The following is a 72,089-nucleotide window of genomic DNA, read 5'->3' on the forward strand; positions in this document are numbered from 1 at the left end:
ATTTTGGTTGTTCACAATGTGTGCTTCATGTTTTGGCTACTCGCAATGTTTTGTGGCTATCTCGTTGTTATGATCAGTGACCTATGCACTTTGTAAAGCTCTCTCTTGGAAGTCGCTTTTGATAAAAGCGTCTGCTAAATGAATAAATGTAAATGTAAAACTGTGACATGGACGGTGTGGAAGAGATGGCGACAAATTCTGACTCACCTGACTTGGAGCACAACAATCGGTCTGAGCAGGATGGGTGTGCACAAACTGATACATTACAGACAGCCACTGTCGCAACTCCTGAAAGACTGCAGCTGAAAGCTGGAAAAGTAGTGACGTATACAGACAGGGTAAGTGGACAAACAGTAACGGGAAGGGTTCTTGGCCGTGCAGGAAAGGCCACTGGAAAAAATAGAGACTGGTTTAATATGCAATACAGTGGACCAGAGCAAAGTTCTCCACAACAGTCATTCCACGTTTGAAAGTAGCTTTCCAAGTAGGACGAGAAGAGCATGACACCTTCAACTACATTGGAATAAAGTTTAATTCTATAAATGACGAGATACAGGTACAACAGAGTACTTACATACAGAATCTGCAACCTATTCCAGTGCATCCAGCTAGAGCTACTCAGCGAGAGGCTCCTTTAACAGACAAGGAAGTTGACATGCTGAGGTCAAAGATCGGACAGATTCTATGGGTCGCAAGACAAACAAGGCCTGATGTAATGTGTGATGTATCCATCCTGGCTTCCAGTACAAAACATGCAACTGTTCAGACTGCACTGTATAAACAAACTGGTCAGGTAGCTAAAATCTGATGAAGTGACCTTGAAGTTCCAGTACCTAGGAAAAGGTGGTTCCCTGAAGCTAGTTGTGTTCAGTGATTCTTCAATGGGCAACCTTCCAGGTGGAGGGACTCAGGGTGGGAATCTTATCCTGCTTATGGGAGAAAATGGAAGATTCTCACCTATATGCTGGCAATCAAAAAGAATCAGAAGAGTTGTCAGAAGCACTTTGGCAGGAGAGACTTTGGCTCTTGCAGATGGCATTGACAATGCAATATTCTTAGCCACACTGTTTTCAGAACTTACTGTAGGCGACTGCAAGCACAGAGGTCTACCTATCTTATGTGTAACTGACAATCACTCACTGCTTGATGCTGTTAAGTCCACCAAATCAGTTACTGAGAAGAGACTGCGTCTTGAGATCAGCAATGTCAAAGAACTCATTCAATCTGGAACCATTCAAAACATCATGTGGTCAGCTTCCAAAGAACAGCTTGCTGACTGCTTGACAAAGAAAGGAACATCAGCACTTGTCTTGTTGAGGGCTCTCAAAGAAGGTGTATGGCAACTTAAAGAATGAAAGGACAAGATAACAAATCAAAGAGACTGATGTGATATAAGAATAATGTTGTTTGTTTGGGGAACTAAGTTGCAAACTGAGTTGTTTAATGTTTAATGTTTTCCTTAAGAAAAAGGGGGAGTTTGTTAAGTATGACTGCGCATGTGCAGTTCGGGGCAGTTAGTTTTGTATAATTGAACAATGGCAGTGATGCATGGGGTGAAGTAAAGTGATACATTTGATACTCAACGTTGTCGTCTGTTTGAGTTAACAGTAAAAATATATTTTTGTATTCAAAATAAATCTTCAAACTTCAATAGCTTTTTAGTCATGTGACCTATAATCCTCAAATCCATTTCAGAGTGTTCACTGACTATGCATACATGTTGCACAGCCTTTAGTATTTTCATTTTCACCTCACACAATTTTCAGTGAATTTTTGAATATTTCAAACTTCAATAGCTTTTTGGTCATGTGACGTATAATCCTAAAATCCATTTCAAAGTGTTCACTGATTATGCATACATGTTGCACAGCCTTTAGTTTTTTCATTTTTACCTCACACTATTTTCAGTGAATTTTTCAATATTTCAAACTTCAATAGCTTTTTGGTGATGTGACCTTTAATCCTAAAATCTATTTCAGTGTTCACTGACTATGTATCCATGTTGCGCAGCCTTTATTTAGTTCATTTTCACATCATACTATTTTCAGTGAATTTGTCAATATTTCAACTTCAATAGCTTTTTGGTCATGTCACATATAATCCTCAAACCCATTTCAGAGTGTTCACCGACTATGCATACATGTTGCACAGCCTTTAGTTTTTTCATTGTCACCTCACACTATTTTCAGTGAATTTTTGAATATTTCAAACTTCAATAGCTTTTTGGTCATGTGACGTATAATCCTAAAATCCATTTCAAAGTGTTCACTGATTATGCATACATGTTGCACAGCCTTTAGTTTTTTTCATTTTCACCTCACACTATTTTCAGTGAATTATTTAGTATTTCAAACTACAATAGCTTTTTGGTCAGGTGATCTATATTCCTCAAATCTATTTCAGAGTGTTCACTGACTATGCATACATGTTGCACAGCCTTTAGTATTTTCATTTTCTCCTCACACAATTTTCAGTGAATTTTTGAATATTTCAAACTTCAATAGCCTTTTGTTCATGTGACCTTTAATCCTCAAATCTATTTCAGTGTTCACCGACTATGCATACAATGTTGCACAACCTTTAGTTTTTTCATTGTCACCTCACACTATTTTCCGTGAATTTTTGAATATTTCAAACTTCAATAACTTTTTGGTCATGTGACGTATAATCCTAAAATCCATTTCAAAGTGTTTACTGACTATGCATACATGTTGCACAGCCTTTAGTTTTTTCATTTTTACCTCACACTATTTTCAGTGAATATTTCAAACTTTAATAGCTTTTTGGTCATGTGACTTTAATCCTAAAATCTATTTCAGAGTGTTCACTGACTAGTATTTTTTAGTATTTCAAACTACAATAGCTTTTTGGTCATGTGACCTATAATACTCAAATCCATGTCAGAGTGTTCACTGACTATGTATACATGTTGCATCTTCATTTAGTGTAGTCAAGTATGTGTAGAATGTGATTATTAATAGGACTAAGAAATCCACCCTTTTATTACCAATATATAACATGTTGAAAAACTAAAGTAAATGATAATATTATCAATATTATTTACTATTTTAAAAGGCAGAAAATTCTTGTAATTATTACAGAATACTGTACTTTTCGTATAAGGCTGCACAACAACTAATACTATGGATTTTGTTTTACTGAACTACAAGAATATACATCAAATTAAATTACAAAAAGTAATAATATTCTATAGAAAAGGCTTGATTATAGGACAAGTAATCAGAGATATGAGAAAAACAAGAACAATGCAATGCAAATGTCAATGACAGTGAAGTTTAGTACAAATAGTTACGCCATTAGTGAGGGCTTGTTCCACCTGGGCAACACTGACTGATCAAGCAAGGTGAAGCCAGGAGTCCAGTCTTGTGCAGTGTTGATGTCCTTGGTGTCCAGTTGACCCACTGGATAGCGGTTCATAGTTTGGTCCAGCAGACTCCAAAGAGCTGGATCTAGTGATCTGCTTTAACAGCAGGATCTGTACCTAGTTAGTGCTGTGTACAATTGTGCTGGTGCAAGTGGACCAGTGTATTCACTCACTCTTGACTGACTCCCTGGTGATGAGAGGTGGCAGTGGAGTAGGCCCACACAATCTCCATACTCAAGTAGTACTACAAGTAATTGTCAAAGAAAATGCTTTACTGAAAGTCCAAGTATAATTTGAAATTCTGTAATAAAATGACAATAGGCTTAAGTAAACGTTATATATACGTTATATACTGTAAAGTATGGGGAATGTGTCACATTATCTATAGTGTACAGAGATACAATATTTAGAATAATGTTAATAATTGTGTCTTAATACCAACAATTTCATCTCCCCTTACAATAACTGCAGTTTCTTTAGTAGCTTATGCTTCTCTGCAACTCTGTTGATTACAGTGACTGTGTCCCAAGCCACAAGTACTTCCTTTTTCAAGGTTAATTTGTTTGGTTTATTATCATCGTCGTTGTCGTCATAGCATGTGCACTAGGTCCACAGATGTATGTCTCTGGGCCATGGCATCTGACTCACAAGAAACATATTAATAAGGGGGAAGGGTGGGGACTTGTAAGAGAAGTGATTGGGCTATCCCAGTGTCAGCATATAGAAAGAACCAATGCCGTCCCTGGTTCATGGGCCAGTCAATGGGCAAATTATTTTTCTTATTCTTAAGTTTTTATTTTACACCGGTCCAAAAGGTGCCTCAGCAAGCCAGGCATTTGCCCGGTATGACAAATGACCAGTCCTGGCCTATTTGACTTTACAGTTGGCCTTTGGGTTTTACTCCTTACTCCACTTCCTAGGAGTCAAAGAGTTTGGATATGTCTCTGTCATTAACACAAATTGTGATTAGATGAGAGAAAGTCTCAGCCTCTAAATGGACATGTGAAAATGTACTTTGTTAGCAGATAAACAGTCCTTTGAGATGTACAGGTCACATGACCGAAAAGCTTTTGACGTTTCAAACATTCAGAAATTCATCTACAATAGTTTGAGATGAAAATCAGAATTTAGTTTTATTCGCCATGTAGGTTTACACAATAAGTATAAAAGTACAGTAAAACAATTTAAAATGTAAACAATAAAATATAAATAAAATATATATAAAAATAAGCATATGAATATGAATGGGCAATAGTGCAAATAAGGTGGCTTGTGCGTAGTGCAACAGGTTTCAGATGGACTAAAAATAGATAATAGTTAAATGTCAGTGGGAGTCCTTGGCCTTGTTGAAGAGGCCAGTAGCGGATGGAAAGAAACTGTTGAGTTTGGAAAGAAACTGTTGGCGTGAGGTTTTGGTCCTGATGGACCGCAGCCTATTGCCGGAGGGGAATAGCTGGAACAGAGAGTGTCCAGGGTGGGAGGGGTCGGCCACAATCTTCCTCGCTCGCCTCAGGGTCCTCGAGGTGTGCAGGTCCTCGAGGTTAGGCAGATTGCAGCCAATCACCTTCTCGGCAGTGCGGATGATACGCTGCAGCCTACTCTTGTCCTTGGCAGTGGCAGCAGCGTGCCAGATGGTGATGGAGGAGGTGAGGATGGACTCAATGATGGCTGTGTAGAAGTGCACCATCATTGTCTTTGGCAGGTTGAATTTCTTCAGCTGCCGTAGGAAGTACATCTTCTGTTGTGCTTTCTTGGTGAGGGAGCTGATGTTCAGTTCCTACTTGAGGTCCTGGGAGAGGATAGTGTCAGGAAGCGGAAGGACTCCACAGTGTTGACTGGGGAGTCGCACAGGGTGATGGGGGTGAGTGGGGCTGTATTCTTCCTGAAGTCCAAAACCATCTCCACTGTCTTAAGAGCATTGAGCTCTAAGTTGTTCTGGCTGCACCAGGTCACCAGGTTGTCAGCTTCCCACCTGTAATCAGACAGGGTGTAGGGTGAAGTGGAGGGCCATGTTAACTGCGTCGTCCACACCAGTGAACACCGGAGACAGCTGGTCAGGCAGTGCTTGAGGGTGACTGGAGACACACAGTCCGGCCCAGCTGCTTTGTAGGGGTTCTGCCTCTTGAAAAGTCTGTTAACTTCTCTCTCCTGAATGGAGAGTCATCACTGTTGTGGGGGGGAGGCCTCATGGGTGGGGAGATGCAGTTCAGGACAGTCCAATTGTCTTTCAAATCTGCAGTGGAACTCGTTTAGGTCATTGGCCAGGCGAGAGTCGTTAACGGTGTGTGGGACTCTGTCATTAAGTCATTAAACACTCTGAAATAGATTTGAGGATTATAGGTCACATGACCAAAAGCTATTGAAGTTTGAAATTTTCAAAAATCCATCTACAATAGTGTGAGGAGAAAATGAAAAAACTAAAGGCTGTGCAACATGTATACATAGTCAGTGGACACTCTGAAATTGATTTGAGGATTATAGGTCACATGACCAAAATGCTATTGAAGTTTGAAATATTCAAAAATTCACTGAAAATTGTGTGAGGTGACAATGAAAAAACTAAAGGCTGTGCAACATGTATACATAGTCAGTGAACACTCTGAAGTAGATTTGAGGATTAACCCTTTGACGCGTACGAACACACCGGTGTGTTGAGAACTGGCTGGTCCCTGAAGCGTACCAACACACCGGTGTGTTGGAACGCGTCCTTTAGAACGTCCAATTTTGTTCAAAAACGTCACAATAGAGAGTTCAACATTAGCCTACATGTATATTATGAACATGTGTTTACCTTACCTTTACAAGTTAACCTTATCCATATGAAAACGTTCAGACAATTTAGTTTAGCTATTGTGAGCTAACAGCTAACCAAAAAATAACTCACGCTTCACTCACTGCACCTAGTAAACCATGATATTATCCGTTTTCCTTGACTTGGATATCACTTTCAACACATTTTACTATAACCAACCAGAGATCGAAATAATATACATACACTGTATATTTGGAGAAAGTTTACCTTTATTATCTATATGAAAACGTTCAGACAATTTAGTTTAGCTAATGTTAGCTAACAGCTAACCAAAAATAACTCACGCTTTACTCACATCACCTAGTAAATGTGTTGAAAGTTTCAACACATTTTACTATTGTATAACCAACCAGAGATCGAAATAATAGATATACATTCACAAATATGCATCCAAAACATCCGACAAGTGTCTGTCTTTCGTCTCGTTTTGAGCTACTAGAGGCCATCTTTGATTTTTTTGTGTTCCGGCAACAGATATGACCCTTGATGATGTACCACTTGACCCCGTACACCTCAGTATTTTCTCATGAGAAGAGTAGGTTATCTCGTTGACCCTTTGACACCCACAATGCATTGAGTACTGATCAAAACAAAAAAACATGGCAGCCTACATTATCGGTATTAGCCAAGTTAGCTTGTCGACAGCTACACTACGATAATATATCATATCCATTCACTGTGGATTCACTTGTGTGAATATTTGAAAATCGGAACAGTAATGACAGTACTAAGTTATTTTAATAAATATTTTAGTAAGTTAAAAAACCCACACGAACACGTTTCTTAATTTTTACCACAGTATCCCTTTACTCATTTCAGGTACATGTCCAGGAAAGGGTACAATCTCGTCATTGTCACGTTACATATCAAGGAATATCATTACCACAAACATTCAGCACACAGCTATAAAAAATATATAAAAATTATTTAAAACCTTGATGCTGTGTAGGGGTAGGCAAGGCTTCCGTCAACATATCGGCAAAAAGGTACAGCATGTTTGAGTTGTGTGATGTACTGGCTATATTTAGGACATGATCCATTACACAGGATCCACTATGGACATCCAGGCTCATGAAGGGCTTTGGATTTCTGGGTCTGTTGTCATGACAAGTCAACTGGCATTTATTGTCATCATATACTTACAGTACACAATGAAATGAAACAACATTCTTCCAGGACCTAGACAACTACAACAACTACATAGAATTAGGTAAAAAAAGATTGGTCCAACAAGACAAGATCCAATTTGTGACAAATGCCTCAAGACACCAATAAGTGGGGATACTCTGAATGTAAACAAGTAGGCTAGTGCAAGGGAAACTGTGAATGTAAACATAACCTACTAAAATCATATGTGGACATCAGTTATTGAGGTAGCAGCCATATGCCAAAAAAAAGAGTGGAGTGATGATGTACAGGAGCCTGGGGGTGCATGGGTTTGTCCACAATGCGTGTGGCTTTGGGGATGCAGCGTTTGTGAGGGAAGAGAGATCCTGACTATCTTCTCAGCTGTCCTCACTGTCCTCTGCAGGCTGTGATGCAGCTCCTCGGGATGCTGTCTATAGTCCCTCTATGCAATGTGGTGAGGATGTGGGATGGGAGATGGGCTGTCAGCCTTTGCAAAAAATAAACATGCTGCTGGTACATCAAGGAATTAGGTGTTCGACGGTCTCGTTGATGTTCAGCAAGGAATGGTCACTTTGTGCTGACCGTACTTGCCCGACACCTGAGAGAAGGCCATGTACTATACATGGACAGTTTGTACAGCAGCGCTGTCATTTTCTGTCTCTTGGAACGGGGCCTGTGCGGGCCAACATTCACCTGTAAAATTAGAAAGGGAGATGTTCAATATATAGAAAACGGTCAACAGCAGGCAATCAAGTGGTATGACAAGTGGTGCGTTTCATTACCCTATGAAACATTACAGTCATACATTGCCGTCTTGTCATTTCAATAGGTTGTTAGATTGAATAAGCATAAAGTCTGGTTTATTCTACATGTCGTCCATCAACTAGCCCTAGCCCAGATTTTCCAAACAAATTACACTTGCCTCTCATTTTTGCTTGAACTGTGGCTTGACAATAAATGAGGAATACATGTTCTATCAACACGGAAATTAATGACAGTAGATGGTAGCAAGAGATCACAAAACATAGCCATCAATATAGAATGGATGTCTGCATTATTGTGTTTGCTTTAATTTGACTAAACATTGCAAGTTAGTAATCGCTAGTTACCTGAATAATACCCTTTACTACGAGCTAGCTAGCAAAAACATCAGATAGTGGAAAACAACCACAGGTCATGCTTTCGTCTCAATATCATGCCACAGGTATGTGTATATTTTGTGGGTATAAATAATCTATGAAAATTAACTAAATAAAGGCTGTGCAATGTGTATGCATACATCTTAAACAGTTAAACATTATTTTTATGTTCCTAGTTCATGTTGTTGAAAAGCTATTGACTGTTGAAATTTTAAATGTATAATTTGTTGATGGTCCCTAAACATACGCGTTGTTTAGGCAGCAAGAAGCATAGGCTAAGCGGCCGGTCGTAGCGGCGCTAAACCCCGGCTAAATTAACACAATATCGAACTTCAAACCAACTTTACCACGGTGCATAATGTCCCATTCTAGCACACACATAGCATCCTTCTGTTCTATTTTCCATCTTTCGTCTCCCCCTGGCTCTTCTTCTGCCTTTTCCTCGACCTCCGCCTGTGCTACTGTCGAATACAAACATGCCCGCCCCTTCGTCATCTAACGAAAACACTGCCGTTCTGGTTTTTGCCTTTTTTTGTCGGAAATGTTTTTCAGCATTTAAACGGGAAGTACAGTGACATACCATATATTTAGGTAAAACCCCGCTAGAATGAGGTAGGCAACTCTCCAAAAACTCATTCCTAAGTGATTGTTCATAAGGGCTTGGTTCACAAAGCGGCTCCCATTATCATAGATTGGAAATTGATATGGGGTAGAGCCCGACCGATAAAGGATTTTTAAATGCATTCACTTTATAATCCTTCTTCTCACTCAAAAAGCCCTTCACAACCAGGCCCCCCGCTACCTCACCGACCTGCTCCACCACCACACTCCCTCTCGCTTCCTCCGTTTCTCTGATGCCACCCTCCTGTCCATCCCACCCAGGACCAAGCACCAAACCTGGGGTGACAGAGCTTTCTCCATCGCCACTCCCTCCCTCTGGAACTCACTCCCCAAACCCATCAGAGACTGCACCAACCTGTCAACTTTTAAATCATTAGTCAAAACGCACCTTTTTAGATCTGCTTTTAATGTGTAATTAATGCTGTGATTTTATATGATGTCCTTGTTTTATGTTTATTTTAACCATGTACATGATATGAAACTTAAAGTCCTTTGAAAAAAAAAAATTGATATTCATTTATCGGCCATTATAAATGCCGATACCGATAGTTTAGAAAATGCCCAATATCGGCCAATAATATCGGCCCGCCGATATATCGGTCGGGCTCTAATATGGGGGAACCTCAGGTCTAGGTTCTAGATCTCGTCTTGGTTCGTGCCTCGTAAAATAATTACCCATGGTTAAATTTATAATAGGACCGCGGTTTATACAATTAGTATTCAGACTATTTAGTATTATTTTCCCTTTTAGGTACGCACAGAGTCATTTATTACCTGTAGCCTACTCACAAGCTGGTATGCGGGTATGACTCGGTGATTAGTCTTTACTATCTCACAACTTGGATCTGAATTAAGCAAATGCAAGTGATACAATTGCACGTCTAATGTATCTTTAACTTGAAAATCGAGAGTCCAAATTCACGCATATATCTGAGTCCTGGTCAGCCTTTGTCAACCTGTTCGTTTGGCTAGGATTTAATAACACATGTTTGTAAGGCATGTGTCCACCACCATACCCAGATCTATCAAAACAAACACATCTCAGCAACAATAAATGCACTAATGTAGAACTCTACCCTCTAATGGCATTAAAACCCTTTAAACATGTGTAAGTTACAATTCCCAATTCATCAGCAATAACAATCAGTTATTATGTCAATTTCAACTGTCGGAGAAATTTAGAATGTAAGGTTATATTCTGAAAATACTGGTCCTAGCATTCCTTTGTCAGTAGAGAGCCCTCTCCCCACATGATCTATAGATGACACTAGGCTTACGTAAACAAACTGACCTAGGTTGACCATTATCATACTAGAGGTGCAATAAACCTTATCTGTGTTGAGTGGATCATATAGTCAAGCCTAGGGTCGGAGAACTGTAAGTTTCTACGTGCACGCGCACTCTGTCTCTGGTATCGATCATATTGACAGCTGATATGCAGGGGAGGAGGCTTCTCACCAATAAATGGTCTTACCTGAAGACTTGTGAACCAGACAAACTTTGTAGCACAATGGCGTGTGATGTTTTTGTCTCCTTGTGGGCTGGCCGCAAGCAATAAAGCTTTCTTAAACTTGTTCACCGACTGACTGTGCAATGCTTGATAGATTATTATTCCTGACACAACCAATATACATTTACAGGCAGGAGTGTGAGTTGTGAGTTTAGTGCACAACTTCACAGCAGAGTTTTTCATCGACTATATATTAACCAGTTTAACGACCTCACTGCGTGAGTTTTTCTCGATTTAGAAGATATTAGTAAAAATAAAAAACAAAACTTGTTCTTACCTTGAAATCCAACGAGACTGTGCCCCAGGCTATTCTTTAATCTCGTCACCTTTACCAACCTCCAGTACACTGTGGAGTTTCCAGCCATTCTGGCACCCTAGATGAGAGCTTCAAACCCCTCCAACTGCCTGCTGTTTCTTTAAGGAATCAAAACATACTTAAATACCACATCCCCTAAATATGTTCCCAAAAGTTCACTTAATCCTGATTCTTCAACCCCATTAATAGTGAAATATATTGACAGTTACTCTTTCAATTTTTTTGGGCACTGAAATAGAACATGCTCTACTGTCACCATTTCCTCCTGACAATCCTCACACCTCCCAGTCGGATGTACTCAAGCTGCCCCTGCCCTCCCTGAATTATGGTCTTTAGATCCATCTGTTATATGTTCAAGAAAGAATAGCAGTGTCTTCTTAAATGTTCACTTACCACTGTCTCTACATTTCTTACCCTCTTGAGCCACCCAACGCAATGGGAAGATATAACACATAATAAACACGTATTTCTGCAGGTAGGCCTAATTGAGAGTAGCTGGGGCTGTGCTTGATTATTTTTATAACTTTTGAGTTTATAACAAACGACTAATGTTCTGTCTTTTGTTGAGAAAAGACACATATTGTACACCTCTAGCCAATACAGTTAGCCAGGTTATATATAGCACCGTACCAATTAATTAAGTATTAAGTGTAACATTGACATGGTGTAATAGCTATTGGCCCATTACAAGGCTTGACATTGTTGATGGAAAAGCGGGATAATCTCCCATAGTATGACTATGCTTAATGCATTATTTCTTTCAATTCCGTTTTCCCAGATGGAATGACAGTTATTTACATCATAGCAAGTTTAAAGGGGGAACTATTTTTATTACTATTTTCTAAAAATATTTCACATCCAATCTGTTCAGACCATATCAAATTACAATTATGTGCAAATGTTATATTTATGCAGCATATGCCTAACATTTATGTGCATGTTTTCCACATCAGCAGTGTAACATATACTTAAAAGCATAACCGAGCTTACCCACTGACATGACTTATTATCCACATCAGCAGTGTAACATATACTTTAAAGCATGACTCAGCTGAGATATGACTTTTACTCCAATAGAGCTGTGGAAGAAAGTAAAGGAATTGCCATTTGTACCTGTTATTCAAAATTAGATCAGGTATTATATAATCTTATTCATTGTAATATCGTATTAATCCATTCTTGTCTTTATATTGTTATTTTGTTGTCTTCATATTACTATATGGATTCACATTCATTGTTAGAAAGGGACCAGGTCAATCAAAAACGCTAGAACACATACACAGCATGGCCGTGACTCAACAGCCCTTACACAATAAAACAACTAAAAGTTGTAGGCTAATTACATTTGTATGTGCTACAACTGTTGTATTCTTGGTGAGTTTTTGAGGGTGCATATCAAAAAGTTTGGGGAGGAGCCCAACATTTCAGTGGCCTGGGATTGAGTAAAGTTCCCAGCCTAAATTATTGTCAAAAGTCCACCCCTGGCAAATAGCTATTCTTCTAATCCACAATACTCTGAGCTGAAGAAGGTATACATCCTGAACTACATAACCTGCATTACAATGTAACAACAGGAGAGCACTCGGTTGCCTAGGATTGCCACCCGTCCCGAAAAATAAAATGCACCGTCCCTTACTGAGTCAATACGGGATGCAATGTGTCAGAAACAGAAAATGTATTAAAAGTGAAGATAGTGAATTCAACATCACAAGCTTCACCCAAAACAAGGCTCCAGTCACAGAGACACTACTGGAACCCCTCATTGACTTCAGACAAAACCAGATGTGGACCCACGTCAAGAAGCCCTACCCACAACCTCACCATGAAGTCCAGAAGACAGTCTTCACAGTGGAAGGGGGGGGGACATCCCATGTCTGACCCACATCTATCAGAAGAGGACCCGATCCATGGGTTAGATGGCCGGTCCAGACCGCCACAGAGCTACGCCACTCACCCATCGAGACACAAGGTTCGAACAGAATCAGCACAACGTCATGGCCGTCAGGTGCCATCGGAAACCCACCTGCAACGAGAAGCATCACAGGTCCAAAAGAAGTCACATGATGCCAACTGGATAAGAGTGCAGAAAGTAGGAAGACCTACTATGGCCGCCAAGCATCCCCTGCAATGGTTCTGCGCCCCCCTAGGGGGCACGCCCCCCACTTTGGGAACCACTGCTCTAGGCTAAAGGTCTATGCATGGGCGTAGATTTAGGGGGGGACGCTAGGTACTAGTCCCCACCAATCTTTTAAGATGACAAAATTGTCCCCACCAATATTTTTGCGAACTCCTTTGTGCTGTAATTTGGATCGATTCCGAAAAAATATTTTGCACAATATATTTGCAAAACTCATTTGTATTATTGTTCGTCGCCCAGAAAATTGAAAAATTAATTTTCAAGTTATCCAATGCACCGTAATGTACGATGCGATGTAATTTAATTGGCTGAAGTGGCAGTCAGAAACACTTCGTGAATCTTGACTTGCAGAAAGAGAGCTGTCAGTAGTCTTGACACGGTAAACTACTAAATATGCCAGAAAATAATAAAGCCTCATATTAGTATTTCGTTTGGTCTCAGCATTGATATTTTTGACCCTTTTGTGCTTTGTAGATAGGAAAATGTCACCCAAAAAGAAAAGATGTAGCAGAAGTCTTTTCACCACCCAGAGAGTAAGTAGCTAGCAAGGTCGTTGTTAGTTAGCTAGTAGGAAAACTACCCACACAGTGCAAACCTGCTAGCCTTACATCGCCACCCATTCTACAATGGAAACATGTTTTGAAAGTTGTTTTTGTAGTAGAGCATGTAACTTTTGCTTGTATTAAATCTATCCCTAGCGTCTGCAATCTTTTGACCAGTGTGTTAGCAGCAGCTTGTCTTGTTGAAGCCAGAAGGATAAAGCTAACCTACCCACATAATGGGACCGTGCTAGTTTAGCCTAGTACCAGCAGGCTAGCAACTTAAAAGTGATATTAAATGGTAATAAGTAGGCCTATATAATCCCTTGGATAGTAATATGGCTATCCCTGTAATCTCGACCAATGTCAGCAGTCAACTAAGCTATTAATTACTGTGCAGGAAAAACAGCACTCTGAAGCTACAGATGTAGAGCAGGTTGGTGATGAATCAGCATCAGGGGTTCAGGTGAGAAGTTAAATTTGTCCATTTTGGTAAAGATTGCATTAAATTGCTGTTTTTAAGGGATGTTTAGACAATGTTACCCATGAATGTTATCATTCACACTTATACTTGTAGGTAGTAAAAAGGTGCTATAAATTGGGATGCCCAAATATAAATCATTATTTCATTTCTCAGAAGTCCAGTAAAAAATTTAAAAAAAATCTGAAAAAAAAAAAATCTGCGGAATTCCGCTAGCCTTCCTGTTCTTATGTCGGAGCGACTGAAGATGTTCCACAACAGTTTGACGCCGAATATGGTCGATTGAATGTTGACAGACTGCAAAAAAGTATTGATCCATCCTCATAAAGATCACCTGAAAAAATCTCTGGGCCTGTCTCTTGCTGTAATTTTGGTCGATAAGTGTTTCCCGTTTTAATAATAGAGATGTAATATGAGTTGAGAAGTTTATTTATATTTTGCCTCACACCAATGCGTTCTATTTGAAAATCAGCGGGTTTTCGTCGGAATTCTGCGCCCGCATAATATGTTTGGGCCTGGTAATGAGGAGAGGCCGCAGTGTGTTGTCTGTCTTAAAGTGCTAGCTTGTGACAGCTTGAAGCAGAACAAGCTAAGTCAGTTTTTTTTTTTCTATATTCAGTTTTTCAAATGTATTGCTTATACTTCAAAATATAACAATACAGCATTCATAAATGGTTTTGTTAGTATGGTACAATTATTTGGATCTAAAATTGACTAACATAACTCTACCTGAAGGGAAGTTGTAATCAAACATCAATTAAAACAACATTCTAAACAAATCATAACACATCAACTACTGTCATTGAAATAGTGTCCATGAGCCATGTAGTCCTTGGGGAATGTTACATTTATTAATTTAGCTTATTATTCATTTCTTATAAATCCAGGAAAAGTTTGTTTTGTCAGACTCCATTGTCTGAATTCTGTAAGATAATGTGGCCTACCTTCTGACCCCATGCTGGGCCAGAAACTTTGAAGCTTCTCCTGAAGATAATAAAAGGGGGAAACCCCTTTCTCTCATTAGGATTTGTTACTGCTAAGATTGTTCACTATTGTTCCAATGAGGCCTATCTCTCTCTCTCCCTTCCCCATCCCCACGCGCTCTCCACATAGCCATTGTGTATTAGGGCTGGGCAATATATATAAAAAAAAAAGATATCTCGATATTGTCAAAATGTTTACAATATTTGATCTATATCATGATATGTTGGCATTTGCATTTAAATAATAAAAAACATAATTTTCTTTTGCCTCCATTAGAAAACAACAAAAAACAATTTAGATAGAACAGCTATTGAAACAAAGTACAAAATGTGTAGCGCAAATGTAAGCAGTTGCCATAACATGGTACTTGCAACTTGACAAAATGGACCTCACATGGAACAATTCATGCAGAGGTCCTTATGTGACAGGACAAAAAGAGAGCAAAAGAGAGTGCCTGTGCGAGTGCAATTTTCAGTTTGTGCACATGCTGTTATGTTCTGTCTTGTCCAGTCCTGGTTTTGTGTGTGTCTGTCCAGTCTATGTTCCAGGTCACATACGGTCCACATCTTCCAGTTCACCTCCCAACCATACACACCTGTTACCCATCTATAGTTACCTGCACAGTTCATCTACCCTGGCTTCCCACAGACTCGTTGCCAGTTTAACGTTGCTACTTTGACGGTAGTTGGTCGTGCCTTGCCTTGCCGATTACTAACCTACCTCCGTCCCTGTGTGCTACAGACACCACCATCCACAACCCACGGCTCCATCCTCGCTCCCTCCTGTCTGGAATCCACGGACCTCACCATTATTACCCTCTGTGTGGCTAAAATAAACCTGGTTCATATCACATCAGCATCTGAGTGTTGCATTTGGGTTCACTTGTCACTCCCCTGGCAGCTGGGATCACAACACAGGCTCTTTGTGAGCATGTGCACAAACGGTGTCTGTGTGTGTGAACACAGAGGAGCCAGACAGTGATATTAAAACACAAGGACCAGCATTTTTTTATATTCAATATTCATGATATTTTCAAATTTTACACAGTCGTCAAAATTATTGCGATATTATTGTTAATATTCGATATATCGCACAGCCCTATTGTGTATCCCACTCTCATTATAGTATAGGCTACTGTACTGTTCAACTCAAGACTAAGCCTTAACTTCTGAACTAAAGTTCAGTAAAGATGTGTGGTGAGTTTCTTGTCATCTGCACTGTTAACACTGGGTAAAATAATTACGCCAGGGTCACTGTAGAACTCTACTCTGTTAACAGGTTATGGGCCCAGTTTTTACCAGAGGCAGTTATTCAGTGATTTACCACTGTGAGACATGTCCCAACGTACCGTGGATATCTTGGTGAGGTTTAGCTGGCTATGCTAACACCATGAGTTGACGGACCGAGTCGAATAGCCGTTGGTTACTTTTGACGGAGATGAAAAGAACTATGAGCTGTTCTTGGGCCATTTTTGGGCCATCTTCGGTTGCAAGGGCTAAAGGACATCACTTTGAGTGAGCCTAATGCCGATGAAGGAGACGGCGAGAAAAATGCCAAGGCAAATGCAGAGCTAATCCAGTTTGTGGACGAGAAAAATGTGTCGCTGGTAATGAGAGAAGCAGCAGACATTCAGACAATGGCCGGAAAACGTTACACATTTTGAGAGACTATTATGCAGGTAAAGGTAAGCCACGTATAATTAGTCTGTACAGTAATCCCTCGTTTATCGCGGGGGTTACGTTCCGAAAATGACCCGCGATAAGTGAAATCCGCGAAATAGAAAACTTTTTTTTTTACAATTAGCAACTATTACATGTATACAAATACAATGACTCACGTGTAGGCCGTTTCACTGCTCTTCAGACTGGGCCGCTGCATCCTGACTGCGCTCTGCAGTGTTCTCTTCTTCTGAAGCCCGCGGTGCAGGTGTGTTTGTTCGGGAGAAGAACATAGTGATAGGCAGCTGTTGTCGCTCTTTTTTCTTCTTTGCAAAAAGATCCTTGTACACCGACATGCCACCATCGATTACGTTGGAGAACTGTAATGAACGGCTCATCAAAGGGTCCCATTCCTCAGCTACTCGCTTAAGTTCAGTGGCCATTCGCACCATGGTTGCTAAGCGACCAAGCGTTAGTCCTTCCTCCTCATCTCTCGTGTCCTCTTCTCCCTCTTCTCTTTCATCGTCGCTTTGTGGCTTTGTCATTTCTGCCAGCTCTGCATCGGTCAGCGGCTGTGCGTCTCCATCAATCAGGGCGTTTATGTCATCCGGACTCATGTCATTAAAGCCGTCTCCTCCAATCTGTTTAGCCAGATTCACAGCTGTTTCTACGGCAGAGTGGTGGACCTCGTCAAGCGAGCCTCTGGTTGCGTTTTGCACTGCCTCTGGCCATAGTTTTTTCCAGCAGGCCTTCAGAGTTTCCGTTTTCATTTCCTGAATGGCCCTCTGAATGTTTTGGAGACACGATGCGATTGTGTATCCACGCCAGTAGTCCTTCAGTGAGAAATCTTGATCCGAGTCCATAGCGTCAACAAGATGTTGCAGGGTGTTGCGCGTATAGAGAGCCTTGAAAGCACGGATGACTCCTTGGTCCATGGGCTGAATCAGGGATGTAGTGTTTGGCGGCAGAAATTCGATTTGCACACCATCATATGCCAAATCATTACCGTGACCTCCGGCGTTGTCAAGGAGCAGAAGCACTTTAAAGTCCAGTCCCTTTCCTCTCAAATAACACTTGACCTCCGGGATGAAACAGTTTTTGAACCAATCCAGATTGAGCGCTTTTGTCATCCAAGCCTTTGCATTGTACATCCAGTAAACAGGCAAATCATCCTTATTTTTGTTTTTCAGCGCCCTGGGATTTTTAGACCTGTAAATCAGCCCCGGTTTAATCATGAAACCTGCGGCATTTCCGCACATAGCCAGGGTCAAACGGTCTTTGTGAACTTTAAATCCTGGGGCTTTGGCTTCTTCCTGCATGATGAAGGTGCGGGAGGGCATTCGTTTCCAAAATAAGGCAGTCTCATCCATGTTAAAAACTTGTTCGGGCTTATATCCCCCCTCCTCAATGATCGCCTTGAATTTATTGTTCACGAAGGCTTCTGCCTCAGCGGTATCCGCAGACGCCATCTCACCGTGCAGACAAACATTTTTAAGTCCAAAGCATTTCTTAAACTTTTCAAACCAGCCCTTGCTTGCATTAAATGCGCTTGGCACTTTGTCAGCAGCACTTGCTGGGGGCCTGGCATCCTCTCCCACTGTGTCAGCAGCACTTGCTGAGGGCCCGGCATCCTCTCCCTCTTCCCCGTCACTGACAGCAAAGTTTTCATACAGCATTCTCGCTTTTGTGCAGATAACGTTTGTATCCAGGGTTATGTTTTTTTTCCTGCAGTCATTAATCCACAGAGCTAATGCCGTCTCCATCCGTACCATGGTCTTGTTGCGGACAGTTACAACCCTTTTTGCATTCGTATTAAAATTGACTGCTGCTGTCGTCCTTATGTTTTTTTCCTCCTTCTTTATGTAACGAACGGAAGATTCATTGATTCCGTAATGGCGAGCAACGGCTGCATAGCTTTTACCTTCCCTTAGCATGTCCAGAAGTTTAACTTTATCTGAGATAGGTAGCATCTTCCGCCGTTTGGGCCCATCCGCAGGTGCTTTTGTCGGTCCAGGCCGTTTCGTCGACATTATGGGTTTAGGAGATGTTCGAAATTACAAGATAATTTGGCCAACTTAATGTAAATTTGCCAAGCTGTTTTATGTACGTACACATAACTGCACGAGACGACAAAATGATAGCACAATTCGTAGCATGTTTTGATACAAGAAGCGGGAGTGAGTTTTTAGCGAATCAGAATGCAGAGCACAATGCACCAAAAAAAAAAAATGCATTATGAAAATCCGCGAAATAGCGAATCCGCGATAAGTGAACCGCGAAGTGGCGAGGGATCACTGTATACCGAATTGACTTCACTTCAAAAGTCAAGCAGCGAGTGTGACCTAATATGTCATACGTGCAGAGATAGCCATAACAGCATTGAGAAACGCTGAGGAGACATTGAGCTCTTGGTAGCAATGGTTTTGAAGGGACTTCCAGAAATATTCAAACCATTCGCTATCCATGTCATGCAAAGTGAGGCGTCGATACCTTTCGCTTAATTTAAAACTAAACTACGGAGCTATGAAGACACGGAGAACATGTGTGCAATTATATACAACAACAACGTCATGAAGGCACAAGAGCACCGGAGTGAGAGACCCGCCACGGCAAGTGCAAGTTACCGGGGAGCCGAAAGCGCGAGCATAATGTGCTTCAGATGTGGACTAAAAGGACATAAAGCCAGAGAATGCCAATGCAAGCAATGGTGTAGTCACTGTAGAATTGGAACACATCAGGATGCAACCTGCAGACAAAGACAGCGGCAGGACGACACGTGCAAAGTCTCAGAGGAAACAGGCAGCATTCCGGTATGCATTCCGGGTAAGCAACAAAGACACGGAGATCCAGCCAGGGCGTCATGTCAAAAAGAAAGTCTTATGGTGGACACGGGGGCAACTTCGCATATCCTCACGGATATATCAAAGTTCAAGACGTTTGACGACAAGTTTCAGGCCGAGACACAGAGTTTTGTTTGGTCGACAGCAGAGGGCGACATTGCAAGGCGAAGCTGAGACAGGCGTTGTACATTCCATCATACCCGCAGGACATATTTTCGGAGCGACTATAATCTTCAAGGACGGGGCGACGTCCTACAATGCAGAGACGGTACAAAATTCCACATTCATGAGTATAACAGACTATACTACTTGCATACAGTAAATGATGAATGTGATGACCAGTGTAAGGGGTGTTATGATATGCAAACATGGCATGAGATTCTAGGACACTGCAATTACGATGATATTCAAAAATTAGAGAGCGTCGTTGAAGGTATGACAATTAAGGGTAAAATAGACAAACCTACCCCAAATTGCGATGTGTGTACCCAGGGAAATGTTATCCAAACTAGGAACAGGAACCCTGATGTAAGGGCCAAATCAGCTCTAGGGTTGGTACACACAGATCTAGCAGGACCAATAGACCCAGAGTCCAGAGACAGGTATAGATTTACACTATCATTCACCGATGATTATTCCAGTGCAGTGATCATATACTTCCTAAAGAATAAGAGTGACACAGTACGAGCAACAGGGACGTTTCTTGCTGACACATCCCCATATGGGAAGATTTAATGTATCAGATCTGACAATGGTACAGAATTCACGGGAAAGTATTACCAGGCACTACTCAGCAGAAATAGAATTAGACATGAGACCTCAGCGCCATACACATCACACCAAAATGGTACAGCTGAACAAAATTGTCGTACCTTATTTGACATGGCTAGATGGATGCTTAAGGAGAGCAAGTTACCAAAAGAGTTATGGACCCATGCAGTGCAAACAGCCGCTGTAGTAAGGAACAGATGCTTTAACAACCGCACAAAACAGACACCTTACCAAATGTTGAAAGGAAGGAGACCAAACCTATCTATAATGCAGAAGTTTGGGTCAGAGTGTTATGCCTACAAACAGGAAAAGAAAAAGCTAGACTCAAGGTGTAAGAAGGGAGTTTTTGTCGGGTACGACAAGAATAGTCCATTCTACAAGGTCTATGATCCTAATAATGGAAAAGTGCAGAAGCACAGACTTGTGAAGTTTGTGACCAAAACTATCCTAGAGTAACAAACACAAACTGACATGGCACCTGATGATAATGACATGGAGAGGCAGAATAGAGCCAGCAGGACCAGGCTAAATACTGATGCAAGCCCAGGACGTACTCAGGACCAAGTTCCAGTCAATATGCCTAAGGATAATAGTCAAGTGCAGACAGGTGAAACAGATAGTGAGCCTAAATGATACCCTTCCAGAGTAAGGCAGAAACCAGGATATATAATGAATACATATCAGACGAAGAAATTGACGATTAGATAATGATGAACATAGATTACATTTACATTTATTCATTTAGCAGACGCTTTTATCCAAAGCGACTTCCAAGAGAGAGCTTTACAAAAGAGCATAGGTCACTGATCATAACAACGAGATAGCCCAAAACGTTGCGAGTAGCCAAAAAAGCATAAAGCATACATTGTGAAAAGCAAATAAGTGCCAATGGGGAGAACCATAAGAGCATGTAGTTAAAACAAGTTACAAATTAAACAACATGAACCTCAAAAGTGCAAGAGTGTACCTGTAGAAAAAAGCAAGCAACAATAATATAATATAATTCACAGCGAGTACAAGAAGTTAAATCAGTTACAACTAACCAACAACAGCAACAAGTCCCTCAGTAAGAGTCATTGTGTTCCTGAAGGAAGCTAACATCAGGTCCAGCAAATCATTCCTAAGTACCGTTGTACTCCTGGAACGAGTGCATTTTACAGTTTTTCTCAATTGTTTACACACAATGACCACAACATGTAACTCATGCACCAACCCCATGAACCAATTCTGCTAAACTACAAGCACAATTCCTGCTTTACACTCAAATTGCAGTTCTAAAACACACTTTTTTCCAAACACTACACACAATTCTCTGCATTTGTCACAATTTTCATGAAGAAAATCTTTTGTTTTCACAAGGAACACACTGCCATTCAAATACGCACACTGACTCATCGCATGGACAAACACCTGTCACACAGTTTTACAATTAGCAATCAGAGCTTTAGCATAAAAGGGCAACAGGTGACCTCTTCTGTTTTTGAGCAATGGATGCCAACATTGGAAACAGAGGCAGAGGCAGAGGAGTGAGAGTAAGAGGAGGAGGACGGGGAGGACGAGGATGAGGAAGGCCAAGGACCATAATCTCTGATGAGATCCGAGCCGCTTTGGTTGACCATGTGGTCAACCATGGTCTAACAATGAGGGAGGCTGGGCAAAGAGTACAGCCAAATTTGAGCAGGTACACTGTAGCATCCATCATCCGGACTTTCCGAAATGAGAATAGGTAAGAAATCTACTCTCACTACAAAATTGAAGTAGGCCTACTGCATATCAATACAGTACTCAATGAGTACAGTAGTACAGTATTGCCTGTGGACTGTTCTGTATGACTGTAAAAATAAAGTATGTTTCAAGTATTTGGAAAATGTATTCCTACTTTGTATTCCTACACAGTATTTACAGTATTTTACTATTTGTTTGGCAGAACTGAAAGATTACCAACACAAGGTGGTCGGGAATGTCTTCTGTCTCCTGAACAGGAAACTGAAATCATGAACATGGTCCTAGAAAATAACGCCATAACATTACGGCAAATACAAAGAAAAATAATAATAATGTAACTGTATACACTATACAGTAAATGATTCTGTTGTTTTGTATGTAGACCACTGTATGTGCAACTTTGTGTTGGTTGGGATGTACACTGTGTACATTGTTTTTCTGGGAAAAATATGTAAAACATATTTGTTACCGTGTATTTCTGTGTTCTGAGTATAAAAATTATATTTTCAAATATTTTACAACAGACTTATGTATGTACTGTCTGTAGTAAGTGTAACACTGAACAAAAAAAGGCCTAACTCACTATGATGAATGAAGAAGAAGTGTTTTCCATTCATCATAGTGTTTTACATTGAGCACATTAGTGTTCAAATGGTTCTTATAAATGTCTATTCATATGATGGTTTGTGTTTGTCATTTGAAAACAAAATACAATTTTGAGATTAAATAACATTGTTTTGAATGTTAAGTTTAATTTTGCAGGAGAAGTGAGGGGTTTTGCCCATTGTGTGTGTGTTTTTTTATTTGTGTGTAGAGTTCTGAGAGTATGAGGTATGCATTCAGAAAATGTGTGTAACCAATCGAGAAAAACTGTAAGCCTTACTGTGATTACTGTTACAGAGTGGCATGTAACGTTACATTATATTCAGGGAAGCTGTGACCTCAACTAACTCAAAGAAATGGGTTCAGGCAATGGATGATGAGATGCACTCACTAAGAGAAAATGACACATTTACCTTAACCACCTTGCCTGAGGTTAAGAAAGTAGTGGGGGGTAGATGAGTATATGCAATCAAAAGTGATGTTGATGGGTCTTACAAATATAAGGCACGGTATGTCGCAAGAGGATACAGTCAGAAGATGGGTGTAGATTATGAGGAGACCTTCTCTCCCACTGCCAACCTGACCAGTATCAGAGTATTGATGCAAAAAGCTGCCCAGGAAAACCTGATTTTACATCAGATGCTAAAACTGCCTACTTAAATGCACCAATTGATTGCGAGATGTATAGTGGAGTCAGGTGGCTGAGCGGTTAAGGAATCGGGCTAGAAATCTGAAGGTTGCCAGTTCGATTCCCGGCTGTGACAAATGACGTTGTGTCCTTGGGCAAGGCACTTCACCCTACTTGTCCCGGGGAAATGTCCCTGTACTTACTGTAAGTCGCTCTGGATAAGAGCGTCTGCTAAATGACTAAATGTAAATGTAATATGGAGCAACCTGAAGGATACAAGGTGGAATCTAGCACAAATGAAAAGTTTGTTTGCAAACTAGAAAAGTCACTATACGGGTTAAAACAATCAGGCAGGAATTTGAACAGAATGCTACACGAGTACCTAAGGAAAAATGAGTTTGTGCAAAACCCAGCTGATCATTGTGTTTACACAAGGGAGAGAGACAATGAGAAAGTGATCATGATAATATGGGTAGATAATTTGATCATTGCTTCTAGTGATAAAAATGCACTGAAGGTTGTGAAGAGAATGCTTGCAGCAAAATTTAAGATGAAAGACTTAGACAAACTGAAACACTTTCTTGGTATTGATTTAGACCAAAATGATGAGTGTGTGAAAATGTCACAGAAAAGATAAGTTGAAAAATTACTGGAAAGGTTTGGCCTTCAAGATAGTAAACCTAGAGCAACGCCTTTTGAAAAAAAACTGAACTACACAGATTATGCAGAGATGATGAGTGATGTCAGAAAATACAGACAGGTAGTCGGCAGCCTGATTTATCTGACTACATGTACAAGACCTGATTTGAGTTTTGTAGTAAGCAAACTGTCACAGTACTTCACTGAGCCAACAGAAGAACAATGGGCTACAGTGAAACATATATTGAGATATCTGAAAGGCACAATGGAGAAAGAGTTGTGCTACAGAAAGTGTGACAAAGACAAACTGGGACTACATGCATACAGTGATGCAGATTGGGCGGCTGATGCAACAGATAGACGTAGTACAACTGGTTACTGTGTAAGCCTAAATGAAAATGGTCCTTTGATTTCATGGTAATCCAAAAAGCAGCCCACTACTTGCGAGGCAGCGTATATGGCGTTAGCAGCAACTACACAAGAGTGTATGTACCTCATACAATTGTTAGCAGGTATGGACAGACATCAATACGAACTACCTAGGGTTTATGAGGATAACCAAGGCACAATAGCGTTAGCAAAGAATCCTGTTACTAGACAGAGATACAAGCATATAGACATAAAGTATAATTTTGTAAGATCTACCGTAAATGAAGGAAAGATAGTTTTGGAATACTGCCCGACAGATCAAATGGTAGCAGATATGACGACAAAACCTGCATCAAAATGTATCTTCATTAAGTTTGCAAAGGATGTGTTTGGAAAACAGCCATGTGTGTAAAGTTAATGGGATGAGAGAGAGGTAGAGGACCTCAGGGTATATTTAGAGTAAAGAAAGTTACAATGTGAGATCAAGTGGGGGTGTTAACATGTGTGTATAATATGCTCTCAATTGTGAAAATACATGTTAGGAAATGAACGCCAATAAGATTGGCACGTGACCTGAGCATATAAATTGATGTGTTCAGGTTAAATAAAGTTATCTTGTTTCTCTCCCCCATGAGAGCTAGTTCAGTAAAGATGTGTGCTGAGTGTTTCTTTTCATCCGCACTGTTAACACTGGGTTAAATAATTACGCCAGGATCGCTGTAGAACTCTAAAGGTAAACCACATTTTGTCCAGGATCTGATTCTTAAAGCCCCTACGGTAAATCTTATATAAAATACTTGGCTGTGATTCATATTTTGTTTAACAGTAGACTTCCAATTTCAGTATAGGATTGAAAAAACTTCGCACAGATGCCAGTTTAGTTATGTTTAGTCAAGGTCAATCATTTTATGACACATAAATATAAGAAAAACAAATGTTTTGCTTTAGGGCATTTTTTATATAATTGATGCAGCTCTGCTTTACTCTTATGTTGACATTGCATTTAAATTGGAATTTAAATTGATGCATAAAAAGCACAAATTGGTAAAACAAGATCTCCAGAATGAAGGAAATGAAGTATTTAACTTTCAAAATCTCCTGGGGGACAACCCCCAGACCCCCACTTAATTATTTCCCCCGACATGGGGGTCACTGCCAATGTGGTCCCTTATTTGACCACATTGGAGGTGGTAACCCTACGGTTGCCCTCCAACAGTATGCGCGTCCAGCATGCTAGCTCGGTGAATGGCGTTTTATGGTAAAGTCAAGCAAAACAAAAAATCTATCTTCAATATTCCAATTTTGCGCTATGAACTGAGCCGGATGTAAGAACAAGAATCAAAGTTCAAGGCGCAATGTTATGACGAAGCATTTAGGCCATAATACAAACAAAAAGCTGAACGAAGGACGTAGTAAGTAGAAAAAATCTAAAACATTCAACCAATAAAAGTTGGGCGGGGCCAATTCCAGTAGCCTATGGCCTTGGCGTGCAACGCGTGAGACTTTCTTCTTCTTATTAAACCCTTGACGAATCGATTGGTAAAGCGCATCATCTTGAACGGAGCAAAATTGTTCTGTGCTTAAATAGGCGCCCTTTTGTACGTTCAGACATAGGCTACGCTACATTTCATCAAGATGCAAACCAATGTTATGTCCGACATGATTGAATTAAACGGTAAAGACTTGGGCAGGGCGCTCTGCATCATCACCGGAGCGTCGAAAGGATTTGGCCGAACCATAGCGAAGGAGATACCCAGGTTCCTCAAACAGAGGTCGGTGCTTGTGCTGGCTGCACGGTCTGCCGACCATCTGAGGGACGTTCAAGCTGAATTAGCCGCATCGGAGGCAAACAAATTCGGTCTGGTGACAAGGTGTGTGGTTGCAGACCTTGCGATGAAAGAAGGCGTCGAAAGTGTCATTAGTGCGGCGAAGAAGGTCTCTTCGGAAGATATGGATCATCTGATTTTAGTGAATAATGCTGGTAAGAATACCTGTTGTTGGTTGTCTTAATGCATGTTAAAAGTGTGTCTGTGTGGGCAGTATGTCTAGGCTACCTATTCAAATTCAAATGTTATTTGGTTTGACGTGTGACTAAGTCGGCAATCATTTTCCCACCGTCGTAAAGTTGGTTTGAAGTTCGATATTCAACAGATATTCGGACGCCCAGTATTGTGTTATTTTAACCTGTGTTTAAAACCGCTACCACCGGCCGCTTAGCCAATGCTTGTGTCTGCCTAAACAACGCATAGGGACCATCAACAAATTACAGATTTCAAAAGTCAATACCTTTTCAACAACATGAACTAAGTGCGTCAAAATAATGTTAAACTGTTGAAGATTTATGCATTCATTCTGCACAGCCTTTATTTTGTTCATTTTCATCTCAGGTTATTAACAATTACGTTTTTATTTAAAATAAATCTTCAAACTTAAATAGCTTTTTCGTCATGTGGCCTATATAGGCTACCTAGTGAGTGTTCACTGACTGCATACATTTTGCACAGTCTTTACTTTGTTCATTTTTATCTCACACTAGGGCTGGGCTAGCCTGGCTCTGTCCTATGTAATTCCGCTCAATTTAGATTTTGCTTCTGTACTAGGTCTGGGCTTGAGGTAGGGTGATTTCAGGTAATGTGGGACACTTTTTGGTAGAGGCTCCAGTAGACTTACAAAAAAATTAACTCACCCCAGTGGTGTTTCTGTAAATGGTTTTGGGGTTTAGGAACATGTTGGTTAGGGTTAGGGTCATGTTGGAATGAAATGGGAATACACAGTATTTTAGGAGCTACACACTTTCAAACATAACATGACCCCCTCTTTCACTCAGGCAGCATTTTAAGGTAATGTGGGACAGCTTGTGTGGTAAAGTGGGACAGTCATGTCTGTCAGCCTAGTCTGCTAATATTAATAATAATTAGTTTATATTAGTGGTGGGCCGTTATCGGCGTTAACGCGCATTAACGTGCTGCAACTCTTATCGGCGATAAAAAAAATATTGCCGTTCATCTATTCTCAAAGTTGGGTTGGGAGCTGGGTCTATACTACGCAAGCTGTGATGACTTTCACCTTGATATTTTAGCGCGGATGTATACATAGCCGAATTGCACTGTAGGGGGCAAGAACGAGTCTTCGAACCTGTGTGTATGCCTTGTGTATGAAATTATCACATCAAACGTGACGTGCTAACATGGATGCAGCTATGAAGCCGCCTGGTTTGCTTTAAATTTATTTTTAAGAAGCTTCCCAATGGAAACCTCAAAGACTAAGGTTGTTTGCACCTTGTGCTATGCGGAATTAGTTTACTGTAGGAGTTCTTCCAGTCTCAAATACCACCTAAACGCAAAGCATCCCTTAGCTAATGCGGAAGATGCCGGGCCAAGCACTGATGTAGCGCAGGGGAAGAGTTGTCGTCAAACTACGATGTTTGAGTGCAACCGAGGCAAGCCCGTCAGCACAGCTCTATCAGCCAAGCTAATTAATCTAATAAACAGTTAATAAACACAAGTACATCTTATTGAACATAATTTATTTTCATCACCAATTATCATAGTAGAACAGCTTTCTCAAGCAGTTTGTGATGCATTTTGGAAACAGGAGATGAGCTCCTGGTCTAATGTGCCACCTGGCTTGAGAAACCCGTTCTCAAAGACTTACTTTTAGTCATTATCTGGGTAGCACACATATTCTGAATGCCTTCGGAATTCAAATGAGCCATTTTAATCTAGATTAACGCCAAGATTAGTGAGATTAATCTAGATTTAAAAAAAAAGATCTATGCCCACCACTAGTTTATATACAACAATTCTATGTGCAAGAATGTGGCAAGATTCATTTGGTTCTGGGGTTTGACTTATACAATAAGCATAAAGTGTAACTGATGTAAACCTTAGTGATCTGCAGTCTGTGCCAGTTAGCTAGTCACGATGCGTTAGCATTTCGTTGGACTAGCGTTAGTAGTCACGCTTACAAGTCTGAAAGCGCTGGTTCGATGACAGTGAAAGTTGTTATTTAGTTGGGAACTTAAGTGCAGTGTGATGCATTGGTATAAAAAATGTGAGAACTGTTGAATTAAATTACTTTTATAGCATAAACAAAGCATTACTAGATGTCCCACTTTACCTGAAGAATGCTGTCCCACATTACCTGACATGATCAGGTAATGTGGGACAGTCACAAAAGTTTTTTTTTTTGCTAACAAAGCATTATTTTACACTTTTGTGTGTGTTTCAATCAGTGGTTAAACCCCTTCATTATGCTGCAATAGTACTCATTGTAACTTAATTAAAATTCCTTTGCCAGCCTTATCGTTGAGAAATAGAATGTCATATGCCGCTGAACTTTCAATGCGTTTTTTCTGTACGGACCTCCTGTCAAGCCAGATCACGCATACTCAGATGATGTCAGACAAATAAAAACCACTGCATTGTGACTGTAGTGTTGTATTTACGAGTCAAGATCAGCTCTGGTGATTGGATGTCGGTTCTGCACATATTAAATCATCAAAATGCATAACTGTCCCATTTTACCTGATGTCCCACATTACCTGAACTCACCCTATGTAAGTCAGATGTCTCCGGTTAATTTTCTACCTGTCCAATCAGCGAACAGAGGGAGTGGCTGAGAACAATGACGTTGATGTCGTGCGCTAGTTTGTGTTGTAGTTCCGTAATGGCGGCGGAGAAACATGCGAACGAAGCCATTCAGTCCGTTGTGGCAACGCTGCCGAATATCCAGAAGTCAAAGCCGGAGCAAGAACAATCTTTGATCCCCACAGGGTTTGTTTGATTTTCCAGCTAGTTCCGTTAGTCATGAAGGAGTTGGCTAAGGTGAACGCTAGCGATTGGTTATGGCAGATCCAGAGTGGCTCTGGGCAGATCCAATAGTTTTAAACTTCAACAGAGTACCCGCCTTCAAGGAAGTTAACGCTTGTCAATGGAGCGAGCCCAGACTCTCTGTACAAATGAAATGTACGAGAGTCTGGTTAGAACCAGGACTCTAACTATTTTAGATTAATTTTTCAATGTTTTAATTTTCAATAGCTTTTTGCTCACGTGACCAATATACCTCAAATTCATTTCATAATGTCCGCTCACTCTTTCATTTTGGTTTTGTAAATCAATTATATGTATACATTGCTGAAGAGGCTATTTAGGAGGAGAAGCAGTTCTGATATTCCACCGGCATCTCCTCACAACACACCCAGAACATGCAATGACTAAACCGTATCAAACTTTCCAATATCTGTGCAATTGCACATGACATGACAAATGATCAAATAATTGGAGTGCTACTCATCTGATGATAGTTTTATTACACAAGACCAGGTGCATGGTCACACCCAAATGATTGTAGAGGAGAAATTATAATAGCTCTTTAACTCTGTAAGACCCAAACATGAAAATAATATTTTTTAAATTTTTAATTTTTTTAAAGTGAGATGATGTTGTAAGAGTCTTCTGATGAAGATAATGAAAGAGTATTTCAAAAAAAATGTTTTTACGTTTTTAGGGCAACTTTGTAATATTGCAACGTTGGGCCTAGTTGGGAGCAGAATTTCAGCATTTGCTCTCAAACTGTCAGAACAAATACACAAAACAACTGCTGGTTAATTAGTGTGTATTGCTTACTGGCACTATAACAGTACATTTCATTAATAATAATCACCCAACAGTCATATTTTTATGAATCATAATTTATAAAAAATCTATAAACTGGATAAAATGTTATACAAAACAGAATGAAAACTTCAAAGAATCAGTGTCCTTGCAATTTCAAGTCCTTTGCAAAAAAGTGTTTACTTGCAATGGTAGTCCCAAAAACAGTTCCTTTCCTCCGAAAAGCAGACGGACATTGCACTTTCTGCAAAGCATACTGGAATATCCTTTCACGCAGTGTCTGCAGCGTCCTCTTGTTGTCTTCACCGGGAGATGTGCGACCATGTCCCTGCGCACATCGGTTGGTGGTTCACATACCTTCTTGTCTAGGACCCTATTTGGTGGACTCCCATTTCCTAGGGATGGTCTTCTCTGAGCTGTCACAGGTCTCTGAGGTGTCACTCTTATCGATGTCAAAGGGCTCCTACTGGCTGAAGATGGCCGCCCTCTCCTTGGTGTGACAGCTGTGTTTGTCAGGATGAGAGAAGAAGCTAGTTGTGCCTGAAACAGTCTACTGTTCAACATGTTTTTCTTTGGAACATTGAGAGCTTTGCAGTCCCGTTTGTAGAGGAGCCAGGCGTTGATCACGGCAAGGATGATGGTGTGCCAGAAGATGTAACTGTACCAGCGGCGTGATTTCATGGGGAACTTATATTTGGCTGCAAAAGAGTTCAGCAAATCCACACCACCCATGTATTGGTTGTATACTCCCACAATATGAGGTCTCTCAACTTCAATGTAGATTTGGTGGCTTTGTTCCAGCGTTGAATCTTTTGTACAGGGTCAGTGCCAGCAAAGGATGACACAAGTGTGACCGCCCTGTTGTCATACCATTTGACAGTGCATATGTTGTGGTTTGCCTCCACTCTGTTGTCAAAGCTTCCTCTGCCCTTTTTCTTCAAGATCTTCTCATCTTCAAGGTTACAGTTTGGTAATCGCACTTGCCTGGCTGTTCCCACATAATGAATTCCACGATCGAGAAGCCGAACTACTAATGGGACACATGAAGTTGTCTGCATAGACCTTGTAGTTCTGACCTCCTGGAAGCGTGGAGGCGAGCTTCATCACAACGTCACCTGACATTCCAAGTTCGGATTTGGCTCGTTTTCCATCTACACTGCCTTGGTACACATCAAAGTCACAGATCATGCCAGAGATTCCAGTTCTGACCCACAATTTAAATCCCCATGGGTTAGGTTTGCCTCACATATATTGTTTTATGCTGCTGAATTTCCCCTTGAATGGAATCATCATCTCATCCACTGAGTTGTGCTCTTTGGGTACCACCTGCAGGCACTTCTCTCGAAATGAGTCAAGCCACGGTCTGAGTTTCCACAGTTTGTCTTTCTTCATGGTCTCTGGCATTGTCAGGTTGTTGACAAAATGTAATGATGTCAGCAGGGATTGGAACCTGTGGCGTGACATCACATCAGAAACCGGGGTGTAGCGCGTGTCTGACTCCTAGTACATACGGACCCCAGACATTTGCACCAGGCCCATCTTCAGGTACATGCCAATCATCTGTTCAATTTCCTTGGTGTTTGTGTTTATATTTGTTCCAGTCTTTTGAAAGCTGTACTGATTAGTGTGTTCTGTCAGAGCCTGAATCATGTCTTCGGACACAAACATCTGGAAGTACTCCAGTGGTGTGTGGAGGAAAACGTCTTCACTGGTCAAGTCTGGACCAGAGAAATCAGTATTAGGACTGATGAAATCCTTTTTCAGCCAGCGATACCGGTCCCGGGGCATAGTCAGTTTAGTTGGTTGGCTTGTGTTGGTTCGCTCAATGTCATTGTCATCATCCTCAGTTGGACAATCAGTGGGTCTCTTATTCTCTTTTTCCACTTCCTCCAGATCTTGAACCACCTCCTCATCACTCGAATCACTGGTGTCTGACTCCATGTCAACATCGCTCTCTCCATTTTGGACAGCCTCAATGACATTGTGGACACTGAAGAAAGCTCTCCTTGCTGATGTCATTCTGAAATGGAAATAATAGTTAGAGAATGTTCAAGTATAACTAATTCTAATGCAAATTAATCCTATTCAGGCAATACATTCCACTGAAGGCACACAATACTGTCTGGATAGCCTAATGTGCTACTTACAAAAGGAAAATACAACCCCCCAGAACTCTTACATCCCCACATTCCAGAACATTCACACCTGTCCCTAAACAATGCACCATACATGGCACAGAACCATATAAGCCATACCCACAATTTATAGAACCGCAGACTCTTGCCAACAAAGTGTTGACATTTCAAGAGAAATGGTTTCGCGATTTACCCCGACTTTATGATGGTTCAATGGAGATTATTTTAGATGAGACTGCACCATGCCCATTAGAATTACATAAACAGTGTACAGTACATACTGGCCTTTCTTTGTATTGGTGGTTGAAAATACTGTACACCTGCATTCATACTAGAACTGATAAGAAACACTACTATAACTACATTTGAACAAGTTGAGACAACCCAGTTACTAACTAAATTATCCAGGAGTATTAATTAGGGTTCCTCAATATACATTTAACATATTACAATGTAGGCTATGTGTTACAGCAGTAATTTTGGTGTCCCCCTCAGAAATTGCTCTTGAGAAAATGTCATATAATTGTCCCCCCCAAAGTTGATAGCAGATTTTCGCCACTGCATTAAGAGAAATTACTTTTAAAGAACTAAACTTAGTCTGTCATTAATACAAAACGAATAAGAACCATGAGAGGGTACAATTTCTGGGGAAATTGTAGGGTGTGCTTGCTTGCGTCGGTTGCAGATGGGTCAGTTTATTATGAAACAAGCTGAACCCCCTTTGAAACAAGCTATACTAACAACGTTGTCACCTGCAGTATTTTTCAGATGGAATTGCCATTCAAACAGTATAATCTGCTAACTGAAAATATGCCCCAAACACGTACAGCTTGATATTTATTTAGTGGGAAATGGCTAATTCAAAAGAAGTTTGCTGGAAGCGATCATTGTCAGTAACAAAGCCAAAAGCGACTTTTTGGTCTCAGTCTAGAGCCCTGCGTGGAGAAGCTGAATTGTGCTACGAGCAAGCTAGCCAAACTTCACTGAGGGGAATGAAAAACGTTTCTTTTGACATAGTGTAGGCTGTGTCATTGAACACAGCGACACACCACACAATCTTGAGTTTAAATACATTATTTAATTTGACATTACTTACTGTACATGCAAGTCTTGAATTGCCAAAATATATAATGCTGCTAGTAGCCTACACTAGCAAGTCGTGTCTATGCATCGTTGCTCACGTGTGCTGACGTTGTGACGTAGGCCATCACTGAGTTCCCTTGTGCGACAAAAGGCACTTTTTGCCACAAAAACTTAATTCAAGCCTAAACCGTGCAATGGAGCCTAAATAAATATACAAGCAATGCAATCACAAACAATACGAACCTTTTGACACCGCCGTTGTCTATGTAGCGCAAATATTGAGGGATCCTTAGGGGTGGGAAAAGAATAGAATAATAATAATATATATGTGAAAGGACAATGGTTGTGCTCACTGAAGGCGTGAGCACTGAGATATTTACTTGAGTATGAACCTTGGTATATAAACCGGTATATAAACCAAAATACTGAACAATGTCAAGCCCCACATAACAAACGTGTGGAATAGAATCAGCTAAACAGTCAAATGTTGTAATTGTCTTGCCTGCATGTAGGGCTGCAACGATTAGTCGACATTATCAACAACGTCGACAATAAAAAAAAAATCGACAAATTTCTGTTGTCGACATATCGTTTGATCTCATATGACCTATTTTAAGTGCCTGCAATAACATGATTTTACCAGTGCGGCGCTGTAGCGCTAGACTAATGCAGCCCTCCCGTATGCTATCCAATAGAAGAAAACAGCGCTAAAATGTCAGCGTGCAAACGGAGCAGAACAAGTCGCGTAAAAATACTGTCATCTGTAATGCGTGCAAGGCGGAACATTTAAAAAGGAAACATCCAGGCACGAGAGGAGATGGAAACGGTGAGCAGTGTGTGTGCTCCAGCTGGAACTAGGCAAGATGGCCAGTTAGCGACACCAGTGGATAAAAACGCATTACGCAGTATTTCACGCATACTAACGCCGTAGCAACATGTCCACAGACAGCAGTTAGACATGCATTACAGACATAAAGCTAGGAACGTAAACAAATCTCTTAAATTAGGCAGCAGCATTAAGAGCTTCATTGGTAAGACAACAGGGTTATGTTCAATGAAAAACGGTGAGTAATTGGACAAAGAGATTGGCCTGTTCAAGTGCAATTTCAAAAGCTGAAGTGATTTCCTGGTTTTATTTATTAGTTAGAATAAGTATAACTCAATGTTTTAACAAATTGCAAAAGCTGAATAATCATTCAAAGCCTACTGATTAATCAGTTAAATAGATGATTAGTCGACTAATCGTTCTAATAATCATTAAATTAGTCGATTTATCAAAATAATCGTTTGTTGCAGCCCTACCTGCATGTTTCTACTTAGTCTGTTAAATTGTAATATTCTTTCCTTCAATGTATGCATTTGATCCCTTGTATCCATCTTTTTCCCTTCCTTGCATGCGTTGTTAACCAGAGGCCACAATTTCTCTCGAAAGATGCCTCTCCTGACGAGTCAGATCTTCTGTCAAGCGAAGCTGTCCCTCTTTCAAGACAGGTTTCATCGCGGGACGTTATCCATATCTTGTTTCTGAAAGTGCGCATGGTAAACTGAACAGACAGGCCGCATTGTCTTGTCATCCTGGGGATATCCAACCCGATCCACTGTATCTACCAGTTTTTCCTTGTCTTGCAAAGCAATTTTGGCCAAAATTCCAAGTACCTCTTTTCTGATGTCTTCATTACTTTGTTCACGGAGATTGCAGAGCCGTAAGTTCCAACTCCTACTGTATCTTTCAGCCTCTTCACTTCTCTCCTGCAGCTCTGTAAGACCACGTGTCGTTTTCTTAACAATTTACGAGTTGTTATTATTGACTTCAATCTGCACACCTTTTAACCCCTCAGATATGTTAAGAATGTCCTGTGTTCTTGGAAATCTTCTGCTCCGTAGGTCCACTCAGAGTTGTTTTTAAGGCCTTCTCAGAACGATTCCCTCTTGTATGTGTGCCATGCTCTTTCAATGTGTTGAGAATGTAGTCCTGTATGTGGATCTACATAATTCTGGCTGTGGTTGATCCTGGCATGATTATAGCCCTCCTGGGAAAGACTGGCATATGCCCTCCACTCATCACTCACCACTCATCACTCACAACGCCAGTGGGTTTGAAACTTACTGGCCCCAAGACAATTGTTACTGGCCCCCCCTCCAAAAGTTGTAATTTCATTGTTACAACAAAACCAAAGACTTAGAAGTTGTGTTATTCTGTTAACATGTTTAACCATTTATTAAACACATCCTGGATATAAAAAGAACAAAAATTAAATCAAATTTTTTGTGATAAAAAATAAAAAGGTAATAGTCAGCAAAACAATTGACTTTTAACCTCAAACATGACGTGCTCTCTTCCCTGCTGACTTTTGTCTGCTTTAGACGGGAACATACGACAGACGACACAGTGCATCTTCGTTCCATAAAAAAAGTTGCTTCCGTTTGAGCTCGTAGCTCTACTTTGCTGCCATCTTCACTTTGTCTCGCGCCAGTTGTTAAAAAATTTATAGAGATTAGAGAATTACAATTTGACAACCACTCGTCACTCACTACTCAACTCTTGATTTGCCAACTGTGCACCCCATGAGCTGCAAAGTTATTTAAGCATTTAGCAGATGGCAAAACATATGAAGGATGTGAACTTTTACAATGCAATTTTTTTTTCAATCAATAATTTGCAGTGGCCCGATCGGGCCAGTGAGTTGTAGTTTAACTGTCCCGACATTACTTTTTACTGGCCCCGGGCCATCGTTATTGTCGAGCCCTGCAACTAGACTTTGACATTTGACATGTTTCTTGATGATGGGAACAAGGGTTTCCTTGTTTCTTCTGTTCACAAGGTGAATAATGGATTGTTCGGTTCTTCGAAGCTCATCCTGGACTTGCTGTCATAGCAACAGGTCCGTAAGCTTAAACCTGCTTGGGAGCAGGTTTATTTTATGTAAATACGATTAGATTGAGGCTTTACAAGCAGAGGTGATACAGGAAGTCATGTCTTGTCCGTTTTTACTACATGAACCTGTTGCAGAAGGTGCAAGAATAATTAGCAGAATTTAACATGAAACCGAATTAATTGCTCATTGCATGATAGGCTCCTTAAGCACAGCGCGATATGCTAGCCTATACTTTTTGAGAGGATAGCCTATCGTTTTTTTGTGAGGGTGTCATTTATATAATAAATTTGTTGAAACCACATCATATGACATTAAAGATGATAAATGAAAATATGAAAGTATGAAAATAAAAAAAACATAGGCCTAGCTTACTGTAATAAGCGATAAAACGCGTCACTCCTCTACATTTAATTTGGTCTGCTACTTTTTGCCAGCCCTCTTTCTTGGATTTTGCAGACTTTTGAGGTGTTCCCTGGCGTTCTGATAAAATCTTCAAATTCGGAGTAACCTTCGAGCAAGCTGTTGCTCTGTTGGCTCTGTTGCGGAAAAAACAGGGCACTCATTTTGGCCACGGTGAGCAGCCATAGACTTATGTGAACAGCCAATAGCAGCGTTGCTGATCAAGGTTTCTACTATCGATACATACCCCCTTTTAGACCAACGTAACTCAATCCAGCTATACTAATCATAAACAACAAGTGTGTTCGAAGAACCGAATTAGCCAGATCATGATGAGCAAGATGATGTCATCTTGGATGTTTCATTTGATCTCGGATGTAATAAGCGACGTACGGAGAACGGGCCCCAAGTGTTACCAAAACGGCCTCTTGCAAAAAGTATGAAAACAATACTATGTAGAGGGGTTTGCTCGTTTAAGATAGAAACACTTTATTTTAGTGCTGTCAAACGATTAAAATATTTAATCACGATTAATCGCATTAATGTCATAGTTAACTCACGATTAATCGCAATTAATCGCACATTTTTATCTATACTAAATGTCCCTTGATTTCTTTTTGTCCCATTTTTTTTTCTCATTTAAATGCTCTTAAAACATGGACAAGTGTATTGGATTGCTTAGTTAGTGAAAATGTTTGTATTTTTTATTGAAAACAACATTGCAACATTGCCTGGCTTTGACGAGAGGGTGGAGAATTCGCATCAGCTGTGTGCTTGGCCATCAAGTGGTATTTCAGACTGGACGTGCTGCGATGATAGCTCAGTTCACAACGACAAAACACACAGATCAATTTGGTCTTGTCAATGGAACCATTTGGTAACTTTTTAAAAGTAACCTTTCCATTCAGAATCTTATTGGCATCCATTTCGGCGTACCGCGCTCGCTATCCACTCAAAACATAACATTAGCCTACTCTTTAGCTGGCTCGCAAGCCCAAACAAGTGTGTGCGGCGTGCCTGTTGTTTTGTTTCCGGTCTAGCTAGATCCGGTGTGGTGTTGTAGTTTTTCTAACGTCAGTAGTCGTTGCAACAGCATGTGAAAAAAACTACAAAGTTTGCCAAGCCAAAAAGAACGTTAATCTTGCGATAAACAAATTAACGCAGTTAAAATGGGTTTGCGTTAACGCCGTTAATAACGTGTTTAACTGACAGCACTACTTTATTTGTAATGAAGTATCTAGTTTTGGGGCACCACTTTAATATTGGTTTTAGGACACTATGTTTAATATGTAGTAATTAGTCTCATCTTTAGGAATGAATTTTTTGTTGTGTAGAGCCAATCGTAACACACGTCAAAATATCTTTACAATGAATTTATTCAAGTAAGGTAAACATGGATCGTATGAACAAGTTAGATTATGAATTTGATATGAGAGATTGTTTTTAATGAACAGAATGAAATGGTCTAACTTAGACAGAAATTGTACAGTCAATGATTGACATCCTTACAAATCATAAACAGAGCTCACGCCAATGCCATGTCGGGGAGGAAAGAGCGTTAGACATAGTTTACATTTACATTTATGCATTTAGCAGACGCTTTTATCCAAAGCGACTTCCAAGAGAGAGCTTTACAAAAGAGCATAGGTCACTGATCATAACAACGAGATAGCCCCAAACATTGCGAGCAGCCAAACATGAAACATAAACGGTAGGGATGGGTATCGAGAACCGGTTCCAGTGAATCGATTCCTTGGAATCGTTAGCAAAATTCCTTAACAATTCTGTTAACTATTCTCTGTGCCGTTAAACAATTAAAATGCTAAGTTTAATAATGGATTAAAAATCGATATACTCAGTTTAATAATGGGACATGTCTGAATAAACTATAAAAGTTCGCATTGACAGACTGCAGCAAACATGGCAACTAGGAAGAAGCGTTCTAAAGTTTGGTTGTATTTCACACGACAAAATGACAACAATGCCACTTGTAACGTGTGTAAAAAGTCTATTGTCGAAGGGAGGAAATACTACAAATATGAAGAAGCATTTGGACACACAGCATGGAATGAAGTTATTGGAACGTCATGTGTTCGATGCATGCAGCAGCGCAGCTAACGTTCGTGCTTCATCTCTAACTATCTAAGGTAGAGCTAAACTGCTCAAAAGTGATCACAACCACTTGTTACTGTGTGAAGCAATTTGCCTTTGTGTGTAGTCGATCTAGTTATCTTCTGTCCCGTCGTTTGAAGCATACATTTTAGCTCCGGCATTCGTCTCCCATTAGTATTGATCTTATTGATCATTTCACGTTATCGGGGCGGCGTGTGTTATCAGCAAACGTTCGCGTGTCGCATTATTAAACTGAGCATCTCGATTTTTAATCCATTATTAAACTTAGCATTTTAATTGTTTAACCTTTTAATAGTCCTGTTAAATGTGCCTGAAAACGCCTAAACAACATACCCAAAGTACATTGAAAGCTGTTGTTGAACCATTTGGAGTACATGTATGTAAATGGTCTCTTTTGAAAGGTGACACTGAAGTTATTTCCCCTGTTGTTAGGACCCCTGTAAGTCCTACTGGTGTTGAGTAATAGAAGCTTGAACACAAGGAAATTTTCTATCTCCGACTAGATTTTGTTTTGAAAACAGAAGCCTGAAGAGGCCTAGAGGTGGTAGGTATTAGCTCATTTCAGAGCCAGTTAAAGCCAGTTTGAGAAATTTGTTTAGAACGTGTGTGTGTGTGTGGGGGTGCAGGACGCACAGACCTATGGCTGTAGAGGGGAACATCGATAAGAGAATCGATAAGGAATCAAATCGATAAGCAGGAAAATTGATAAGGAGTCGGAATCGTTAAAATCTTATCAATACGCATCCCTAATAAAGGGTGGAAAACCAAATAAGTGCCAAAGGGAAGAACCATAAGAGCATGCAGTTAAACAAGTTACAATTGAACAACATGAAACTCCCTGCAAGAGTGTACCTGTAGAAAAAACAATCAACAGTAAAATATTTCACAGCGAGTACAAGAATTTGAAACCGTTACAACTAACCAACAAGAGCAACAAGTCTCTCAATACGAGTCATTGTGATCCTGGAGGAAACTAACATCAGGTCCAGCCAAGCAATCCTAAGTGCCGTTGTACTCCCGGAACAAGTACCTCCTTGAGCCTTTTCTTGAATGTGGGGAGACAGTCAGTGTCCCTGATGGAGGTGGGGAGTTGATTCCACCATTGGGGGGCCAGACAGGAGAAGAGCTTGTGTTGGGACCGGGCGCTCTTGAGCGGTGGGACCACCAGACTGTTGTCAGAAGAAGACCGTAGGTGGCGGGTGGGGGTGTAAGGCTGGAGGAGAGACTTGATGTAGTCGGGTGCAGTCCCGTTCACCGCTCGGAAGGTCAGTACCAGAGTCTTGAATCTGATAAGGGCTGTGATGGGAAGCCAGTGGAGGGAGATGAGGAGCGGGGTAACATGGGAGCGTCTGGGTAGATTGAAGACCAGACGGGCCGCCGCGTTCTGAATCCTCTGGAGAAGGCGGGTTGCGCATGCTGGGAGACCGGCAAGCAGCGAGTTGCAGTAGTCCAACTTTGAGAGGACAAGTGCTTGGACTATCAGCTGGGTGGAATGCTCAGACAGGTATCTCCTGATCTTCCGGATGTTGTAGAGGGTGAATCTACACGACCGGGAGACCGCAGCAATGTCGGCCGTGAGGGAGAGCTCGTCATCCATGGTCACCCCGAGGTTCCTGGCAGAGGATGAAGGGGTCACCGTCGCCGATCCCAGGGTGATTGAGAGATTGTGGGAGATGGAGGGTTTGGCCGGGATGATGAGGAGTTCTGTTTTGGTGAGGTTCAGCTGGAGGTGGTGCAGTTACGTTTGATCAGAGTTGATCAATGAGGTTGAGGGCGGTTCGCGTTCAAGGCCCATTGGAAGAATCTGAGGTCAAAGCGCGGCTGCGCTGAGTCTGCGGGATCTCAGTCAGGTCGCAATTAGAATTGCGTTTTTGGTTATTATGTTGAATCTTTCAGGTAATGTTGCAATCACTATAATGTTGAATCCCAGGAGAAGCTTGGCGACGTCCTTTTGAACGCCAATCCTGATGGCGTTCACTCCATGGTTGGTTTCGCTGGAGTCAGAGATCGATTGTCATCTCAGAGTTTTATACAGTTCAGAGTTAGGAGGACCTGTCTAGAGTCAGAAGTTGATTGGATGAAACTGGGTTCTCAACTCCCCCTCCTTCCTTCACACCTACCAAAGGTGTGAACTGGTCTCTGGTTGGTTCATAGGCTGGTCAAATATTGTTCTGGACATCTTGGTACAGTTACAAAATATAGTTGAATGATTGTTTTATTACGTTAGCTTTGTGTAGATACCAAGAATGACTTGGTTATCTTTCAGGAAGAAGGAGTAGTTACTAGAACCAAGATTTCAGTAAACACAACATTAAAACAAAGTAACAAACATTACACAAATATCCCTCTCATAATTCTCCACCTTCTACTCTTGTGGTAAAATTGAAGTCTTGAAGAACTTTCCTCAAACGTTCTGATCAAGGTATGTTCTTTGTTCAAATTGCCGCCACAACTAAGAGCACACATGGTTGCTGGAGACTTGTCATCTCAAGCAGGCCCTTTGAAGCTTGAAAGCCAGCAGGAGGGCCTCACATGAAGATTGGGGAGGTCCCCTCCCAACTCCATGGTTCCTTTGCATCGGCATTTGGTGGGTAATCAACATATTGAGGATGTCAAGAGGGCTGATTAGGTTTGTCTGATGGGGTCGAATCAGACTCTACAGGTGTGACAAGATGTTGGCTTTGTGTGGTCTGGCTGACCTCACTACAACTACAAAATAATATCTTGACCCTATATCATCTTGACAATTTTTCTTATGGATTATTGGATTATAAACTTTTATAGATTAGTTGTCTCATTTTCTTCTTTGCTTTCTGTCATGCTAGATGTCTGACAAAGACTTTGACCATTGACTTAAAAATGCTTTTGAATGCATAAATGAATATTTATTAAATTCATACATACAGTAATGTCAAATACTGTAGTTAAACAACAGCTTTGAATTGATTTTTGGTTTCTTTAACATTTACCTTTCTCAACAGTTTTCTCTCCAGTGAAGCCATAGACCAGGCAGACCAACCTAGCAGCAACCGTTGGTCCTACTTAGGCTATAGCCTACCGGACAACCCAAAAATTGAAAACGTGCGCACTTTTATTTTATTGGCTGACGATATCACAAGTCACAGAGATGACTCTGGAGCACTATGGTTCACATCCCCCGAGCATAGTTGACACGTGACTAAATTACAAATTCAACAAGCACTACAGTTTGATTTGTAAAACCTCATCGCGCGAGATGGTAAGCGTTACTTTTTTTTTTAAGCAGTCCTTGTTACTTGCATGTGAACCAATATTTCTACCTAACTCTTTTTTCAGCATCAACGAAATATATTTGAGCAGGTATGCGTGTTCCATTCGACACAACGCTCCTCGCCTAGCAAGGGTGGCAGTATGCAGGGCACCACTCATTTCACCCGAGCAAAAGCACGGAGGGGGGATACGAAAGGAGAAGATTTATGACACAAAAGTTGTAAATAGTTGACGAATTAGCAGAAAAAGTAATCAAGATGAAAAGCAACAAATAGATCATCCCCTTTACTGTAAAATGGGATGTCAAGGAGTCAGGTGGCTGAGCGGCTAGGGAATCTGGCTAGTAATCAGAAGATTGCCTGTTTGATTCCACTTCACCCTAATTGCCTCGGGGGAATGTCCCTGTACTTACTGTAAGTCGCTCTGGATAAGAGCGTCGGCTAAATGACTAAATGCTTGTAACAAGCTTCAAGTTCATGAACTTCGGGGGTGATTCTAACAGTTGATGTTAGCCTCAGTATAGGGTAGTATGTTCTGTTCTTCTGTAAATTGTTACTGTAACTGTACAAAAAAGAAACGTTTCCAGTGTGGTGATTGTATTTATGTTTTATTTTTGGTCAGGTATTGACAACCTGACCAAAAGTTGTAAAAATAAAAATTCTTTAATTTGCTGCCTATTAGGGGTGAAACGGTACACTGAAGTCACGGTTCGGTTCATACCGCGATATCCAGACATCACGGTTCGGTACGAGTTCGGTACAACGGAGGGAAAAGCAAAACAAACCAGGTTCCTCTATGAGTGAATACGTGCGCATTGAACATGACATGTAAATTCTGATTGCGTCAGTTATTTTTTAGCATGTTAGATGTATTTCCACTCACCCCACAACCAGTGACATGCGGTGATGTCAGTAAGAGGCTAGTCACTGAGTTATGAAAGCCAGATTACCTAATAACAATTTTTTGAATAAAATCGAGCTTGGTGAAATTCCTTAACTTTGATATCGGCAGACACCGCTGCTTTCATTTTGACTTGAATTTTGCGGGATTACACTTACAATGTAGCTGGTGTAATGACGTTAGCTGCGCAAATGTCCAGTAATATTTCAAATTAATTGGTCCATGTTTGATAGGTAATGTAGGTAATTACTGGCATAACATATTTACATGCAAAGGCACAGCAGAGTTGTGCTTTTCAACCTACATGTTGAAGGATACAGGATCGAAGTGCGCAAGTGAGTTTTTCACTTGTCGTCCGCAGTGAACGGACAGTAAAAGCACTGCTTATTCTACAATTGTGAATAGGCATGGGCTGGTTACCGGTTTCAAGGTATGCCGCGGTTTGAAAAAGTAACGGTTTCAATACCTCTCTCTAATTTTCCGTTATACTGTTGCTGAGGTATTAGCTGTTTTTTATGTCTCGTCAAAGATGGAAAGTGCAGGAATCCCTCAGGTTTTCCACAGTGGAGAAAGTAACCCTTCGGTTGCTACAAGTTAAGAGAGATAGCGTGTTTAGCACTGGCCCAGATAGCACACATACATCTTGCCGACGTCGGCTTAAGATCGAAACGTTGTGTTCTATTCATAACGTCGGATAAGCATCGACAAATGATGGGATTTCTTCTCATCTCTGTGCTCTATTTCAAGCGTCGCAGATACGTCGGCTCATCACTGACTGTTTCAGGAAGAACGTTCCATTATGCTCATTCCGTGTTGTATTGCATGCATATCTCGAGCCAGAGACTCGCGAGTCAGAGGCGCTCACTTTTTAAACCGTCATTTATCTTCACGTAAAAGGAGCAGTATTATTCGTTGTTAGGTAAGTAAATGGAAGTAGAAAAATATCAAAACCTTTTGCGATAAGTAAGTTGCTTATTGCCTATGCCTACAACCAGGGAGCTACAGATTAGATGTCCCTAAAGAACACGAATATCTAACAGTATTTCCGCATTACATTAATTAAATTGCACGCAAGTTTTATTTATTTTTATACCGTGTATTCTCTGTGTAATTTCATGCACCGAACCGTGACGCCCGTACCGTACGGTTCGGTACGAATACGTGTACCGCTCCACCCCTACTGCCTATCATTTGTTGTACTGTACTTTATAGCCTGGTATCAACTTGTGACTAACTAAAACTAATAACTAACTAAAACTGATCACTAACCAGTGTTAGTGATCAGTTTTGCTAAACTTTCCTCTTTATGTACAAATGGTTAATGTGTTCTGTTGATTGTTAATAGGTATTTGACTACACCCAACATTTTTTCACTTTATTTGGATGGTCCTAAAACACATCTACAAACATTTAGTGGAGAATGCCTATCAATAGTTTGTAAATAATCAAGAAAAGAAGCACATTATCATTAGTTGAGAATCAATACATTATCAACAGATGGTAAACGTATCAGTTAACTGACAATTAATTGAATATTGGTTTAAAAAACCTGGAAAGTCAGCAGACACTTTCAGCAAAATCTGTAGATCAACACTTGAAATGCACCTGACAGTCTACAGACAGTTTGTTGATTGCATAACTACATATCTGTTGAAACAGTTTTGTTGACTGTAAACGGATACATTGTTGACATGCTACTGAGTAGTTACTGATAACCTATAGTGTGTCAACAGATGGACCATCAAAATAGTGTTACCACAGCAGGGCAACTGTAGATTATCAAGACCTTTCTCCCTGTGCTCAGTCAGCTGCAGGAAATCAGCGATCGGCTAATGTTCCCTTTTGTGCTCGTTCCTTGTTCATACCCGCGAGCATAAAATGATTCTATGAAAAAGCTAGTAGTATGAGTCAGGTTCTAGAATAGAAAAAAAATGATTGGGGGAGATAGTCTTGGATATGTTAACTTGAGTTAATAGACTAAAATCGACCGGACGAGCCGGGTACCTAATCGGAAATGCAATACCACCAACATCCACAGGGGCCTTTGCCTCAAGCCGAGGAGCGAGGGGTGGTGGCTTTGCAGTTGCTCTTGAGAAGATGCGCTTGCTGAGCCGGCATGCACTGCTTCAATGCATGAAGTCTAACACACTTTTTGTCAATTTTGGGTAGAAACCTATGGAGGCACTGACCCTCTTATGATTAACCTATGAGAGCGTGTCAGGCGCTCACTCCCAGCTGTCTGTACAACGTTCGGTTGTTGAATTTGTGCGTGAGTACTTGTATTTTGCGAGCGAAAACTTCATATCTGCCACATTTTCTGCGTGCTTTTGACTTAAATCTGATGCCATAAACCTCTCCTCTATTTCATTCCATATCTACTACCTCTTCTTTCGTCTCTTTTTCCCACCCCAGCCTCTTTAGGTAATGTATCTCGCTATGCCCAGACCTTCACCAACATAGCAGAAGTGGACTCCTATCTGTCCTTCAACATCAGCTCTGCCCTGAGCCTCACAGCTGGGGTGCTGCAGGCATTTCCAAAAAGCCCGAGCCTGCGACGTAGCGTTGTCAACATCAGCTCCCTGTGCGCCCTGCAGCCCTTCCCCTCGTGGGTGCTGTACTGCACGGGCAAGGCTGCCAGAGACATGATGTTTCGAGTGCTGGCGGAGGAGGAGCCGGATCTGAGGGTGCTCAACTACGCCCCAGGTAGGCTTCTGTCATATTTAGCTGAGAGATATACGTGATGAACAGTACAGCAGGCTTTAAGCCTCAGAGATTGCAATTATCAATGTTAACTCATTTACTCTTTAATTATTATTTAAAAACATAGTTGACCATGAAGTGATTATATCCAGTATCAGGTTAATCTGGATAAGTACTGTAGAGTTGGAATTCAATTGTGAATAGGCATGGGCCATTATGCTCATTCCGTGTTGTATTGCAAGCATATCTCGAGCCAGAGACTCGCGAGTCAGAGGCGCTCACTTTTTAAACCGTCATTTATCTTCACGTATAAGGAGCAGTATTATTCGTTGTTAGGTAAGTAAATGGATGTAGAAAAATATCAAAACGTTTTGCGGTAAGTATTGTTGCCTATGCCTACAACCAGGGATGTAGTGGAGGCTAAACGCACCTAAACGCCGTTTACGCACCTCCCGAAATTCGGAAATAGCGTTTATCCGAGTTTACGCACATCTAAGTTCCCTGCGCCTCGTATTCTGCCTTTGGAATAATCCAAAATAAATTTGGTGTAATTTTAAAACACCAAAGACTACATTTCATATTGTTGAACATATAAACGCTGTAGTCTGAATAATTTCATCTGCGCTGTATATGGTCTGTGACCCTCCAATCAATGCATTGCGGCGGCGACACCAATCAGGATCCACAAAGTATGTAAACACATACACGTTGTGGATTAGCCTACCTGTTCGGAATGGATTAATAAAACATGGATATCAGCCGTTTTTTTTGAAGAGACCATCGAGTACTCCCCTCCCACAGATGCCCGCAAAGATCAATTCACGTTTGTAAACGTTGTTTTGGTTCGCACAACATCGCATTAAGACAGGGACAAACGCTATCGGCTAGCCTACTATTACATTTACATTTAGTCATTTAGATGTAAATGTAATAAAAGCAGACGCTCTTATCCAGAGCGACTTACAGTAAGTACAGGGACATTCTCCCCGAGGAAAGTAGGGTGAAGTGCCTTGCCCAAGGACACAACGTCATTGGCAGAGCCGGGGATCGAACCAGCAACCTTCTGATTACTAGCCTGATTCTTTAACCGCTCAGCCACCTGACTCCACTATTAATAACGTGCTTTCAAATACGATGATACAGGTACAAGCCAACCTTACCAGTTCCATCTAAATAGGCCTAATGAAACATAATAATAAATAAATAAATAATAAAATTCATAGTTTACTCACCTCTAATTTTACCACTACACCACTGCCTACAACAATGTGTAAAGTTAATGAGCTAGGTTTGAGTGAACTCTAGGCTAAAGAGCTAGCGCAAAGGGAACCCAACCGGCTAGGCTAGCTCTCGACACACTGGTCAGATATTTTACAAAAATGTAGCTAATAGAGCAAAATAAACATATACATGTTCTGTCAAAGCGTTGTATTGTAATAAGTAACCTAGGCCTACATACACATAAACTATCAGTGTTAAACCAGAATGTATTAGCCTATGTCGGATTTTTTTTCTTCTAATTTCGGCAGTTAGCTACTGTAACCAAGGAGTCAAGACAGTCAGAGGGTGGCGGAGACCAATGGAAGACGCGGAACTGTAGGTAAAGCTGTATATATTTATGTTTCTCTGTTACGTTGTTCTCTCTTTTCTGTGTTGGAGTTTTTTTAAGAGCTTGATGGCATCAACATCCAGTCTGATAATAAAAGATCATTAACTTGAATTGTGTCTCTTCATTATAATACCCACACACAGAAAATCCAGGTTGAATCAAGTAGCTAGCTACTGCTAATAGCCCTTTTTTTGTGGTCAAGCAAATTGTTTTACATTGTCTCCTTATATTCTTATCAAAGTCGATGTTCTAGGCTATATGTTCATTTGCTAAGTGACATTTCAGATTGGTTATGGATAGTGAAGTATTTGCTGTCTGAGAGATCCAAACTAAATAAATAAATTTAGAGCTATAGTTAAGAGGAAATATCTGTAGAACGGCCGGTTGGTGCAGTTTTGATTCATGTCCAGACATCGTCTGGAGGTCAGTTTCGATCAGATGCCGACGTCTCGGTGACGTTTTGCCAATTAGCAAACGATGTCCATACGGCGTCGGCCCGACGTATGTTGTATGCGTCGGCAAGACGTATGTGGCTATCTTGGGGTGAAATAAACGTTTAATAGTACTATTGGCATGCTATCGACTGAGGCAGATAACACGGATAATTAACAAGCTAGCATCAGCTAGGTTCACGTTAGCCTATGTTACACCAGAGCCATAGAAAAATATTTTCTGGGGAAGAGCAGATTAGCCTTAGCCTGGCTCTGCCCTCCTACGTACTTACGCTCAATTTAGATTTTTCTTCTGTACTGCGTCTAGGCTTGAGGTACCTAAGTCAGATGTCTCCGGTTAACTTTTTACCTGTCCAATCAGCGAACAGAGGGAGTGGCTGAGAACGATGACTTGATGTCGGGCGCTAGTTTGTGTTGTAGTTCCGTAATGGCGGCGGACAAAGATGCGAGCGAAGCCCTTCGGTCCGTTGTGGCAACGCTGCCAAATATCCAGAAGTTAAAGCCGGAGCAAGAACAATCTTTGATCCCCACGGGGTTCGTTTGATTTTCCAGCTAGCTCCGTTAATCGTGAAGGAGTTGGCTGGTTATGGCAGATCCAGAGTGGCTCTGGGCAGATCCAATAGTTTTAAACTTCAAGGAAGTTAACGCTTGTCAATGGATCGAGCCCAGACTCGATGTACAAATGCAATGTACGAGAGTCTGGTTAGGACCAGGCTAGTGCTGTTGCACAGTGAGTATCGTATTGTATCGCGGTGTAGCACTTACGCAAATCAAGACTTGCATGTACAGTAAGTAATGTCACATTAAATAATGTATTTAAACTCAAGCTTGTGTGGTGCATCGCTGTCTTCAATGCCAAACTTTGTCAAAAGAAACATTCTAATTTCCGGCGCTTTAGCCATTTCCCCCTAAATAAACGTCAAGATTATTTACGTTTTTGCGGGCATATTTTCAGTTCGCAGATTGTACCATTTTAATAGCGATTCCATCTGAAATACTGCCGGTGACAACGTTGTTACGATAGCTTGTTTCAAATGGGGTTCTTAATGAATTATGCAATATGAGTAGGCTAAATGCTTGAAAATATCACTAGAAGGGAAACATTTAAAGGTGATATGACATGAAAACTTCACTTTCTGATGTTATTTAACATTAATATGAGTTCCCCTAGCCTGCCTTTGGTCCCCCAGTGGCTAGAATTTTCGATCGGTGTAAACCAAGCCCTGGGTGTTCTTCTCCGCCTTTCAGAAAATGAAAGCTCAATTGCTCTGTTTGAAAATATCTTAGGTTACCTCCCCTCTCTCTGCTTTACCCGCCCAGAGAATCTGGCCCGCCCATAAGAAACTGAGCTACGACCGTGCAAGTGTTTTTATCCTCGAGAGACATCATGGCTTGCAAACGAACGAAGCATTACATTTGCTCAGTTTGGATGTACAAAGGAAAACAATATTTTTACAGTTCCTTCATCCGAGCCTCTGAAGACCCAGTGTCTTAATTTTATTTTCTCTGGAAATGCGCCTACACAACTTCTGCCAAACACTTCAGCCACGACTGTTTCCTCAACTTGAGCTAATACAAAACTGGCCTTGCTGAAATTTAATTCTGGATCAGTACTAACTCTCCTTCGTCCAGCTACTAACCTCGGACAAGTAAGTTAACTAACGCTATATCATTTTGTAGCTTTACTGTAACTTATATGGTTACCTAGCTTGCTACCCTTAGAATGTGGCTGTAACATTAGCTAGGCAGCTAACAGCTGAGTTACTGTCGCTAATGTAAAGGTAGATAGCATCAAGTATGTGTGTGAATACACATGCTGTAACGTGAGTGTTGTACACTTCTTTGTTATTTGGATAACCGTTCTGCTGTTGGTGTTATGGCGCGCGCGATATCTGCCTTTCCCCTCATTGAAATGACCTGAGTGTGTACCTCTGCAAACCAGGGTTATCAGATGAGAATGGGCAAATTCGAGGCATCTTACAGCAACGGGGCTACAGTCATTGCGATACATCCATTGTAAACATTAGCGCATGGTGCCGCCCCTCCGCTCCTCATTAGCATTTAAAGCTACAGACACCAAAACAGCACGTTCTGAGGAAAGCTCCTTGTGGGACTGCTAGTAGTGGCTGTAATTCTGCACCAAGGCTGAGTTTCGGGAAAGAGACTTCTGATACAGTATTAGGGGACCACTAAGGCCTATATTAAAGCATCCAAAAACAGCATGTCATGTCACCTTTTAAGGGGACTGACCCATCTGCAACCGACGCAAGCACACCCTACAATTTCCCCAGAAATTGTACCCTCTCTTAGTTATTATTAATTTTCCCACCCCTTAAAAAACTTGGTCCCAGTTGAGTTGCTTGTATTCACGCGAATGTTCCGTTTCACAGTTTAACGTCATCACATGTTAGCAACGATGCAAAGATACGGGTTCTAGTAAGACAGCGATATCAGCGAGCCCTCAGCATTAGTACCGTAACTAAAAGTCTAGGACAGTTGAGGCTACTTGGTTCACCTTCGTTCTTTTGGTGAGCAGTCTCACGAGCCCTACTCACCCAGCGTCATCGAGCAGACCAGCTAAATACTTGACTACCTGCATATACCATCAGCTGGCAGCTGTGTTCCGTTTAGCTCATAGATTCAGACCTAGCCCCGGTAAATAGTAGAGCTAGCTAACTACTACACTTCTGTGTGGGAATCGCAGGAGCTGACCAGTCGAAGGGCATACAAAAATACAGGAAGAAGGAACGAGGCAATTAGCTACGTGCTGTCACCCGGACAAATATTACATTACTCTGCCAGTCACTATATTACAGACACTCGACAATGGAATATTATTTGCAGATAATAATTAATAAATTATTATTTTTCTTTATTTTTTTAAGACTAAGTGAAATTGGATAATTACTCACGGCACATCTGACGATCTGTCACGGCACACTAGTGTGCTGCGGCACAGTGGTTGGAAATCGCTGGTCTAGTAGTAGAGCTGGGTCAGCTTCTCCACGCAGGGCTCTAAACTGAGACCAAATGGTCGCATTTTACGTTGTTACTGACAATGATCGCTACCAGTTAACTTTTTTTGAATGAGCGATTTCTCCCTAAATACAGGGTTCCCGCGGGGTCTTAAAAAGTCTAAAATTCGGAACTTGAAATCTACGTAAAATACGTCTGCGCTTCCTCAGAGTTTGTTAAAGTTCGGCTACGTGTGGAAAATGGGAAAGTGTACTTTCAACGAGACATGGCTAGATCACAGCGATTTCCGCTGTTGGATACAAGCGGTATACCCAGCTCCAGGTACAAGGCTCGCTGCAAAGTTTTCCTAAAAAATATTCAAAAATGACTAATGTGATCGTTTTATCTGTAAATTACATTTATGCTTTTTCAATGACTGCATTCATTGAAATAAAATGTTTTTTTCAGAATTTCTTTGATTTGAATATTTTGGGGGGTAATGTGTCGTGTAGGTCTTAAATTCCAATCTTTATGGTCTTAAAATGTCTTAAAAAGGTCTTAAATTTGACTTGATGAAACCTGCAAGAACCCTGTAAATAAATGTCAAGCTTATTTACGTTATTGGGGGCATATTTTTTAGCAGATGGTACTGTTTGAATCGCGATTCCATATGAGATACTGCCGGTGACAACGTTGTTAGAATAAGCTTCAAAGGGGGTTCTTTATTAATGAATGAATGCAATATGAGTAGGCTAAATGCCTAAAAATATCACGAGAAGGGAAAAACTTAAGGTGACATTTAGTCATAGGACCATTTATACACCGGACTGCCCAATTTATTCGTTTTGATTCAACTATGAGGCTGCTATAGCCGTCCCGATCACCATTCCCTCTTGCGGGGAAAATAAGACAACCGTTTCATTCTACACTTCTACACACTATGCAATCTTCATAAATAATAAGTAGGATTTTTTTATATAAAATATACAGAAATATCAGTTGTAAAAATTACAGTTAATAAACGGACCCATCTGCAACCGACGCAAGCAAGACCATTTTTCAAAAGTGAGGTATCATTGGATTCCTTAGAAGTAGACAATTCGACTGGATCCGTCTGGATCCTATGACGTCATTGTCATCACAAGGATTTTCCGCCATGTATTTTCTGAAAAAACAACTTTTTAGAAGTCCTCCTAGGCCACTGCTCCGATTTTCATGAAAATCATATTAGGTCATCTTCAGATTTTAAATTGTAAACATTTTATTGATAAGTCAAACCGTTAAAGAATAACGCGCAAACGATTTTGACAAATAGCACGCCAAAGCGGACGTGAGGCCATAACTATGCAACCGTTTACCGTATGGAGACGAAACTTTGGAAATGTCATCACAAGCATGATGTGCTGGTCGTTGCACAGTTTTGGCACAGCGCCACCTACTGGTCATGTAATGCGAATAAATACTTTTTTTTGCTTATATCTTCTGAACAGTTAATAAAAACCTACTTTTTTGAACTCCTCGTTCACAGTTGCTCCTATTTTCATGAACATGTAATCAAATCATCTTCAGACCACAATCACCTTGATATGTCAAAATATGACTGAATTGCAGCTGTTTATACTTGGGTCAAATCTGACAACGCTTGCCACAGGAGAAACGGCTTACTTTTTTATACAGTAAATGAACACAGCAATTCCCAGCCCTGAGAATAGCTCAGTTGGATAAGACGGGCTCCTTAGAAGTGCAAGGTCATAGAGTCCAGCCACAGTCATCAAGCATGTCATGATACTGGATTATCTGTTTAGTGAAGCCAGGTATGCCACAGTAGCTGTCTAGCAGTATAATCATCATGGTAACGATAATGTTTCATTCTCAGGGGATTTATACTCAAGAGTCACATTTATTGTGCTTTGTAGATATAATGCTGCTACATCTAGCCAGCGCATCGGATTTCTTGCATCATAACTTCTGAACAGTTTGACCAAAAACCACAAGATTCGACTTTTCTGATTCTTTGTGGCATGCCAAGTTGTAAAATGTAACACTTTCCCACATCGGCCATTTTGAATGTTGTCCTAAAATGATATATTTACTAAACGCATTGGCTTATCATTACAAAACTCGGTATACGTCTTTTGCACAATGCCATAAAGGAAATCAAAACGTTTTGGGGTAAAAGTATAATGCAATTTAAAATAAGCAAATATCTTTGTATTAGTTTTGCTTTTTTCCCTTAGCTATTCAATTTCCCTCAATTGGCCCCTTAATTGTAGCCTGGTCCTAACCAGACCCTCGTACATTTCATTTGTACAGAGGGTTTAGAGCCACTCTGATCTGCCATAACCAATCGCTAGGGTTCCCATCGTTCTCAACCACGCCCGCTGTTCGCTGATTGGCCCTACAAAAAGTTGATTTGAGAAAATCGACTTGTGCCAAATTCCCAGACCTAGTACAGAAGCAAAATTGAAAAGTACGTAGGAGGGCAGAGCCAGGCTACCTTAATTGCTGCTTGCAGCTATATTTATGTATTGTAAAAAACTAAAACTAAGAATTTAACTATTCAACTTGACTTGTTTACTGCTGTTCAAACTATATCATATGTTGCTTAAAAATAAAATATATTGTGTTCAACAAAAATATTTCAGAGCTGTAATCGCAATACCGTGAAACCGTGGTATTTTTTCTCAAGGTTATCATACCGTCAAAATCTTATACCGGCCCATGCCTAATTGTGAATGATCAATTATGTCCTGTCACCCGGCTCATCAGGTCCCCTGGACACAGATATGCAGGTGGAGGCCAGAGCCAACACAGCCGACTCCAATGTGAGGCAGTCCTTTGCAGTCATGCACTCTCAAGGTCAGCTCCTGACCTGTGAAGAGTCCTGCGCCAAGCTCATGAAGGTGCTCCTGGAGGACAACTTCCCTTCCGGAGCTCACCTGGACTACTACGACTTATAAACAGGAAGCAAGACCCTCATTTGAAGGGGCTTTGTTTGATATAAATCAAATGAGGGTCTTGTAGTGGTCAGTTTTCAAATGTATTTACCATTTGTTTGATATAATGTTGATCCATCTAATAGCTTTGGAAGTTCTTTAATTGTCCCAATGGGAGCCCTACATTCCTGTCAGAGGGTTCACCCACAGTGGGTTGGCTAAAAAACAATATTTTTTCACCAACTGAAATTTGTTTTAGGTCAGCTTTGCAAAATTAGAGCTTTTGTTTAGCCAATTACAATGTCCTGCTTTTACCAAATTTGTGACTTGATGATCTCTGCCAAGATACACTGGCAAGTTTGAAATCAAGTACCGTCTGTTCTCATTGGTTTAACAATGATTAGTTATTGCCCGTCATATGATGATGATGATGATGATGATGATGACTGTGCCTTTATCCTAGAATAGTTTTTAATATCGTCCTTTGGTTTTGATAATACTGAATTTAACTAGACATTAGCTTGTAAAACCTAATTCTTCAACCAAGGTTTGTTATTACATTATATCTCTTAACATCCTAACACTGCTAAAGTGGGTTTAGACCGTACATGGCATGTGTCTGATACCTTCTCAGATCCAAGCCAGTGTGAAATATCTTTCAAATTATGCTAACAAAATGTAATGATTTTCTGTTATGTGTTATGTATAATTATATATAAATCATTTGAGTAACACATTACACATACATTTGGTTTGCTTAATGTGCACTTTTTGGTTTGTTTTTCACTGAATCCAAAACTACCCAGCCATAACTTGGTCATGGCACACGTCTTACACAATTTCACAATTGGCAATATTAAGTAATACAAAGGTTCACACTGCTTTTATCCAAAGTGGTGTACAGTGTGTGTGTATACAGCATAAGGCAGTATTGTAAATCAAGAACTAGAAGTCAACGGCTTTTTCCAAACAAGTTCTACTGAGCAGTGTATGAAACAGTTGGATACAGATGTATCTTTGTAGTTTAGCATGACTGAATAATGATAGAAAAATAACCCAGATTAATCCACTGACTGAAAAGGATGAAGCTGTACCAAAACATACCAAATTGTAATGCAATTATACTCATGACCAATTCTAACCCTGCAACCACAGCCACTCCGTCGCACACACATGCTAACTATAAACAGCTTGTTTATCTCATGCAGTATATTGCTCAAAAGACTTTTGTTTCAATAGCTTGCTTTTTTATTTCAAATCACAGTGTGATGTGATGACCCATAAAGTTCAATCACAAAATTCCAATAAAAAAATATTGCGTCACATTCTGGGAGTAGCTCAAAGGAGTGGTGAAGGGGGTGTGAAGGATCTTTAAGTGATGGAGTCTGCCTTTTGTTTTACTACGTGACTGTAAAGGTTTGAGTTCTACCAGGATGCTGAATGTGAAAACTGATTCGATGAGTGCCAGGTGTACTGCTGTTAAAATGTCTTCTCAAATTAAAACATTTCAGCTTTCGCAGTAGAATCATGCACTGTTGGGCCTTCTTGTAGACCCCATCTCTGTGTTGTGTGAAAGACAGGTGGTGGTCAATCTCAGTGTCAAAGTATTTTTAAGATCTCGATCTGTTGCTATTGCAAGTCATTCCGTTTCTGTGTATGGAGAAGAGGATGGATAACAGGACACAGCCCTGTGGGCAGGGATGGGCAAAGATACATCAACATGTATTTTAAAACAAAATACCAAATACCTTAATTGTAAGTGTATCAAAATAAACTACAAAATACAGCAGCCACAACATGTATCAAAATGAACTACTGTATTTTTATATTTTAAAATACTACAAATACTTTTACAAGGGAGCATTAAATCCCTTGACAAACCTACGTATCTATTGCTTCACCAGTACACTAATTCAGTTGATTAACCCTCGTGCTGCCTTCGGGTCACATGACCCAAAGGTTCATAACGAACCATCGTTGTGTTTACCCAATTTTACCCAATACAAAAACAAATTAAAATAATTTTCTTTTAACCTTTGCAATGTGGGGGGTCTGAGACAGCCTAGCTGTTAAAAGAAAATGCTTCACTTTGTCTTTGTATGCGGTAAATTTGTCGCAATACGACGGTGGGTCACAATGACTGATGGGTCAGAATGACCCGAAGATAACACAAGGGTTAAGTAAACAATGTTTGATAGCAACAACGTTTCTCTGCTTACAAGTCATGCAGTGAATCTGTCATATGCAATCAGTTGACCAACCAAATATCCCTGTGATCACCCAGATGAAGGTTAGTTTTAAAGTAACAAACAGTTTAATGTTTAACTAGCATTTTGTTATTGACTCATAATTGTAATCTAATTTAGTTCCTTGGTGTTTGATAATGAAGGGCCTACATCAGCAACACTGACTCAATGACAAGTAATTCATAAGAAGATACTGATCTCACTTATTTAACCCTTGTGCTGCCTTCGGGTCACATGACCCAAAGGTTCATAATGAACCATTGTTGTGTACCCAATTTTACCCAATACAAAAACAAATAAAAAATATAGCTGCAAGCAGCAATGGCGGATTCCTCCTAACATTGCGAACCATTGAAAAATGTATATTCTTCACAAATTGTCACTGTATAGAAAAATCCATGCTGTAGACTTACCAATGGGATACCAAATCTGAAATGCAATACCATCAGGATCCACAAGGGCTTTTATTTCAAGCCAAGGAGTGAAGGGAGGGGGCTTGGTGAGCTAGACACCAAAGCCATTTGTTTTGAGAATAATGGCTGGCTGATGAAGTTATTGTCTGGCTAGCCAGCTCAGCCAAAACCGAAATGGCTGCTGCAGCCGCCAAAATGTTAATAGCTACAAATGGCTGTAGCTGCCACTTCATGTCTACAGATGTGTATGTTATATTGATTTACTAGATCTCAATATTTCCAAGTTCTAAAATAGTACAAAAATATCGATAAAACACTAGTCCTGACACAACGACAAACGGCATTCTAGTCCTGACAAAACGGCATTCTTACTTCCAAAAACTGAAGATCTAACAAAAGTCTGAGTATCCAATGTAGAAATTAGGAAAGTATGTGAAAACAACACAATTACCTTTTCTAGTTGTTTCCGACATTTCAGCTCAAGGCCGAAATATGCTTCTGCGTCTCCGTTTACGGATGGGCGGGCGCACGGATACGGACGGATATACTTAGTTTATGGTTCTCCGTAGGCTGTGGGTGCTGAAAACAATTCACAGCCAGAAGAGTAGGTGGCGCAACGGTTTTTTGTAAGTCGTCGTCGAGTGTTTATTTACCTAGGTTATCGAGAAGTTGGAGCAAATTTACAAATGAGCCGTTTCATCAATAAAATATGCACATTTTCAGCAACTACACTGCCCATTTATCGTCACATTTTAATTCAGATGCTGATTTACATGTACTGTTTCGCTGAAATATGAATTCTAAAAACTTACAGCAATGGCGGTCAAAGGATTCTGTTTGTCCTGTTTATCACGGCAACCCCGCCCCTGCCCCTGACGCAAGCGGTTCTTAATACTGACCAATCACAGCCAAGGGGGTCTCCGTAGCTCTCCGTAGCTCTCCGAAATTACAACGGACAGTTAGAAAATTCAGGAGGTGCACGTCAAGGTTTCCGAGGCTGTCCGAGGGCTGACGGAGAGCTCGTAGAGGGTGTTCCACGGAGACGAGGGCGTTCCCATGTGTCTGTTTTTCGAAAAACGCAGAAGCATATATCGGCCTTCAGCGTGAGAGAAAAATGCATTGCTTCTTTTAGTGTCTATGTCTATGATCATCACTATCGGAAAACGCGCAATTTTAATTGGTCATCAATTGACTGTGAATCCTGTGTATCATAGCAATGAGCACGAGACTGTGGCGAATCCGGTGTGCAAAATTGATTTAGTTTATAATTTATTTTTCGTGTGTGTATGTCTCTATGTGATAGATATAATTATTGTCTGATGCAAATAATTTCAGCTGGCTCAGCCAAAAAATATCAGATGGTGGCTCAATTTGGCTTACAAAATATTAGCTGGCTTTGGCTGAAACTCAAATGGCACCGCTTGGCGGCACTTGGCGTCGGCTTCGGGGTCTATGGTGAGCCTACCCATTCCAGAAAGCCTGGTATCTTTGTGCATAAGGGCGTGGCCTGTAGCGTCAACTATGGGTGATATTGGGCCATTGGTGGTGTGGTAGTTACTCTTGGCCTATACTATCAATGTTTTAGGGTTTTGAGAACTTTTTACCATTGCATACAAAATCGGAAATGCAATACCATCAAGATCCACATGGGCCTTTGCTAAAGACCAAGCAATGAGTGGGGGCTTGGTCAGCCCCACACTATTCCCACACTCTCCTGAAATGTTGTGTTTGCGTCTCGCCAAGCTTGCGCGTGTGTCAAGGGAAAGGCTGAGTGTGTGAGAATGTGGAGCGCGCACGCGCTGAGGAGCTGTACCAGACAAACGGTTGTGAAAATCAAAAATCTGTTGAATACATGAGTGAGGGTTGCTCTGACGATGATGTGGGCCAATTCTGGGGAAGTTTGGACCAGAATTGAATGAGGAGTAGCAAAAAAACTGTATTATACAAACAAATCCAATATGGTGGCCGTTATAGGTTCTTGAGGCTTTTTTGTTCCTCATGAGAAATAAGGCATATCTAATGAATTTCAGAATTTGGGACAAATGGGATGTAAATGGCATCACTTTGAATATAGGCAAATTGGGGCATGGCTGTAGAGGTTTAAAAGGCTACCTCTGCCTAAACTGACATGCACCAACTCAGAGCATTGCATTTCAACATCCTCCTCATTGCATTCACTCTTATTCCTATACATTTAGTCATTTACATTTAGTCATTTAGTCACATAATCATCCTATAGCTATTGTGGTCGCAAACAAGCATAACTACATGTGGCCTACACATCAAACCACATTTTTAGTCAATTGGAGTCATGGTTCATAAGAAGATATTTGTAAGTTTTCAAAATGTTCACCGTACATGGTGGACTGTATGGGTCACCACTGTATAGTTTCCCATTATAAATAAGGCATGTATAGTTTCTGACGTTTTAGACTGATGGGGTGGAAATGCCATCACTTTGAAAATTGACAATTGGGGCATGGCCGTAGCGCCACCTATGGGTAATGCTGGGTCATTTGTGGTGTGGTAGTTACTCATGGCCTATACTATCAATGTTTCAGGATTTGGAGAACTTTTTCTAAAATGCATTACCATCAAGATCCACAAGGGCCTTCACTTCAAGCCAAGGAATGAGTGGGGGCTTGGTCTATGGAAGCAAATCGTTACCAAAATTCAAATGCATTTCCAGAAATGCATTTGCATTTTAAGAATGTGGCTGCATTATTTGACTCATAAATGAAATTAGTAATCAATCATCCTATTTGCATTTTAATTTTCTTCTTCAAGAGTGCTCAATCTTTCACTTAATTAAAATGAAAAAGAAATAGACATTTGAGATTTGATTTTCAAAACATTCCCCAGCAAATAGATACCAAAATTCAATTTGAAATGTAAAATTTGAAAATTAAAATGCATTTCCAGAAATGCATTTTCACTTTAAGAACGTGGCTGCAAAATCGTGACCACAATTCAAATTCAAATGCATTTCCAGAAATGCATTTTCATTTTCAAGAACGTGGCTGCAAAATCGTGACCACAATTCAAATTCAAATGCATTTCCAGAAATGCATTTTAATTTTCAAGAACGTGGCTGCAAAATCGTGACCACAATTCAAATTCAAATGCATTTCCAGAAATGCATTTTAATTTTAAGAACGTGGCTGCAAAATCGTGACCACAATTCAAATGCATTTGCAGAAATGCAAAATGAACGAAAAAGCATTCTGAGCGGCGCAGCAGAGTGACGTCAGTAGCCGCTCTTCTTCAGCTCCCTGCTGACCGAGCTACCCATCTTGTACGGTAGGGGGCGGTGTGCACATCTGCATTGCATTACATTGCAAATGTGCCGGGAAATTGATTGAATTGCCGGGTCTTTAGAGGACGCATCACAGACTGAGCAACTTGATGTCAAACAATGACTAAAACAGTGGCAGAGCTACTATTAATGTGTAAATCTGTGACGGCAGAGTATGCAGCCAAGCTCTCTATGACTTGTTCTACTCGGTCACGGGCATCAGACTCAGATGTATTATTAGATTCTACCTGCTCAGCTAATTCTAACAGTGTTTGCACAATTTGAGGGAGCGCCATGATCTGTGATGCGTCCTCTAAAGCAGCGGTCCCCAACCTTTTTTGCCCCACGGACCGCTTTCATGTAAGACATATTTTCACGGACCGGCAGGGACGGACTGGAAGGAAAGATAGGCCCTGGACAGCTGCGCTGCTAATGCATGCACATTCTGGGTTTGATGTGATCCTAGTTAGTGACTTCCACACCTAATGCGAGCGTGCGAGAAAAATAGTTTAGCTGATTTGAGCAAAAAATAGTTTTTTGAGTTTTATGTAAAATAAACAAACGTTTTTTCAATTGACAAAACCATGTCTAGTGAATGTGATTTTTGTCTCTTAATTTTTTTCTTTAAGTTTCTTAGCCTGGTTTTCCATCGTTATACCGCTCAATAAAGCCCACAATCTTGCTAAAAAATTAGTAAACACACGTCTTTGCAGAGATTTTTTGCTCAGGGGAAAAGGCCCCCGGAGAAGGAGAGAATCAGGTCATTTTTCAGAATAAAACGTCTTTCAGACTCTGATAATCAATTAAAAGGAAATACTATTATTAATTCTTTTTTGTGCGGCCCGGTACGAAATGACCCACCGCGGACCGGTGGGCACCGGTTGGGGAACGCTGCTCTAAAGACCCGGCAATTCAATCAATTTCCTGGCACATTTGCAATGTAATGCAATGCAGATGTGCACACCGCCCCATACCGAACAAGATGGGTATCTCGGTCAGCAGGGAGCTGAAGAAGAGCGGCTACTGACGTCACTCTGCTGCGCCGCTCAGAATGCTTTTTCGTTCATTTTGCATTTCTGCAAATGCATTTGAATTTGAATTGTGGTCACGATTTTGCAGCCACGTTCTTAAAATGAAAATGCATTTCTGGAAATGCATTTGAATTTGAATTGTGGTCACGATTTTGCAGCCACGTTCTTGAAAATGAAAATGCATTTCTGGAAATGCATTTGCATTTGAATTTTGGTAACGATTTGCTTCCATATTGGTCAGCCCACAATTGCCTGAAATGTTGTGTATGCGTCTCGCCAAGCTTGCGCGTGTGTCAAGGGAAAGGCTGAGTGTGTGAGAATGTGGAGTAGCAAAAAAACTGTATTATACAAACAAATCCAATATGGTGGCCGTTATAGGTTCTTGAGGCTTTTTTGTTCCTCATGAGAAATAAGGCATATCTAATGAATTTCAGAATTTGGGACAAATGGGATGTAAATGGCATCACTTTGAATATAGGCAAATTGGGGCATGGCTGTAGAGGTTTAAAAGGCTACCTCTGCCTAAACTGACATGCACCAACTCAGAGCATTGCATTTCAACATCCTCCTCATTGCATTCACTCTTATTCCTATACATTTAGTCATTTACATTTAGTCATTTAGTCACATAATCATCCTATAGCTATTGTGGTCGCAAACAAGCATAACTACATGTGGCCTACACATCAAACCACATTTTTAGTCAATTGGAGTCATGGTTCATAAGAAGATATTTGTAAGTTTTCAAAATGTTCACCGTACATGGTGGACTGTATGGGTCACCACTGTATAGTTTCCCATTATAAATAAGGCATGTATAGTTTCTGACGTTTTAGACTGATGGGGTGGAAATGCCATCACTTTGAAAATTGACAATTGGGGCATGGCCGTAGCGCCACCTATGGGTAATGCTGGGTCATTTGTGGTGTGGTAGTTACTCATGGCCTATACTATCAATGTTTCAGGATTTGGAGAACTTTTTCTAAAATGCATTACCATCAAGATCCACAAGGGCCTTCACTTCAAGCCAAGGAATGAGTGGGGGCTTGGTCTATGGAAGCAAATCGTTACCAAAATTCAAATGCATTTCCAGAAATGCATTTGCATTTTAAGAATGTGGCTGCATTATTTGACTCATAAATGAAATTAGTAATCAATCATCCTATTTGCATTTTAATTTTCTTCTTCAAGAGTGCTCAATCTTTCACTTAATTAAAATGAAAAAGAAATAGACATTTGAGATTTGATTTTCAAAACATTCCCCAGCAAATAGATACCAAAATTCAATTTGAAATGTAAAATTTGAAAATTAAAATGCATTTCCAGAAATGCATTTTCACTTTAAGAACGTGGCTGCAAAATCGTGACCACAATTCAAATTCAAATGCATTTCCAGAAATGCATTTTCATTTTCAAGAACGTGGCTGCAAAATCGTGACCACAATTCAAATTCAAATGCATTTCCAGAAATGCATTTTAATTTTCAAGAACGTGGCTGCAAAATCGTGACCACAATTCAAATTCAAATGCATTTCCAGAAATGCATTTTAATTTTAAGAACGTGGCTGCAAAATCGTGACCACAATTCAAATGCATTTGCAGAAATGCAAAATGAACGAAAAAGCATTCTGAGCGGCGCAGCAGAGTGACGTCAGTAGCCGCTCTTCTTCAGCTCCCTGCTGACCGAGCTACCCATCTTGTACGGTAGGGGGCGGTGTGCACATCTGCATTGCATTACATTGCAAATGTGCCGGGAAATTGATTGAATTGCCGGGTCTTTAGAGGACGCATCACAGACTGAGCAACTTGATGTCAAACAATGACTAAAACAGTGGCAGAGCTACTATTAATGTGTAAATCTGTGACGGCAGAGTATGCAGCCAAGCTCTCTATGACTTGTTCTACTCGGTCACGGGCATCAGACTCAGATGTATTATTAGATTCTACCTGCTCAGCTAATTCTAACAGTGTTTGCACAATTTGAGGGAGCGCCATGATCTGTGATGCGTCCTCTAAAGCAGCGGTCCCCAACCTTTTTTGCCCCACGGACCGCTTTCATGTAAGACATATTTTCACGGACCGGCAGGGACGGACTGGAAGGAAAGATAGGCCCTGGACAGCTGCGCTGCTAATGCATGCACATTCTGGGTTTGATGTGATCCTAGTTAGTGACTTCCACACCTAATGCGAGCGTGCGAGAAAAATAGTTTAGCTGATTTGAGCAAAAAATAGTTTTTTGAGTTTTATGTAAAATAAACAAACGTTTTTTCAATTGACAAAACCATGTCTAGTGAATGTGATTTTTGTCTCTTAATTTTTTTCTTTAAGTTTCTTAGCCTGGTTTTCCATCGTTATACCGCTCAATAAAGCCCACAATCTTGCTAAAAAATTAGTAAACACACGTCTTTGCAGAGATTTTTTGCTCAGGGGAAAAGGCCCCCGGAGAAGGAGAGAATCAGGTCATTTTTCAGAATAAAACGTCTTTCAGACTCTGATAATCAATTAAAAGGAAATACTATTATTAATTCTTTTTTGTGCGGCCCGGTACGAAATGACCCACCGCGGACCGGTGGGCACCGGTTGGGGAACGCTGCTCTAAAGACCCGGCAATTCAATCAATTTCCTGGCACATTTGCAATGTAATGCAATGCAGATGTGCACACCGCCCCATACCGAACAAGATGGGTATCTCGGTCAGCAGGGAGCTGAAGAAGAGCGGCTACTGACGTCACTCTGCTGCGCCGCTCAGAATGCTTTTTCGTTCATTTTGCATTTCTGCAAATGCATTTGAATTTGAATTGTGGTCACGATTTTGCAGCCACGTTCTTAAAATGAAAATGCATTTCTGGAAATGCATTTGAATTTGAATTGTGGTCACGATTTTGCAGCCACGTTCTTGAAAATGAAAATGCATTTCTGGAAATGCATTTGCATTTGAATTTTGGTAACGATTTGCTTCCATATTGGTCAGCCCACAATTGCCTGAAATGTTGTGTATGCGTCTCGCCAAGCTTGCGCGTGTGTCAAGGGAAAGGCTGAGTGTGTGAGAATGTGGAGTAGCAAAAAAACTGTATTATACAAACAAATCCAATATGGTGGCCGTTATAGGTTCTTGAGGCTTTTTTGTTCCTCATGAGAAATAAGGCATATCTAATGAATTTCAGAATTTGGGACAAATGGGATGTAAATGGCATCACTTTGAATATAGGCAAATTGGGGCATGGCTGTAGAGGTTTAAAAGGCTACCTCTGCCTAAACTGACATGCACCAACTCAGAGCATTGCATTTCAACATCCTCCTCATTGCATTCACTCTTATTCCTATACATTTAGTCATTTACATTTAGTCATTTAGTCACATAATCATCCTATAGCTATTGTGGTCGCAAACAAGCATAACTACATGTGGCCTACACATCAAACCACATTTTTAGTCAATTGGAGTCATGGTTCATAAGAAGATATTTGTAAGTTTTCAAAATGTTCACCGTACATGGTGGACTGTATGGGTCACCACTGTATAGTTTCCCATTATAAATAAGGCATGTATAGTTTCTGACGTTTTAGACTGATGGGGTGGAAATGCCATCACTTTGAAAATTGACAATTGGGGCATGGCCGTAGCGCCACCTATGGGTAATGCTGGGTCATTTGTGGTGTGGTAGTTACTCATGGCCTATACTATCAATGTTTCAGGATTTGGAGAACTTTTTCTAAAATGCATTACCATCAAGATCCACAAGGGCCTTCACTTCAAGCCAAGGAATGAGTGGGGGCTTGGTCTATGGAAGCAAATCGTTACCAAAATTCAAATGCATTTCCAGAAATGCATTTGCATTTTAAGAATGTGGCTGCATTATTTGACTCATAAATGAAATTAGTAATCAATCATCCTATTTGCATTTTAATTTTCTTCTTCAAGAGTGCTCAATCTTTCACTTAATTAAAATGAAAAAGAAATAGACATTTGAGATTTGATTTTCAAAACATTCCCCAGCAAATAGATACCAAAATTCAATTTGAAATGTAAAATTTGAAAATTAAAATGCATTTCCAGAAATGCATTTTCACTTTAAGAACGTGGCTGCAAAATCGTGACCACAATTCAAATTCAAATGCATTTCCAGAAATGCATTTTCATTTTCAAGAACGTGGCTGCAAAATCGTGACCACAATTCAAATTCAAATGCATTTCCAGAAATGCATTTTAATTTTCAAGAACGTGGCTGCAAAATCGTGACCACAATTCAAATTCAAATGCATTTCCAGAAATGCATTTTAATTTTAAGAACGTGGCTGCAAAATCGTGACCACAATTCAAATGCATTTGCAGAAATGCAAAATGAACGAAAAAGCATTCTGAGCGGCGCAGCAGAGTGACGTCAGTAGCCGCTCTTCTTCAGCTCCCTGCTGACCGAGCTACCCATCTTGTACGGTAGGGGGCGGTGTGCACATCTGCATTGCATTACATTGCAAATGTGCCGGGAAATTGATTGAATTGCCGGGTCTTTAGAGGACGCATCACAGACTGAGCAACTTGATGTCAAACAATGACTAAAACAGTGGCAGAGCTACTATTAATGTGTAAATCTGTGACGGCAGAGTATGCAGCCAAGCTCTCTATGACTTGTTCTACTCGGTCACGGGCATCAGACTCAGATGTATTATTAGATTCTACCTGCTCAGCTAATTCTAACAGTGTTTGCACAATTTGAGGGAGCGCCATGATCTGTGATGCGTCCTCTAAAGCAGCGGTCCCCAACCTTTTTTGCCCCACGGACCGCTTTCATGTAAGACATATTTTCACGGACCGGCAGGGACGGACTGGAAGGAAAGATAGGCCCTGGACAGCTGCGCTGCTAATGCATGCACATTCTGGGTTTGATGTGATCCTAGTTAGTGACTTCCACACCTAATGCGAGCGTGCGAGAAAAATAGTTTAGCTGATTTGAGCGAAAAATAGTTTTTTGAGTTTTATGTAAAATAAACAAACGTTTTTTCAATTGACAAAACCATGTCTAGTGAATGTGATTTTTGTCTCTTAATTTTTTTCTTTAAGTTTCTTAGCCTGGTTTTCCATCGTTATACCGCTCAATAAAGCCCACAATCTTGCTAAAAAATTAGTAAACACACGTCTTTGCAGAGATTTTTTGCTCAGGGGAAAAGGCCCCCGGAGAAGGAGAGAATCAGGTCATTTTTCAGAATAAAACGTCTTTCAGACTCTGATAATCAATTAAAAGGAAATACTATTATTAATTCTTTTTTGTGCGGCCCGGTACGAAATGACCCACCGCGGACCGGTGGGCACCGGTTGGGGAACGCTGCTCTAAAGACCCGGCAATTCAATCAATTTCCTGGCACATTTGCAATGTAATGCAATGCAGATGTGCACACCGCCCCATACCGAACAAGATGGGTATCTCGGTCAGCAGGGAGCTGAAGAAGAGCGGCTACTGACGTCACTCTGCTGCGCCGCTCAGAATGCTTTTTCGTTCATTTTGCATTTCTGCAAATGCATTTGAATTTGAATTGTGGTCACGATTTTGCAGCCACGTTCTTAAAATGAAAATGCATTTCTGGAAATGCATTTGAATTTGAATTGTGGTCACGATTTTGCAGCCACGTTCTTGAAAATGAAAATGCATTTCTGGAAATGCATTTGCATTTGAATTTTGGTAACGATTTGCTTCCATATTGGTCAGCCCACAATTGCCTGAAATGTTGTGTATGCGTCTCGCCAAGCTTGCGCGTGTGTCAAGGGAAAGGCTGAGTGTGTGAGAATGTGGAGCGCGCGCGCTGAGGAGCAGATGGAGACATTACATTGGAAATTTCGTTAGCAATTAGCCAAGCATGCATTTTTTAAATATTCACCACAAATCGACTTTTCATGTTACAGTCAACTTTTCCTCAGATTTGTGTACTAAACATTCTCAAGAGTCTTCATATGAACTTGTGATTGAATCAAAGTATCAGTTTTTGACTGGCGGATGTGTAAAGCATTATTTTAGCGTTAGCGATAAATTCGATTTGCTTTATATCAATCATTTTTGGAGATATGAAAGAGCCTTTGCACATGGTAACATGTTGTAGTGTCTTCCTTGTGACATACCAAGTTACGTGTTGATATCTCAAAGATTTGCTGAGATTTGACCCAACTTCCTGTTTGGTTGCTTTTTTGCTGATTTTGATTGGCTGTGCCGGACAAACGGTTTAGAAAATCAAAACGCTATGGGATAACTTTTGTGAGGCTTGGTCTGAAGATCATCTCTGGTCATTTTGAAGAAGATATGACAAAAATTGTAGGAGGAGTAGGCTTTCAAAGGTTTTTGATACAACCGGAAATGGCGGAAAATCTATATAACCGGAAGTTGACGTCATAGGGTGCGTTGAACTTGTCTTGATCCAGGGAATCCAATGGTACCTCATTATTTTTTCCTAATAATAATAAAACTAACAATAACAATTAATAATAACAACAACTAATAATTTTCTTTAAACCTTCGCAATGTGGGGGGTCTGAGACAGCCCAACGGTTAAAAGAAAATGCTTCACTTTGTTTTTGTATGCGGTAAAGTTGTCGCAATACGATGGTGGTTCACAATGACTGATGGGTCAGAATGACCCGAAGATAACACGAGGGTTAAAGCAACTATTTTCTAAGTAATCAATCATTTGATTGTTAATCCTAAATGCTATACAAAATTATGTATTAGGCAGTTATTCATGCAAACTCCAACCACTGAATCAAGAGCCTTCGACCATAAATATAAGAGGGAGTCAGATGGCTGAGCGTTTAGGGAATCGGTCTGTTAATCAGAAGGTTGCCGGTTTGATTCCCAGCCGTGCTCAATGACGTGTCTTTGGGCAAGGCACTTCACCCTACTTGCCTCGGGGGAATGGAATGTATGTAAGTAGCTCTGGACAAGAGCGTCTGCTAAATGACTAAATGTATAGAGGCCACATACACATTAATAGTGTTTATAATAGTAACATTTACTTTTTACGTTACATTTGCTCCAATAGAGAATCCAGTATTTCAAAACAGTTCAAAAGTTCTACCCCAAAAATCTAACTTGTGTGAATGTGGGTGAGAGAGTAAGTTTGAGATTGAGTGCTTATGTTTCAAAGACCACGCCGAAATGTTCCAATAGGGTCCAACTGCAGTGCTCCCTCCTCAGGCCCCTCTAAACCGGAACTCTTTCCTCAGGCCCCTGAAGCCGGAACTCTCTCCTCAGGCCCCTCTTTTCATTTGTATCCGAGGTATTAGCACCACCGGTGGTCGGAGGATACTGTAGGCCAGGGGTCACTAATTGGCGGACCGCGGTCCGGGTCCGGACCCAGGCGGTTCCCTATCCGGGTCCGGACCTATAACCGATATATTATTATGGAATTAATTCATTTTGACGGAACGTTTCCATTTTAACCGGCACATCTTTTTGTTCCAACTAAATGTGGTTTCTATCTTACTTGTCCAATACAAAGGTCCAATCAGGAGCTTTAATAACTGTAATCACCATGACAACTCACTCACTGAAAGTTGGTTGCAACCTCTGTGGGTCAGGTTGTGTGTGTCATTCGCAACAACGCAGGCTAATCGATTTGCTAACAGTACCTGTTTCTTCCTTAGCGAAAAACATGGCGTGCTCTAAACCCGGCGAAAAGTTGATTCCAAAAATACCTAATTTCAGACAAGTATGCATTTGTGCTGCCAGTGGGGCGCACAAAACCGATGTGTTTAATGAGACGGTTTCCCTTGTCAATAGTGGTAGCTAATGTGAAACGTCAATATCATGGCCGTGGGAACTAGGAGTGCTGTAGTACCCCCTGACAGCACGAGAATTTCCAATGATATGACTTGAAAATTCACCACCGCGGCACAGCCCAGCCCCGCAGTAGCGGACTGGCCATCGGGAGCACCGGGAGAAGAATAACAATGGAAAACAAGGCTAAGAAACGTAAGGGTGGGGCTGAAAAATCAAGAGACAAAAAGACATCACCTTCACTAGACAAGGTTTTACCAATTGAAAAACGGCTATGTTCATTTTACATAAAGCTCAAAAAACTATTTTGTGCTCAAATAAAGGCAAAAAAAATGATCTTGCGTGCTACGCGCGCTCGCATTAAGTATCCTAGCATTCTCACGAACTAGCATCACATCAAACAGAATGTGCATGACCTATTTTTACTCCCAGTCCATCCCTACCGCCCCACAACATTAAGAACCCCCCCCCCCCCAGCAGCAAAATCAAATCAAATTTATTTGTATAGCCCTTTTTACACGCAAGCATGTCACAGAGGGCTTCACATATGCCCATAGAACTGCCCCTCAACCAACCTAAACCCTCAAGGAAGACAAGGAAAAACTCCCAAAAAACTCTCAACAGGAGAAAAAAAATGGAAGAAACCTTGGGAGGAGCAATTCAGAGAGGGATCCCCTCCTCCAGAGACGGTTGGTGGGAGAGAGGAGCAGAACACAGGCTAAACATAGTCATACAGTGTCGATGGGTTTTTAAAACACCAAAATCCATTATTCAACTTTATAGATGTAGGACAGGACCGGGAGACTCGCGACCAGGTCCAGCGTTGGCTGACCGACGACCAGGCAGGTGCTGACAACTCAAACCCCCCACACCACAAGGGATGTGTGTGGGGGGGGACAGAGAGAGGAGAGCAGGGATTAGAGAATGCCAGGAGCAGCTAACAGTTACAGTCATAATAGAATGAGATCCCCACCGGTCAAGTGTGGACTGGTGCAGCAATTTAACAGAGCAAAAAAGGGGAATTTGATGCAACCCCACACACCAAGACAGCGACAGCCCCCCTCATTTGGAACATGAAATCTGTTCCAGGGGAAGAGAACTCTAAAATAAGTTATACTTAAAGAATAAGGATGGAAACAAGGGTAGGTTAGTAGTAGAACTTTGAAGTCAGCTCTGGCTTGGATAGGGAGCCAGTGTAGAGAGACAAGAGTAGATGTTATGTGATCAAACTTTCTTGTTCTGGTCAATAGTCTAGCAGCAGCATTTTGCACCCGCTGTAAATTTTTTAGGTGGGTAATTGGGAGGCCAGAGAACAACACATTGCAATAGTCCAATCGGGACGTAACAAATGCATGTATTAGTTTTTCGGCATCATCCTTTGAGAGAAATGTTTGTATTTTGGCAATATTACGTAGATGGAAAAATGCAGTTCTAGTAATTTGCTTAATATGGTACTCAAACGAAAGGTCTGGGTCCATTGTGACTCCTAAATTTTTTACTAGCTGGCTTTGAGAGACTTTGACGCCGTCTAGGTCTAAGGTCAGATTGGAAAAATGATTTCTATATTTTTTAGGACCGAAAATTTGAACCTCGGCTTTATCCGAATTTAGAAGAAGGAAATTTGCAGTCATCCAAGCTCTCAACCTAGAAACACATTTTTCCATAGCATGTGGAAATTCTCCAGACTTTATAGACATATATAGCTGAGTATCATCTGCATAACAGTGAAAATTTACCCCAGAGCTTCAGAGCAGCACCCCCCTGATAAAATATCCTATGTTCCCGCGGCTATGGTCACTATGACACAAAGCATGGACACTTTGAACAAAATTACCCCCAGAACTCTGAGGTAAGGGCCAGAAAAATAAACCATAATTGTTCCGGACCCTGGACTGAATGGAAATTTGGTTAGTGGACCTTTTGGGTTTCTAATTGAGTACCCCTGCTGTAGGCTATTTATATTTACAGACTAACTCACATTGAACTTCGGTTTTAGCATAAATCAATAGTGTTTAACAAAGCGGAAATTAGCATTGCGGCTAGCGTTACGTATGGCAAACATTATCACAAAATATAGTTTTTAGTCTTTGTCATGGCCGGGAATCGAACCGGTAACCTTCAGACTCCCTTACCGCTCAGCCACCTGACTCCCTAGCAGTGTGCAGTGTGTTTAAGCAACTTTTGTTATTTAAATAACATTTCAAAGTGGTTAAATTCCTTTTTCCTGTATTTTTTACTTCACTACCCAAAATATGTCAGGTGGCGCAACCAAATATTTGTTAATATTTAATACACTATAATTTTGAGTTGGTGTTTTGTATTTATAACAATTTAAGATCATTGCATTCTAGTGGCCCGGTATTTAGTATCTTTAGCATCCGATATTCACATTTAAAGACAAAAAAAATATTCTACAAATGAATGCATTCAGTACAATAGCTATTCACATCATACAGTTAGGTCCATAAATATTTGGACATTGACACAATTTTCATCATTTTGGCTCTGTATACCACCACAATGGATTTGAAATGAAACAATCAAGGTGTGCTTTAAGTGCAGACTTTCAGCTTTAATTTCAGGGTATTTACATCCAAATCAGGTGAACGGTGTAGGAATTACAACACATTTTATGTGCCCCCCCCCTTTTTAAGGGACCAAAAATAATTGGACAAACTAACATAATCATAAATCTAATTGTCACTTTTAATACTTGGTTGCAAATCCTTTGCAATCAATGACAGCCTGAAGTCTGGAACCCATAGACATCACCAGACGCTGGGTTTCGTCCCTGGTGATGCTCTGCCAGACCTCTACTGCAACTGTCTTCAGTTCCTGCTTGTTCTTGGGGTATTTTCCCTTCAGTTTTGTCTTTAGCAAGTGAAATGCATGCTCAATTGGATTTAGGTCAGGTGATTGACTTGGCCATTGCAGAACATTCCACTTCTTTGCCTTAAAAAACTCTTTGGTTGCTTTCGCAGTATGCTTCGGGTCATTGTCCATCTGCACTGTGAAGCGCCGTCCTATGAGTTCTGAAGCATTTGGCTGAATCTGAGCAGATAATATTGCCAGAAACACTTCAGAATTCATCCTACTGCTTTTGTCAGCAGTCACATCATCGATAAATACAAGGGAACCAGTTCCATTGGCAGCCATACATGCCCACGCCATAACACTACCTCCACCATGCTTCACTGATGAGGTGGTATGCTTTGGATCATGAGCAGTTCCTTCCCTTCTCCATACTCTTCTCTTCCCATCATTCTGGTACAAGTTGATCTTGGTGTCATCTGTCCATAGGATGTTGTTCCAGAACTGTACAGGCTCTTTTAGATGTTTTTTGGCAAACTCTAATCTGGTCTTCCTGTTTTTGAGACTCACCAATGGTTTACATCTTGTGGTGAACCCTCTGTATTTACTCTGGTGAAGTCTTCTCTTAATTTTTGACTTTGACACAGATACGCCTACCTCCTGGAGAGTGTTCTTGATCTGGCCAACTGTTGTGAAGGGGTTTTTCTTCACCAGGGAAAGAATTCTTCTGTCATCCACCACAGTTGTTTTCCGTGGTCTTCCGGGTCTTTTGGTGTTGCTGAGCTCACCAGTGCGTTCTTTCTTTTTAAGAATGTACCAAACAGTTGATTTGGCCACACCTAATGTTTTTGCTATCTCTCTGATAGGTTTGTTTTGATTTTTCAGCCTAACGATGGCTTGCTTCACTGATGGTGACAGCTCTTTGGACTTCATATTGAGAGTTGACAGCAACAGATTCCAAACACAAATACCATACTTGAAATGAACTCTAGACCTTTTATCTGCTCCTTGTCAATGAAATAACGAACTCCCATGAGGGAATAACATACACCTGGCCATGGAACAGCTGAGCAGCCAATTGTCCAATTACTTTTGGTCCCTTAAAAAGGGGGGGGCCACATATACAATGTATTGTAATTCCTACACCGTTCACCTGATTTGGATGTAAATACCCTCAAATTAAAGCTGAAAGTCTGCACTTAAAGCA

At 40.7% G+C, this 72,089-nt stretch overlaps 2 protein-coding genes across 2 annotated transcripts; one reads left to right on the top strand and one right to left on the bottom strand.

Annotated features, from left to right (window-relative positions):
* Window positions 1-16,901: 16,901 nt before the first annotated feature.
* On the bottom strand, window positions 16,902-18,386 carry LOC134033844 (tigger transposable element-derived protein 1-like). The gene has a single exon (XM_062478134.1). It carries the CDS (start codon window positions 18,384-18,386, stop codon window positions 16,902-16,904), a length of 1,485 nt encoding a protein of 494 aa, XP_062334118.1.
* A 7,241-nt stretch (window positions 18,387-25,627) lies between these two features.
* LOC134034100 (sepiapterin reductase-like) lies at window positions 25,628-54,852 on the top strand. The gene is made up of 3 exons (XM_062478448.1): window positions 25,628-26,266; window positions 45,088-45,378; window positions 53,161-54,852. Exons 1-3 carry the CDS (start codon window positions 25,921-25,923, stop codon window positions 53,349-53,351), a joined length of 828 nt encoding a protein of 275 aa, XP_062334432.1. The 5' UTR covers window positions 25,628-25,920; the 3' UTR covers window positions 53,352-54,852.
* The last annotated feature ends 17,237 nt before the right edge of the window (window positions 54,853-72,089 follow it).

The sequence above is a fragment of the Osmerus eperlanus genome, chromosome 14 (genome assembly GCF_963692335.1).
Source record: "Osmerus eperlanus chromosome 14, fOsmEpe2.1, whole genome shotgun sequence".
Taxonomy (NCBI): Eukaryota; Metazoa; Chordata; class Actinopteri; order Osmeriformes; family Osmeridae; genus Osmerus; species Osmerus eperlanus.

Excerpts from the sequence above, each read along its gene's own strand:
- LOC134033844 (XM_062478134.1), bottom strand. The coding sequence starts at position 18,386 with ATGCTGTATGAAAACTTTGCTGTCAGTGACGGGGAAGAGGGAGAGGAT.
- LOC134034100 (XM_062478448.1), top strand. The coding sequence starts at position 25,921 with ATGCAAACCAATGTTATGTCCGACATGATTGAATTAAACGGTAAAGAC. Across the intron at positions 26,267-45,087 it reads GATTTTAGTGAATAATGCTG|CCTCTTTAGGTAATGTATCT; the intron begins GTAAGAATACCT and ends TTCCCACCCCAG. Across the intron at positions 45,379-53,160 it reads GGTGCTCAACTACGCCCCAG|GTCCCCTGGACACAGATATG; the intron begins GTAGGCTTCTGT and ends CCGGCTCATCAG.